The sequence below is a fragment of the Mobula birostris genome, chromosome 2 (genome assembly GCF_030028105.1).
Source record: "Mobula birostris isolate sMobBir1 chromosome 2, sMobBir1.hap1, whole genome shotgun sequence".
In the NCBI taxonomy this organism is placed as follows: Eukaryota; Metazoa; Chordata; class Chondrichthyes; order Myliobatiformes; family Myliobatidae; genus Mobula; species Mobula birostris.
In genome coordinates this window covers 35,749,516-35,821,604 of record NC_092371.1, presented here as the reverse complement: position 1 = coordinate 35,821,604, position 72,089 = coordinate 35,749,516, and positions in this window count along the sequence as shown.

The window sequence follows — 72,089 nt, the reverse complement described above, 5'->3', positions numbered from 1 at the left end:
TGTAGTTGTGAACGTCGCATTATTCAATACATTTACAAAGACAGATGTGTAAAAAGGGCCTGAAAGATCAATGGGGACCCAAGTCACCCCAACCACAATCTATTCCAGCTACTACCATCTGGGAAATGGTATGGCAGCATAAAAGCCAGGACCAACGGGCTCTGGGACAGCTTTTTCCACCAGGCTATCAGACTGATTAACTCACGCTGATTTGAGTGTATTTCTATGTTACATTGACTGTTCTATTTATTATAAATTATTATAAATTACTATGATTGCACATTGTACATTAGACAGAGACGTAACAAAAAGATTTTTATTCCTCATGTATGTGAAGGATGTAAGCAATAAAGTCAATTCAGTTCGGTAAACTCACTCCTTACACACACGTACTCACTCACACACAAAACATTGCCTTGTCATTCTGTGTCTACCCCGGTATATGTAGTGCTTTCCTTCTGCCCTGCAGTATACTTTCAGAGTCAGACACCAAAGTTTAGTTTAATTTTATTCTGTACTTGTACTTAACTGTAAGTGTGCAATTATATTGAGTGCTCTGCTGGGTATTGAACTGAGCTGATGCATTTTGGTTGGCTTTATGGTGACTTCCCTGTCATACATGGCAGAATATTCTATTTCTTTAGTAATGGGGATATGAAAATATGTAAATGTTGTTTGTATACTACGTTAAGGTAGATTGGTTAATTTCGTAATATGATTGTAACTATATACATTATGGAGATGCATCATATTCTAATTCATGTGTAATATTAAGTTAATTGTGGGTAATTAAAGACGGAATGTCTTTAGGCTGAATGAAAAGGAGCTCATCACTCTCAGTGGGAGGAAGAGAAAGGTATCGCCAAGAGTTCACACTGGACAAGAATAAGTATGAAGTTATTATTATGTTTTCTTGTAAATATCATATTATAAATATTGGCATTTTTCTTTTCACTAATTGTTATAGTTTGATTTTTGATGCACCTAATAAACACCCTTGCACTAAAGTGCTATGTGACTCCATCTATTTCATTTTTTGTCCATAGCCTAAGTTCCTATCATTCCTCAAACAAGAAGGTTTGATGTTTCTCTCCTGGACAAGCAGTTATGGTGAGGGACTATAGAGGAGATCAAAAGTGGGTACTTGAGACTGGACCACTCTCCCACACAATAGAGATTGCATCTAATGTCATCTGGAGATGACACATCGATCACTTGAGGAGAGACAATTGTTAGAGAAGAAAGGTGTCCAAAGCAGTCGGAATCACTTCCTGCAGTCCCAGAGTCAACTCCTACAACCACCATGGAGGAGACTCCAGAATCCGAGATCATTTCACATCCACAAATCTCTTCTGCCAAGCAAAGTGACCCTCCTTGTCAGGAAAGTAGTTAACCCACAAGAGTAAGAAATCCTTGATGGAGATAAAATCTTCAGGTCTGAGTGGGACAATTTAAAATTTAATATGCTGTGGAAGTCTGTACAGTGGTTGCATTATAAGTATACTGTATATGTATATAAGTTGAAATGCATTTTACAGGTTTCCCCCGCCATCTGAAGGTAGAGCGTTCCTATGAAACGGTTCGTAAGCCGGAATGTCGTAAAGCGAAGAAGCAATTACCATTAATTTATACAGGAAAAATTTGTGAGCGTTCGCAGACCCAAAAATAACCTACCAAATCATGCCAAATAACACATAAAACCTAAAATAACAATAACATATAGTAAAAATAGGAATGATATGATAAATACACAGCCTATATAAAGTAGAAATACTTTTCCACAATCATTGCTGCACTGTTCTCCGTAGCAAAAATCTCACACAAGTGCTCTCGGCAGAAACACGGCGCAAGCGCCGTCGGCAAAAACTCGGCACAAACGCTCTCCAGTAACCTTTAAGCTATGAAGCTGCCAAATCATACCAAATAACACCTAAAAATATACTGCCGATATAAAGTAGAAATAATGTATGTACAGTGTAGTATCACTTACTGAAATTGGGACAGCGCTGAGCACACTGATGATGGCGTGTTAGGTTGAGTCGACGGAGGCTGGAGTGGTGCAGTGGCCCCCACCCTCCGGGCCGCCGACCAATACCGATCCGCAAAGAATGCAGGGGTACTGCGGTGACCGGAATGCACTCAGCACATCTTTAAGAAAAAAAGCCAAAATAAACAAGCTAATTAATTAGGTGCCGCCCGGCATGTAAATGTCGGCCCAGATCAGAGATGACACAATCAGCAATCGCCTCTGATCTGGGCCGACATTTACATGCCAGGCGGCACCTAATTAATTAGCTTGTTTGTTTCGGCTTTTTTCTTAAAGATGTGCTGGGCGCGTCCTGGCTACTGCTTCATTCTCCGTGAATTGGTATCTGTCTGCAGCCCGGGGTTGGGGTGGTGGGACACTGGGATGTCATCAGTTTCCACCAGGGCAGGCAGGTCATCTTCTTCTATGTCTGCCTGCCTTGATGTCAAATGTTGAGGTTCGTAGTCTGCTGTGGCTGATGTGGAAGGCTTGCTTGACTGCTTAGCCTCGTGCATTTTTAGGTCATACAGTTCTTTGTAAGCACTCAAACCATCCTGCAAATATGCCCTAAACCGACGTACCCTTTCAAAATTAAAGTCGTACTTTATCATTGCAGCAAAAATCTCACGCAGCTGCTTTATGTTCAGTTCCTGGACGACTTCACTTTCAGTCTGTTCGCTACTGCATTCGGTTTTGATTGTTATCCTTTCCTCTCCCAATTGCATCAGCTCTTGGTCATGAGATGCCAAAACCTCTTCAACATCATCTTCGTCAGCTTCCACAAGCCAAACTCACATTGTCCTTACTTCGTTCACCATGATCAAAACGCTTAATTATGTCTAGTTTTACGCTAAGTGTAACACCCTTACGAGCTCTTTCAGGCTTTTCCAATACCTTAGACCTCATCTTGCTAACGGCTGCTCACAGGCACGTGTTTAAGCAATGCCGGCGAGATTGCAGTTCCGAATCCGGGGGAGAGCGGCTGCTCGGGGCGCGCGCTGCTTTTTTTTTTGCGCGCTGCCTTTTTTCGTAACAGTGAAAACACCTTCTGTTAGCAAAAACAGGTAATTAATGTAGGCCTTTTGTAACAGTGAGGTTTCATAAAGCGAACATTCAAAAAGCAGGGGACACCTGTATATTGAGTTGGAGTTTTATAGCTAAGCAGGGAGGAGTGTAGTGTATTTAATATTTCAGTAATATTGTAAATATATTGTTTGATTAAGCATCATTTGATGCACATAATTTGCTACAGGTTCTGTGTAAAAGCATGTGAATGACTTACGCCATTACACTATTATGTTACATCTGACCACCCCATTAAAGAGAAACTCAGCACATGTATCCCAGCTCTCATGTTTTTTATTCAATTAGTTTCTGGAGTTACAAACTATAACACAAGACATAACTATTTATTTATTTCTCATTCAACAAGTTGAGGATAAATTTTAACTTTGACATGCCATAACCTATTTTCTGTAGGCTAAAGTTGCAGGCATTTTCTACAAAAAAAGGAAATGGTCAGCACTCAGCAGGTCCAACAGCATGTGTGGAAAGAAAACATGCTAAAGCAAATTCAGGTCTCTAGGATCCATTATAATGATTGGGAAATATTCAAAGCATGTGTAATTTTTTGATAGGTATTTTGTGAAGGGAGTAATATTAATCAAGAGGAGCAGAGTTTGCAGTATCATGGAAGTTGTGAAAGGAAGCTGAACTATAAAAACTTCTATATAGAAAATGAATGTAATAGCATTCAAAAGCTAACACTCATGAAAACACCACATTCTCTGAAGTTTGTTGTAATGCCATCTTAGATGAGGTGTATGTAAAGTAGAATTTAAATAATCAGAGGGAAATTTCTTTTCTATTCAAAAGTGCCAAGTGTATCATACTGTTCCAATTAGGCATTGTACATTATTACTGTGTTTGGCTCCACTGAATTCTATGTAGCTATCATTCAGAAGCAGAGAACAAATCATGCAGAGTTTAGATTTACTGATCTGAAAATGGTGATTTGGCATTGGGTATAAATAACTATAAATTCTTTTGCTCAACTTGCTTTCAACATGAAGATCAACTCTGTCACAATACATTATTATTACATTATAATGATAATATATTATTATTATTTAAATGTTTCTCTTCACATTCTTTATTCCATCTGCTGGCTCTTCTACATGGAACATATAGTTTTCTCTACTTTCAACTTGTTTTTCCAAGTAATTTGTGTCTAAATATCTGAACATAATATGGACCACAAGTAAGGGTTTCTTTTTTCATGTTACTTGCTAAGGCTAATAATGAAATGGCTTCTCTGTAGTGTATAATGAAATGGCTTCTCTGTAATGTTAAGTGATGAGGTAATGTTCTCTGCAGCAGCATGTGTGGGTTATAATTAGTGATATCGGGACGTGTATTCATTTGCTAACCAATTGAGATAGATGTTATTCTTTCTGTCTGTGTGAAAGCTGTTAGTTTGTGTGGGCTTGAGGGGGAAGGCATGAAGAGGATGAAGAGCGAAGACGTGGCTTGAGGAGACGGTTGCCGGACCTGCTAGGTCTGGGCTGGGGGCGGGAGCCCGGGGTCGATGACGAGCGGAGCAGAATCAGCGAAAGGAAATCCGTGAGCTCCAACGTTTGCACACTGGACATGTTTATGAGATTATTGGAGCCTTTTATTTATTTTCCTTTTCTTTTGTTTCTCTACTATCCCCATACTTAACTATAAAATCGTAATCGTTTAACCACAAATTGTGGACTGAATGTTATTTCGGGGTACTGATATTCCACAGGGGGCACAACACGCAGCATCCACCCAAACAAGAATGCTAAAGTTTGGCTGGGTAGGGGGCACCACCCCCGAGATCATACCACTAGGCAAAGCGAGTCTTACAATCTGGGGTTGCTCGTCCAGGATATATATTTTTGTAGGGTGCTGCATGTTTGCCCTGTTTAAATCAGTGCTGGTGTGTCTCTGCGGGATTGCGGTTAGACATGTGTGTCTCTGTGGGATTGGGGTTAGACGTGTTCCTCTGTGGGATTGGGGTTAGTAACGGGCTGAGTGGGATGGATATTTGTACCTTGGATGAATTGTTAATCTGATTTCTGAGTATGGTTAAAGTTGATGGCGAGTTTGAAATCGTAGCACAAAAAGTTCATAAAATGGCGGGCTCAGACCTTACTTTAGCGTGGGCTAGCACTGACGTCACGGAGATGGAATTACCAATGTCTTTTGGTGCCCCAGGTGAGGCGGGGCCATGGGCTGCCCATAATGTCAAGAGGGAGGGGGAAGAGTGGTCAGAGTTGGAATGTCTAATCAGTCCTCGTCCCCCAGTGGAGCGTGAGAAATCTGGGGTAGTGTCTGCCTTTGTTTCTCTGGCAAATAGATGTTCCCGCTATGGCAGGCTCGGCTTTTCCTTTGGAATACTGCCCACTCCTGAAGGGGCAGAGACGTACACGATGCGGGCGGAACAGATCTCTCAGTTGTCAGATGAGCCGCAGTACTTGGTTGAGGGAAAGCGACAGGGATTGGCTGAAAGTTTGAGTAGGTGGGCTGCCAATGGTGTTAGAACTGTAAGGTTCAATTATCCCGTAGTGGCAGCTGTCAGTTTTTGAAAGCGTGGGAAAATGTATTTGATTCGACTGGAAGTAACATACAGCACCTGGGAGGGCTTTCCATACCTGTGTCAGGAGATTGGGGGAAAGCTTTCAGTGTACCTTCTATGGCTAGGGGGCAGCTAAATTGTTTGCAGTGCCAGGGGGATCATTTAAGGGGATCAGCCCCTCCCTCAGTTATTCAGCTGATCAGAGAGGTGTCAGAAAACTTAATGGAGGCCCAGTGGGGGAACGGCTTGGGGTCTCGGGGGGGGGGGGGGGGGGGAACACGTTCCCAGCAATGTACCAAGGAACTCCCGAAAGGAAAAGACCCTATTCCTGAAGACTTAGAGGGACCATGCCCCCGTGTGTCGTTACGGATAGATGGAAGTTATGCTAAGGCCATCCTCAACTGGCAGACCACAGTACGTGTGCTTGCAACACTGTGTGTCTGACAGAGTGATCAGCAGCATTGGGGCTCCACAGGGGACAGTCTTGTCTCCCTTTCTCTTCACCATTTACACCTCGGACTTCAACTACTGCACAGAGTCTGTCACCTTCAGAAGTTTTCGGATGACTCTGCCATAGTTGGATGCATCAGCAAGGGAGATGAGGTTGAGTACAGGGCTACAGTAGGAAACTTTGTCACATGGTTTGAGCAGAATTATCTGCAGCTTAATGTGAAAAAGACTAAGGAGCTGGTGGTAGACCTGAGGAGAGCTAAGGTACCGGTGACCCCTGTTTCCATCCAGGGGGTCAGTGTGGACATGGTGGAGGATTACAAATACCTGGGGATACAAATTGACAATAAACTGGTCTAAGAACACTGAGGCTGTCTACAAGAAGGGTCAGAGCCGTCTCTATTTCCTGAGGAGACTGAGGTCCTTTAACATCTGCCGGACGATGCTGAGGATGTTCTACGAGTCTGTGGTGCCCAGTGCTATCATGTTTGCTGTGTGCTGGGGCTGCAGGCTGAGGGTAGCAGACACCAACAGAATCACAAGCTCATTTGTAAGGCCAGTGATGTTGTGGGGATGGAACTGGACTCTCTCACGGTGGTGGCTGAAAAGAGGATGCTGTCTAAATTGCATGCCATCTTGGTCAATGTCTCCCATCCACTACATAATGTACTGGGTGGGCACAGAAGTACATTCAGCCAGAGACTCATTCCTCCAAGATGCAGCACAGACCGTCATAGGAAGTCATTCCTGCCTGTGGCCATCAAACTTTACAACTCCTCCCTTGGAGGGTCAGACACCCTGAGCCGATAGGCTGGTGCTGGATTTATTTCATAATTTACTGGCATAATTTACATATTACTATTTAACTATTTATGGTTCTATTACTGTTTATTATTTATGGTGCAACTGTAACGAAAACCAATTTCCCCCGGGATCAATAAAGTATGACTATGACTATGACTATGAACACCGGAGCGCAGGTCAAGTTGCTGTACAGTTCATTTCACTAACCGGTATTTGAAGTATTTACTCTTGACACCATTCAGGGCACTGGAAATTCGGAATATCAGTGCTGGGGATTGTCCAGAAGACAATTATGGGTCAGTGAAACTGGAGTTCTCGGAGGCCAGTGTGTGGGTGTCTGAGGGTTGTGAATCGTTAGTGCTGATGTGTCTGTACACTGTTGAGAGGGGCAGCGTTTCGATTCTGGAGAGGACCAACACCCTGCTGGAGAGAAGGCGCATAGGGGCCTGCCAGGAGGAGGTGGGTGAGAGCTGTTCGGGGGCATTGTCTATGCACCCAGTGTGTCGAGCTGCTTGTGAGGACGTGCGTAGCAGCATTGGGCCAGTACCGAATTTAAACGAGAGCCGACGGTGGTATGGCCCGGGAAAGACCCTCAGTTGATGCTCTGGTGTACCATGAGCAGCGGGGGTGGGGGGGGGGTGGTGATGACCGCTGAAGACACCTCGGTGAGAGAGAGGTTGCGGCAACTGGCCCCTGTAGATGTGGAGGACGCAGGCAGCGTGTGTGTGGGTTATAGGACCCTGAACAGGCGCACTGTCCCTGACCAGTATGCGGTCCCAAGTGTCGAAGACGCGCTGGTCTGTCAGAGTGGTGCGAAGTGGTTTAATGTGCAGGATCTGAGGAGTGGATGTTGCCAGATCCCGATGAGTGAGGTTGACAAGGAGAAGATGGTCGTATAAGTCCCCTAGGTTTCTTCCAGTCCGAAAAGATGCCCTAGGGCATATCCCGAGCCCTTGCAACTTTCCAGCAGGGCATGAGGAAGACGGTGGGGGATGTGGAATTGTTTGGAGTTTTGGTGTATTTGGATGATCTCCTAGTATTTGGATCTGTCTTGGAAGAATATGAAGTGAGGCTGTTGCAGGAGAGGCTGAGAACTACAGAGTTAAAGCTTTCTTTGGACTCGTGCCAGGTCTGGCGAAGGTTGCAGCTCGTGAGTGACTGTGATCAAGTTTGAAGTGAAGACGGAGAGACAGAATTCCTAGCAGAGACTGGAGAAAGCGATCCAGAACCAGTTGGAAGACTTGCAAGTTGGGGAAGACAAAGAAAGCTGTCTGACTAAGGTCAACATAGCTCAGAGAGGGGAGTTTGACTACACTTCCGAGGAGGTGAAGCAATTGAGAGAGGATTTGGCAAGTAGACCCGAGGTAGCCCCAGTATTGTCCAAGCCTGAAGGGTTTAGGTGAGGGGGTACGGAGGTCTTGGAGAATTGGGAAACTCCTAGATAGGTTGGCCTATGTAGTGCCTGGGGAACAGGGCATAGGGTCTACTGTTTGGGGAGCAATGTCACTGTTTGTACATGGATTGGGTTTTTGTGTCTGCAGGAAGGGTTGGCGAGTTATTTGGAAGTCATGAGGTCATGACTAAGTTTGGTAGGGAGAAAGTGTAAGGGTTTCTTCTTTCATGTTACTTGCTAAGGCTATTAATGAAATGGCTTCTCTGTAATGTTAACTGATGAGGTAATGTTCTCTGTAGCAGCATGTTTGGGTTATAATTAGTGATAACTGGACTTCTATTCATTTGTTAACAAATTGGGATTGACGTTATTCTTTCTCTCTGTGTGAAAGCTGTTAGTTTGTGTGGGCTTGAGGGGGAAGGCATGAAGAGGATGAAGGGAGAAGATGTGGCTTGAGGAGACAGTTTCCAGACCTGCTGGGCCTGGACTCAGGGCGGGAGCCCAGGGGTTGACGATGAGCAGAGGAAGATCAGCGAAAGCAAATCTGTGAGCTCCAACGTTTGTGCACTGTTCGTGTTTATGAGATTATTGGTGCCTTTTATTTGTTTACCTTTTCTTTTGTTTCTCTATTAACCCCATACTTAAATATAAAATCTTAATCGTTTAACCGCACATTGTGGACTGAATGTTATTTTGGGGTACTGATGTTACTAAGGGGACACAACATGCAGCATCCAGCCAAACAATGGTGTTAAAGTTTGGCCGGGTAGGGGGCACCACCCCCGAGATCATGCCACTAGACAAAGTGAGTCTTACATACAATTACCTACAAGATATCACCGTCCATTCATAATAAATCGTAATAGCCCAAAACGCAACTGGGAAGACACTGTGGCGAGCATTTGGTCCATAACGAGGAAGCTCATTAACTCAACAACCATTTCATTGTGATAAACACCAAACAGCCCAGGCACCATGACCCGGAGAGTGAACCCAACCAGTCTCGTACAGATGGGGGAGGTGACCATCACATACCCCAGTTACAGTTAGAGTGACACACAAATACACAAACGAATAACTGTCTCGCCCAAGCTAAAATGTAACAATAAGTGAAATGAAAGTACTACCATAATCCCACAAAAGCATTTTAACACAAGAACAATAAACAGTGTTGGTCATTCGAAATACAGGGGAAGGCTGTCGTCCACCCCTCCCTCCCAGGAGTGTCATAATATGTTATTATTTAAAAGTTGCTCTTTGCATTCTTTTTTCATCTTCCACTTTCCACATAGTATACTTTGATATTTTCTCATATTATAATTTGGATCAATGGTTATATTGGGGTCATCCTAAGGTAGTAGCTGCCTCTACAGATGATCTTCTTGTCAGTTGAATTAAATTAACTTAAAATGAACATAGATTTAATTTAAAATAACATTGAATCAAAGGCTTCTGAATTAATTTACATGAAATTACATTTTGTTCTGACCAAATGGAAAGGTAAGATTTGAGAATTCTGGTCCATTGTTCAAATTTTGTACTTTTTAACCCGTACAAAAACAATAAGATATTTAGAAAATTGTAAATCAATTAATAACAAGTTGTATCACCAATAGACCTAATTGCCATAGATAGGCAACTGAAGAAATATTTATTTGTGGAAGAAGAAACATGGAAAATATAGAATGTCATCTTTTCAATGCTGAGTCACATTATTATTCAGCGTTTTCTAAGCTTCTTCTGTGTCTGTTCTCTATTTCACCATCCAATTAAAGGTAGCACTTTTATAAGCACAATATTTATTTACTTTAAATGTTTTGGATCTATTTTCACCAATATTCCAGGCCGTACTTCCCTATCATATTAATTTGCTATTCTAAAAATGTATTTGCCTCACTTTTGACTAATTTGCCAATTGTCCCGATCCTTAATCTTCAGTTAACTGACACCTTTATTTAATTCTTTATTTAACTGACCAACAGCTATTTCTAAGCATTGTATCAAATATATTCACCACTATTTACTCCATTAGAAAAGCTTCCTGGCTTTTTCTACAACATGGAGATCATCCAAAAGCAAATCTCTTACACATTACAATAAATTTCTTCTGATTTTCTTCATGTTATTAATATTAGATCCAATAATCTTTGATTAACAATGCACAATATATATTGAAACTGAACTTTAACTGATGTTTCATGCAAGTTGGGAATAGCTATCCTTCTTAACTATAAATAAATCCTTTTTTTTAATTTACCTCACCTTCTACTATCTTTTTTTCTATGCATTCCCAATAGTCATTGTGATCTACTTTTCACAGTTTTATGCAATCTGCAACACTGAATATCTAGAACATGAAGGGAACAAAAATCCCAATACTGAACCCTTGTTAGCAGCTCTTTACACTTCACATATCAGTCCGTGGCCTTCTCTACTGCTACGATGAGGCCACACTCAGGTTGAAGGAGCAACACCTTATATTCGGTCTGGGTAGCCTCCACCTGATGGCATGAACATTGATTTCTTGAACTTCCACTAATTCCCCTCCCCTCTCCTTCACCATTCCCCATTCCACTTTCCTTCTCGCACTGGGGCTCCACAGGGGACTGTCTTGTCTCCCTTTCTCTTCACCATTTACACCTCGGACTTCAACTACTGTACAGAGTCTTGCCATCTTCAGAAGTTTTCGGATGACTCTGCCATAGTTGGATGCATCAGCAAGGGAGATGAGGCTGAGTACAGGGCTACGGTAGGAAACTTTGTCACATGGTGTGAGCAGAATTATCTGCAGCTTAATGTGAAAAAGACTAAGGAGCTGGTGGTGGACCTGAGGAGGGCTAAGGCACCGGTGACCCCTGTTTCCATCCAGGGGGTCAGTGTGGACATGGTGGAGGATTACACATACCTGGGGATACGAATTGACAATAAACTGGACTGGTCAAAGAACACTGAAGCTGTCTACAAGAAGGGTCAGAGCCGTCTCTATTTCCTGAGGAGACTGAGGTCCTTTAACATCTGATGGACGATGCTGAGGATATTCTACGAGTCTGTGGTGGCCAGTGCGATCATGTTTGCTGTTGTGTGCTGGGGCAGCAGGCTGAGGGTATCAGACACCAACAGAATCAACAAACTCATGCGTAAGGCCAGTGATGTTGTGGGGATGGAACTGGACTCTCTGACGGTGGTGTCTGAAAAGAGGATGCTGTCCAAGTTGCATGCCATCTTGGAAAATGTCTCCCATCCACTACATAATGCACTGGTTGGGCACAGGAGTACATTGAGCCAGAGACTCATTCCACCGAGATACAACACTGAGCGTCATAGGAAGTCATTCCTGCCTGTGGCCATCAAACTTTACAACTCCTCCCTTGGAGGGTCAGTCACCCTGAGCCAATAGGCTAGTCCTGGATTTATTTCCTGGCATAATTTATATATTACTATTGAATTATTTATGGTTTTATATTGCTATATTTATACTCTATTCTTGGTTGGGGAAACTATAATGAAAATCAATTTCCCTCGCCATCAATAAAGTATGTCTATGACTATGACTTATTTCCTTACCTGCCCATCACCTCCCTCTGGTGCTCCCCTGATCTCCCTTTCTCCCATGGCCTTCTGTCTCTCCTATCAGATTTCTCCTTTTCCACCCCTTTATTTCTTTCACCAATTGACTTCCCAGATCTTTCCTTCACTCTCCCCCCTCCCAATTTTACCTATCACCTACTACCTTGCATTTCTTCCTCCCCTCCCCCTACCTTCTTACTCTGACTTCTCATCAATTTTCTCCGGTCCTAATGAAGAGTCTCGGCCTGAAACATTGACTGTTTACTCTTTTCCATTGACGCTGCCTGTCCTGCTGAGTTCCTCCAAAAACATTTTGTTTGTGTTGCTTTTCTTTATACTTCCCTATTGTCTGAAAATCAACCATTTGTCCTTCCTGCTCCTCAGCTAGGTTTGAGGTTTGTTGGAAAGCTGCAATGTTATGCTGTGCCAACCCTTATTAATCCTAATAGCTTTATTTAGCTAACATCTATAATACGGTATTCTGTCAGGTGTTCTTGGAAATTCGTATCCTCTTTACAAACACCCTTTCAGGTACTTTGGAGAACTGGAATACAAACGTGAACAAATCTGCGGTGAAATTCATGTGTTTCCATTTCTGAAGATGCCATGGATTATTTTAGAGTAGATTTTGGCATTTTCACCACATATACTTTACCACATTTTTTTTCATTCAGACCATTTAATCACATCAAGCTTCACAGTCCACAATATCTTCATCAGATGATTGCAACAGAAAGGATGGTGGATGGTGAGAATTGCCTGACGCTGAGCTGAAATTAATTTTACAACATAGAAGGAGGGTATTCCCTCGTTAAGTCTATGCTAGCTCCCAGAATAATCCAAACAATCTCATTCTCCCACTTACAAAATTGCAAACTGTAGTGGCAGATTATATTGGGAAATGCAAACGCATGCATTGTATTTTCTATGTATTACAATATTTACTCAACAGCATTTACTCAAATGTACACATTCTATTTTCTATGTTTACTATGTAACCACTGCTAGCTCAATAGAAGGTATTCACTGTGTAGCCATGACTTTTGACCTGTTCACTATTAATTCATGAAGAGAACTAGAATGAAACCAAGTAGAAAGATAATGGTGGCGAGTAAGGTGATGAAATATGTGGCAGTATGTCAACACAAGACTAATTAAGAAATAACTGTGGTTAGGGATGAGAGGACATATGGTCTAAAATGTAAACTAGGACATAATTAAGTTGGAGAGTAAAACAATAGTGGAAAGTTGAGAGCAGATATATTGATGATATGTAATCACAGGCTGACTGGATATGATAATGTAGCTAAGATAGGAGATTGCTATAAAAATGCTGTATACAAGCCTCGACGGGCAGTCAGCTACTAGCTTTCTGATTGTCTCAGCTTTGTTTTGCAAATTAAAGTTTAAAACGTCTTGACGATTTTTCTGCGTCTCCTTGTCGTTTGTAAGAAACGAGAAACCACGACAAAATTGGCGTCACGAACAGGATCGGATAGAGACCCGCAAGGAAGGGAACGGCAGGTTGGGACGCTTCCCGGTTCCTCGGGGACCCTCACGGGGCTAACAAAATTAAGGGTGCACCCAAAGAAAAAAGGTGAGCGCTTTTTGCGATAATTCAAACTAAGAATTATTTTGGTTTTGGGGGGTCTCGTGGACTCAGAAGTGTGAAGCAACTGCCGAAGGGTCTCTCCGATCTAAAGAATCTGGCAGAATTGGGGATAAAAGGAGGCTCAGAGGATTAATCAAGAGCACGGCAGTGGGGGTAAGTACGAATAAAGTAATAATAAGTTAAGTAAGAAAATTCCACGTGGTCTTGGTAAGTCCCTGTGGATACCACTTCGCACGAAATGAAGGTCTGAACAGGCAGGGAAGGAGAATTAAAAATCCACGAGAATACCTTAAGAAGTGTAAGGTTCTGCATAAGCGAGGTGCAAATTAAAAATCCTCGTGAATATCGCCTTAAGAAGTGTAAGGGTCTGCATAGGCGAGGTGTAAAAGGAAAAGGTGCTGTGGATACCGCCCTAAGTAGGGGTCTGCACGGGCAGAACATAATAAGAGATAAAGATAGATTAATAGATAATTCAGACGCTGGTGAGATAAACCATAAGGCTAGGCATAGAAATAGAGTTAGAAAAATAGTATTATTAAATAGGCAAGTAATGAGATTCTAAAAATATCATAATAGAAAAAGGAAAAAGAGAACAACATGACAGAGAAAGGAACAGCAGTAGAAATATTGAGCAGAAAATTGCCGGTGTGTCAAGGTAAGATCGCGGAAATTTCAGAAGAATGGGAAAAAAGAACTAAAAAACTGGTCACGAAATGGCCAAGAGAAGGGATGTTTGATGTAAGCTTATGTGAGGAAATGGAAGCAGTAATTAAAAATCACAAACCCAAAGATAAATCTAAGAAAAGAGAGGAAAAAAGGGAACAAGAAATGGAAGTGTTAAAACTCTTTAGGATGCAGGGAGAAAGGTTAAGAAAGACAGGAAGTATATTAATAGTAAGTTAAAAAAGACACTGAGAAACGAAAGGAGCAGTCTGATAAAGAAAAGGAAAAGCATAACAGGGAGCCGGCTTCGGCTCTGTACCCAGACCTGAAAGACGTAGAAAAACCTCCTCCCTATTATGAGAAAGAAACCCTTAAGCAGTGTCCGATGATAACAGGAAGAGTGGATCTAAATGGAGAAATTAAAGTCCGGGATACCGAAGAGGAAAGAAAGAATCACGAAAAGGAGCAGGAGGAACTACGGAAGGTAATAGAAGAAGACAGGGCAAAGATAGAACAGGAGAAAAGGGAAATAGAAGAAGAGGTCAAAGGGTTACCGGAATTAAAAGCGAAAAGGGATGAAGAGAAATCTTTGTTATTTGGGCACAGAACTGAACAGGCCAGAGCAGAAGGTAACTTGTCGGGAGAGCAAGAGTTAAGTAGCGAAAGAGAGGATGCAAGAGAGTGTAGGCAGAGGATAGGAGATAGGAGCCTTGAAGGGGGAAAAGAGAGAGTGAAAAGGCAGATATTAGAAACTGAGGGAGAGATTAGGAAATTACAGCGGAGACTGAATTTCCAAGGGGAGTTTGAGGATTTCACAGGGGCCCAAGCAAATGCTAGCTCAAGGCAGAAAGGAAGAACTCCACGAGGAGGCCAAGGGAGAAAGGAAACCCCGGAAAGAATCATGTGGCAGCCAGTGAAAACGTGCTCAGAAACAGATGGGGAGTCAGGCGAGGAGGAGAGTCAGGAGATGTGGGAAAGGAAAGGGAGAATGATGCTGTGGTTAGTAACAGGATTGAGACAAGTACAGTATATTCCTTGGGGATCCCAGGACCTGGAAGGGCTGAAAAACACCCTGCCCAGCCTACATGAGGGTGCAGGGAAGTGGATTAGGGCCTTTGAGGAAGAAACCACGGGACGAATGTTGGCTATGGGAGATTTGAAGGCACTGCTGATAAGGCTGATGGGAACCTCCAAACTACAAGAGCTGATGGAAGTGGCTGGCATACAGAATGTGGACAGCACACTGATTGACGGGGCCAGATTTGACACAGTGAGGCAGAGGGTATGGGGGAGCCCTCAGGGAGCTCTATCCACCCAAAATGGACCCCAAAGCCATGAAAGGGGATCCATTGGGAGACACTGAAAATCCAGCAGCCTATATAGAAAATCAGTTGAAAAGGTGGAGACTGGAAACTGAACAAGAGGTGGAAGGCAACCCATTTATGACCTGGATGTTCCGAAATGCTGTTTTGGATGCGATGCCTCCCCAAGTTAAGTCTAAACTTGAGGAAGTGATCGGACTGATGTCAATGACCCCACAGGAATTCAGGGACCACGTAGTCCATGCGGTGGAAAAATATCGAAAAGACAGACGAAAGTTGACTGAGCAGCAAGAAGAAGTGCAAAGAAAGCTGATACAAATGCAGCTTGAAGAACTTGAAAAGAAGGAAAAAGAAAAAGGCAAGAAGATGCTGCCAGCAATGACCGATTTAAGCACAGCTGTTGAAATGAATGAAATGCCATTATATGGAGGGACTGGTCATGCCGTAAGACAGAGCCCAGAAAACCCCATGCCAATAATAAACATCTTTGGGGGTGCTTTTCCACAAATACCCTATCAGGGACAGGATAAATTTAAACAGCAGCACAGACAGGACTGGAAATCCCAAGGATGGGGGCAGAGAGGTATGGGCAGGAAGGGCCAGTAAGGAAACAAGGGGAAAGAGAGATACAGAGACTGTGCTGGGGATGTAATCAGCCAGGACACATGAGAAGGGACTGCCCACGTAAGCCATGGGCCGTCACGTACCAGCGGGAACCAATGAGATGGGAACCACAGTCTGGCCAAGGATCAGTTCCCACAGGGCCGAGTGGATCTGTGAACCCCTATGCAAGACACTAGGGGTGCCCAGAGAACCCAGGTAGGAAGGGACACTACCCAGTGATAACAAGGGAGGCAGAGGAGGAACCCATTGTTCAGGTTGTGTTAGAAGGGCAGCTGACACCAATGATGATAGATACTGGAGCCACGTATACTTGTGTACAGCCGCAGTATGCCCTTCACCTTCCCATGTCAGGAAAATTTATTAAGACTGTAGGATTCTCGGGAAAAACACAGTTGACACAATGTACAGCTCCAGTGAGATTAAGGATGGGCAGCAAAGGAATACTTTTGCCGATATTAGTGTCCAAAGGAAATCCGATGAATTTACTAGACAGAGATGCCCTATTAAAACTAGAATTAAAATTAGAATGTACCAGAAGTGGGTTGAGTGTGGAAAGAGTAAATGCTCAATTACTAGTGCGGAAAGTCAAGAAAGCTAATGTCTTTTGGATAGGAGACATAAAAAATCAGATCTGGGAAACCTGGGAAAAATGGAAAAAGGGCGTGCAGGCTATATTGCCCCAGGCTGTAGCGCCCAAATCCGAGTTACATTGCACAGTGATTTTTGATGAAACTCAGAACGAAGAGCTAGAGGAGAGATGGCACAAGGAGGCAGGCAACCGGCAGCACCTAACAGGAGAAGATATAATAATTGGGAGACAGGGAGCAGCCCTGCAAGTCAGGTGGAATACCCTCTTGGAGAAATGGTACAGGATACTGGAAGCTGAGCCCCACATAACGCTGCTGGTAAATGAAGGACATCAGTCTAAAGACCTAGGACCCTTAGTAAAGCACGCTGGAACCGTGGCGGTGTGGAGGAAAATTATGCCACAGGTGTGGGTATCGGGAGACAGCAACTATTTTAAAATAGAGGTAGATATAGATATAGTAAGAACAACAAAGGAGGTCGAAGTAACTCCCCAATCACACCTGACGTTATTGGGAAAGGAGGAAGGCCAGCAGAGAGATTACAGGCTGGATAGGTTACCATCTATTCTGTGGTCACAACATGACACGGATGTAGGGAGAATAAGAACAGCCAGTCCAGTAGAAATAAAGCTGAAAAAGGGAGCAGTTCCACCCAGGAGACCACAATATCCCTTGAAACCAGAGGCAGAAGAGGGAATAGCGCCAGCAATACAGGGGCTACTGGAGGCAGGAGTACTCAAAAGGACAGACAGCCCATGTAATACCCCACTGTTACCTGTCCTTAAAGCGGATAAGTCTAAATGGAGACTGGTGCATGACTTGCGAGCGGTGAATGAGGTAGTGGAGGACTGGCCAGCGGTAGTTCCCAACCCACACACGCTCTTGACTAATGTTCCACCAGAGGCAGACTATTTTTCGGTGATTGATTTGTGTTCGGCTTTTTTCAGCGTTCCCCTGGCAGATCAGTGTCAGTATCTATTTGCATTTACATACAGAGACAACCAGTATACCTACACTAGAATGCCACAAGGATTTAAACATTCACCACACGTATTTAATCAAGTGTTAAAGGCGGACCTAGAGGTCATATCGTTGGAAAGTACATTGATACAGTATGTGGATGATTTGTTGATTTGCTCCGAAAGTGAGGGACAGTGTGAACAGGATACCATAACCCTTTTAGAGAGACTGGCGCATGGAGTAAGGTATCTAGAGAGAAGCTGCAATTTTGCAAGCATCAGGTAGAATACCTAGGTAGAGTGATATCCAAGGGAGCGAAGGCGATAGCGCCGGATCAAATTGAGGCTATAACTAAAGCTCCCAAGCCCCAGACAGTGAGACAGATGATGACTTTTCTGGGACTGACAGGATATAGTTCAGATTGGATTGGGGAATATGCTGAAATTGTAACGCCACTAAGGAAAATAATGAAGGAAGCAGGACATACACGCTTGAGGAGTAATCTACAGTGGAATGAGGAGGAGGAAGTGGCTTTCAATACTATAAAGCAGGAATTGCAGTCAGCCCCAGCATTAGCTTTGCCTGACTACGAGAAGGCCTTTCATCTGTACGTATCCAACCGACAGGAAGGTTATGCCACAGCAGTTCTAATGCAGGAGACTGGCACAGGTAAAGCAAAGCAACCAATAGCATACTACAGTGCGAAACTGGATGAGGTGGCTCAGGGGTACCCACCTTGTTACCACAGATTGGCGGCACTATACTATGCATATGAAAAGGCATCATCCGTAACCATCGGCTATCCTGTGATTCTGTACACACACCACAAGGTAGCAGAATTACTGGAAAGAGGGAAATTCGTGTTGACACCAGCCAGGATAGCAGCATATCAGCTGCTACTGACATTTCCAGATATAACTATACAGAGATTCACCACCAGTAACATAACTGATTATGTCCCTTTAGGGTATGAAGGAGAACCCCATGATTGTGTAGGGAAAACAATGACATTCGCTAAATTGAGAGCAGATTTACAATCAGAACCATTAGAGGACGAAGATAAAAAGGTCCTGTTGGTAGATGGCTCTCGTTACAGGGATCACGATGGGAATCACACAGGGTTCTCAGCAGTGCAACAGGATCAGGCAGACTTCAAGGTCATCAGAATAGAGGCATGTCTCCAACCATGCTCCGCCCAGCTAGCGGAAATCAGAGCTTTGATGGCAGCCTGTGAAATGATGGAAGGAGAGAAAGTAGATATCTATACAGATTCAGCATATGCTCATGGAGTGTGTCATTTGTTTGGGGCAGTGTGGAAACAGAGAGGTTTAAAAAAGAGCAGTGGAGATCCCATACAGCACTGTCAGCAGATTTTAGATCTAATAAAAACACTGAAGAAACCTAAAGCACTAGCTATAGTAAAATGCCAGGCACATAAAAAAGGAAATGATGCAGTATCAAAGGGAAATCAAGCTGCAGATGAAGCAGCCAGGAAAGTGTCTGGGTGTACATCCGCTGTTATCGCACCCCAGGTAAGTCTAGAGCCGGAACCTATGGTAGAGGACCTAATTGAAATACAGGGAAAGGTAACCTTGGCAGAACAAACACTGTGGAGACGAAGGGGAGCCAAGCAGAACCCAGAAGGCCTATGGACCACGGAGGATGGCCTACTGGTAGCTCCCACCCCTTTGGTGACTATCCTGATCTCAGAAGCACATGGGATGGATCATTGTGCAAGGGGGGAAGTAATAAGGAAAATAAAAAAGGATGGATTTTGGTCGCCTTATTTACAGGCTTCAGTAGACCATGTGTTGTCACAGTGCGAGGTATGCGCGCAGAATAATGTTCGGAAAGGAATTACAATCCCAATAGGTCATATACCCGTACCTGAAGGGCCATTTAAACACCTAGTGATTGACTATGTAGACATGATAAAAACAGTAAGAGGGAAAAGATACACGTTGCTGGTAATCAACAGATTCAGCAGATGGGTAGAGGCAGTACCCTCGAAAGATCAAGGGGCAGGAACAGTGGTGAAATTCCTGACAAATGAAGTGATCCCAAGGTTTGGGATACCGACAGAAATTAGCTCAGACAATGGTTCAGCTTTCATCCAAATAGTGGTCAAGTTAGTACTGCAAGCACTGAGAATAAAGCAAAGATTTGGATGTGTGTATCACCCTCAGTCGTAGGGTATGGTGGAAAGAATTAACGGGACCTTAAAAACCAAACTAAACAAAATCTGTGCAGATACTAAATTCAACTGGGTCGATGCACTACCATTAGCATTAATGAGTTACCGCATGCAGACTAATCGGATGACGTGTCTAACACCGCATGAAATGCTAACCAGAAGGTCCATGCCAGTGCCCCAGTGGAGAGGACCATATAAAGGGCCTAGTTTGGAACAATTGGAATTGGAATTAAAACAACACATGTGGCAATTAACTATGATACATAAGTCTATTTATGCACAGGAAAAACAGAAAGAGCCAGAGATCGATCAAGGGGAAGGACTAATCCAGCCAGGCGATCAGGTCTACGTGCAAGCGTTTCAAAGAAAGTGGAACGAACCCAGAAGGGAAGGGCCCTTTACAGTAACCAAAGCATCGCCCACCGCAGTTCAAGTGGAAGGACGCTCCATCTGGTATCATCTCAGTCACTGCACTAGAGCAATCCCGCAGGTACAGTCAGGTGGGCCGCCCGAGGTAAGTGGTGAAGAGGAACAAACAGTAGGGGACAGACAAGAGCAACAAGAAGCTGATACTGAACCGCAGGAACTTGACCAAGTAATAAGGGAAATTTTTGGACCTGAGGACAGGCCCGAAGACCCTAAGGATGGGGTTATGGTACTCTTTCAGATAATGGGGACAACTTGGGGACGACCAGTTCTGCCCCCCGGGATGATACACTCAGATACTCTTGTGCAGATTTGGAGACCATTAATTTGGCAGAGGTGGCATGGGACTGTTAGGATCCCACAAAACCTGAGAGAAAGGAGTAAGAGGAGCACAACGGTTACCTCCGTACCATGGTACCAGACCATGTGGTACCAATGGGCAAATTATACAGCAGGGATGATGAAGAGACAGAATTGTTATCTATGCTCAAGGGCAAGTCTGGTGCAACACGTAGCCCCCATGCCTTATAACTCCTCCACCTGCACGCAATGGCGAAAGGAGCGGAGCGGGCAGTGTCCAAGTGTAGTCAAGACCTGCAGTATGGGAATTTGTAGTGGGACGGATCCTTGTTATCAGAAATGTATTGATAACACACCAATGTGCCCTTATTGGTGTATGTTATACCAGGCTTCCTCACAGTTTGATCAAAACAAGCTTGCCTCTAACTGTAATTACAGCAGACCGTGGGCTATAAATAAAAGAAGCCAGACACCCACATTGTGAAAGCTTAAAATGCAGGGTTTGGACACCAGTTCTTTGACTGGTTAAGTAGTAAACTAGGAGGATGGGGAGCATGGCTGACCAAGATTGCAGTAACTATCGGTATTGTACTACTAAGCTGTGCGGTCATTCTGCGCTGTTTTCTTCCATGCCTCAAGTCGCTTGTAGTGCGTGCTGCAATGAAACGGTTCCGATGCTCCTGGAAATTATTGGCTCGAGCCCTACGGAGAAAGAAGTACCGATGACGTATTCATAGAGTCTACGAGACATGCAAGACGAACAGGAGAGAGATGAAATATGTGGGGGTTAGACTGTGAAGGCTCCTGAGTCTTTTTCCCTGTCTCAGATACGAAGGGATGGGTTTTTGGCTCAGTGGCCTAGGGAGGTAGGGAGGGAAGACTTTGAGTCCTAAGCGCAGGAAACTATAGTTTAACCCAAATTTGGGAGTAAATGCGGGGCTTTATTTGAGCTTTTGTGCATAGACTCTCAGTCCTCTCTCTCTCTGTATGAGACCCTGTGGGTCTCAAAGGAGAGATTATATTGGAAAATGCAAACACATGCATTGTATTTTCTATGTATTACAGTATTTGCTCAACAGTATTTACTCAAATGTACACATTGTATTTTCTATATTTACTATGTAACCACTGCTAGCTCAATAAAAGGTATTCACTATGTAGCCATGACTTTTGACCTTATCACTATTAATTCATGAAGAGAACTAGAATGAAACCAAGTAGAAAGATAACGGTGGCGAGTAAGGTGATGAAATATGTGGCAGTATGTCAACGCAAGACTAATTAAGAAATAACTGTGGTTAGGGATGAGAGGACATATGGTCTAAAATGTAAACTAGGACATAATTAAGTTGGGGAGTAAAACGATAGTGGAAAGTCGAGAGCGGATATATTGATGATATGTAATCACAGGCCGACTGGATATGATAATATAGCTAAGATAGGAAATTGCTATAAAAATGCTATGTACATCTCCATATGGGAAAAGTTTACATACTATACACACAGGGCTGTCAGTAAAGTTAGATAGATAGATAGATAGATAGATATACTTTATTAATCCCGAGGGAAATTTGGTTTTGTTACAGCTGCACCAACCAAGAATAGAGCGTAAATATAGCAATACAAAAAACCCAACAATCAAACACCAAAATGCAAACTATGCCAGATGGAAAATAAGTCCAGGACCAGTCTATTGGCTCAGGGCGTCTGACCCTCCACGGGAGGAGCTGCACGTTTGATGGCCACAGGCAGGAACCACCTCCCATGCCACCAAGTGTTGTATCACGGTGGAATGTGGCCGAAGTCCAACAGTAAAAAGTTCAATATCCAGTCTGCAAACACGTTCCTCGATCGTAATATACCCCGGATTGCACCATCCATTGTCAACCAGATCCGTAAGCACCCAACTCCTTTACGCTTACCGCTCTCAGTGCACTTCCAGTCAGCTGGAACGGTATTACCCACCGAACTCCTCTTCTCCAAAAGTCTCTGTTGTCTTGACCCGGTCCTCTTTCCTCGGCTTTGTGATCCCCCTCTGCATCCTCTGTGTGTTTTCCTCCGGATTTCAGCAGCGGTGTCCGCCGCTCTGTTTGCTGAGCTGGCCTGTATTTGCTGGTCCGTGGAATACACAAAGCAACCTTGCTTCTGTCCCATGTGTCGGGATGTAACCATTTCCAACGCGAAAGAAAACCCAGATAATACTCTCTCTGTCAGCATGATAGAGAGGGTGCAGCTTCGGCGTGTTACCGTGAGAAAAAAAATACAAAAAATAACGTAAATTAAAAAGTAAGAAGAAGAAAGTAAGAATAGATCGGAATAGCTGTACCAGGCTGCATGCACGGCCAGCGCATGCGCACAAAGTTCAGCTGAGTATCCTGCATGCTGGCCTCCTGGTGTGCTCTGCACTATCCCTCAATAATGAACACAACATGGTGTCAGAAGTGGTTGATCATCAATGAAACATTGGTGCTACAGGAGAATTGAGATCCCCAACGAGAAACAACTTACAGTAAGACTGTTCTTGTTTGCATATATCAATGGAAAATATCCAGAGACCTATCAACATAAACCTCCTATACTAGCTGTAATTGTATCTTCCATGAGGTATGAGCTGAGAAAGGGCCGACGTTGCTCGGCAATGCCTCCGACCTACACCCAAAAGTTGATGCATTGTAACAATCTTTGGGCCACTAGCCTGTGAAAGTGCATAGCGCCATAGATATTGCAGAGAAGTCAGAGAAGTCAGTCAAACTCTCAAGAAGAGAAAAGAAGACCTTAGTAGTCCAAATAAATATCCAAGCAAAAAGAGCAAAAATCTGCAGTACCTACAGTATATCTACTTAACTAAGAAAGCCTGCCAAGTTGTTTGGTTTCTCTAAGCCAGGGAACTTTGAGAGATAGCTCAGATGCAAGCATTCTCACTTGGGCTTCAAAAGAGCATCAAGTAAGCACCTGGATATAGTGCATAAGTGACAAAGCAGATGCCATCATGGGTGAATTGGGACTGACAGATAAGTACAAAACACTGTCAGACAAATACAAAGAATATTTCACAGGAAAGCAAAATGTGATATCTGAGAGGGCAAAGGTCAACTTCAGAAAACTGGGTCTAGATGAAGTGTAAGTAATTTCATCACAGTATTATATGCCCTGTCAGACAACTGTGAATATGAAAATCTGAGAGATGGGCTCATTAGAGACAGGACTGATGATAGGCTACTGGTCACAAAATTGTCAGAGACCTCCATTGTAGGCAAATCTCACACTAGAGAAAGCTATCATTATGGTCAGGCAGAGTGAGAATGTTCATTAGCAACAGGCACAATTCAGGCATGAAAATGATGCTCTAAAGCGAGAAGCTGTAGAAAAAGAAGGGTACAAGCCCAGGTCCAGTCAGTAAGACTACAGAAAGAGGTGACATTAGAGCTCAGCTCAAATAAAACAGACAAGTAAAACAAAGAACAGGTAACATGCCCAGCTGCAGAAGATGCTGCAAGCCTTCATTCCACTTCAAAGGACTCTGCCCAGCAAATGAATTTAAATGTCTCAAATGCAATGGAGTTGGCCATTATAAAAAAAACAGTGTCTATCAAAAACATGTCTTCAGGAGGTCAAAGAAGACCCTGATTCAGACGATGAGAGCATTCCTTGGGGTTCGGGATTCAAATAGATAAGGCTGGTGTACTATGGTTCAGTTGCAATATGTGGCAGTGATGTTCAAAATGGACACTGGTGCAGATGTCACAGCCATCCCTGAATGTCTGTTCACAAAACTGGTGAAGGAAAACAGGCATTACTCTAAACCTAACAGGGAAAGTGCTCATAGGGCCAGGGAAACATAAGCTCAGTGTGAAAGGAATGTTTACTACTTCCATCCATAAAAATGGGAAACAGTTAAGAGATTTTGAACGTTGTTGTCATTGTCATTCAAAATCTCTTCTCACCACTACTAGAACAGATGCCATGGAGAAGCTGAATCTTATTGCCAAGAATTGATAAACAATGTTCAGTGCCAGGAGAAGTGCCTGGAGTTGTTCACAGTCCTGGGGAGGTATTGAAAGAAGTGTTCCTTATGCAACTGAGGCCAGGAGTGACACCCTATTCTCTTACCACAGCAAGGCATATACCTGTCCCTTTAATGAACAAAGTCAAAGCTGAACTTAAGAGAATGGAGGCACTTGACATTATAACTAGAATGAATGGATCTACTGACTGGAGTGCAGGCTTTGCTCCTGTTCGCAAGTCAAATAGCACAGTAAGCATTTGCGTCTAACAAAATTGAACAACGCAGTGAGGTGGGAGAAGTCTATTCTACCCTCTGTTGAACATACATCGGGTATGCTGGGTGGACCAGAGTTCTTCACCAAACTAGATGCAAACATAGGTTCCTGGCAGTTCCATTTAGCTCCTGAGACACAGAAGCTCTCAATCTTCATCACACCATATGGATGCTATGCCTTCAAGAGACTCCATTTTGGCAGCCCCAAACTTTTTCAGATGTGGATAAACCAGATTTTGGAGGGACTGAAAGGAGCAGTTTCCCACATGGATGATATACTCAAATTCAGAGGCTCAAGTGAGGTACGTGAGAAGAGTGGAAGCTGCCTTGGAGAAACAGAAACAGACTGGAATTACCCTGAACGAAAAGAAATGTGAATTTGCAAAGTTGAAGGTAAAGTTCTGAGCCCATTATCTGTCCTCAGAGGGTGTACAACCAGATTAAGACAAATTGGCTGGATTTCGAAAGATGGGACAACCTACAAATGTATCAGATATCTGCAGGTTCCTTGGTGTGGTACACCAGCTGGGAAAGTTCATTCCAGGTTTGGCAGAGAAATCAAAGTTCATTCCAGATTTGGCAGAGACCTCCTCTCTCAGAGTGTAACACGTTGTAAGGTTTCACTTTTAAGGCTAATGTAATGCCTTCTATGTAATGTTCCACTGCTATGGTAATGGTTTCTCTGTAGCAGCAATGTTTGGGTTATGGCTAGAGATAACGGGACTTTGGAATGTATGTTATCTAATGGGAGAAATGTTCTTCCTTGTGTGTCTGGAAGCCAGATTTTTCGCAGTCTTTCATCGGGGAGCGATAGAGAGAGAAGACGTGAATGGTGAGAGTCGGAAGACCACTGGAGGGCGTGGATTGAGGAGTGAGGGTCTGAGGACCAGCGACGCTCGGAGGAGGTCAGTAGTTGATGAATAGCCATATCAGTGAGCTCCAATGTCGTGCAACTGACCTTTATCCTTAAAATGGGCCCTTTTTCTTATTATTTTCTTTACTAACCCTTTATTCAGATTAAGATTTATAAAGTTCAATCACTTAGTTACATATGGTGTACTGTCTGATATTTTGCGGTGCGGATTTGTAACCGGACAACACAATAGACAATAGACAATAAACAATAAACAATAGGTGCAGGAGTAGGCCATTCAGCCCTTTGAGACAGCACCACCATTCACTGTGATCATGGCTGATCATCCACAATCAGTATCCAGTTCCTGCTTTATCCTCATAACCTTTGATTCCGCTATCTTTAAGAGTTCTATCCATTGCTTTCTTGAAAACATCCAGAGACTTGGCCTCCACGGCCTTCTGGGGCAGAGCATTCCATATATCCACCACTCTCTGGGTGAAAAAGATTTCCCTCAACTCCGTTCTAAATGGCCTACCCCTAATTCTTAAACTATGACCTTTGGTCCTGGACTCACCCATCAGCGGGAACATGCTTCCTGCCTCCAGCGTGTCCAATCCCATAATAATCTTATATGCTTCAATCAGATCCCCTCTCATCCTTCTAAATTCCAGTGCATACAAGCCCAGTCGCTCCAACCTTTCAACATATGACAGTTCTGCCATCCCGGGAATTAACCTTGTGAACCTCCGCTGCACTCCCTCAATAACAAGAATGTCCTTCCTCAAACTTGGAGACCAAAACTGCACACAATACTCTAGGTGTGGTCTCACCAGGGCCCTGTACAGCTGCAGAAGGACCTCTTTGCTCCTATACTTAATTCCCCTTGTTATGTATGCCAGCATGCCATTAGCTTTCTTCACTGCCTGCTGTATCTGCATGCTTGCTTTCAGTGACACATCATGCATCATCCACACAAACAAAATTTCTCAGTTTGGTGGGGCCAGAAGCTACTCTCCCCTAGACGAACACATGCTGGCTGAGCCTGGGGGTTACAATTGTGGCGGCTACGTTTGGGATTGATTCCGTGAGATGCTGCGTGATTGCCTTGAGCAGTTGTGTGTTTAAATCTGTGTTGCTGTGGATGCTGCTGGGGTGGAGCGGTAGTGCACCTCCTTTGAGTTACCAGTAATTAATGCCTGCGTGTTGAATGGGGTGGATATTCGTACCCCAGATGATCTGTTAATTAGATTTTTGAGTACAGTTACAGCTATTGGCAAAGTTGAAATTGTAGCGAGGAGTTTTGATAAAATGGTGGGCTCAGACCCTGTTTTCATTCAGACTAGCACTGACATAACAGTGGTGGGACTGCCAGCGTCTATCGGTGACCCAGGTGAGGCGGGGCCATGGCCTGTCCATACTGTCAGGAAGGAGGAGAAGGTAGCCGAGCAGGCCGAGTTACAAGTTGAGTTTCCCGTAGCTGGGGCTGGAAACTTCAAAGATAGAACTCTATTCTATGGAATCCTGCAAGGAGAAGGAAGGGGAAAGCTTTCTTGGGACATTGTCTGTGCACCCGGTGTTTCGAGCTGCTTTTGAGGAAGTGCGTGGCTGCATTGGGCCTGATACTGAATTTAAACGAGGGACTGTGTGGTTCACCCATTTGAAGCCATTGTTGGTCCGGCCTGGGGAGGTAGCAAGAGTGATGGGGACCCCCAAGTATCCCGGAGTGCCTGAGGGCGAGGGCCTCTTACTGGATGCTCCAGAAGACCTTGAGGGGGATGCCCCTGGTGCACCTGTTCCTGGTGACGGCAATGTCCAGTGTCCCTGTGAGACAAGCCAGGGAGAAACTATAGGAAAAAGGGGAGAAGTTGACTGCAAAGAAGTTGACTGGCCAAGACCTCAGACTGTGAGCACTCTGCGTTCTTTCCTTGGGTTCTCTGGTATATGCTGCCTTTCGTCAATACCCCATTGAGTGAGGGAAAGACTCCCGGCCCTTCTCCCATTGAGTTAGATGAGAGGGTGCTGAGGTCTCGGAGAATTAGGAGACCCACAGATAGGCTGGTCTACCATTTTGTGTTTTGCAGGAAGGCTTGCCAAATTATCTTACCGTCATGAGGACATGACTATATTTGGTAGGGGGAGAGTGTAACACGCTGTAAGGTTTCACTGATAAGGCTAATGTAATGGCTTCTATGCAATGTTCCACTGATAAGGCAATGTTTTCTTTGTGGCAGCGATGTTTGAGTTATGGCTAGAGATAACGGGACTTTGGAATGTATGTTATCCAGTGGGAGAAATGTCCTTTCTTGTGTGTCTGGAAGCTGGGCTTTTCATGGTCTTTCATCGGGGAGTGATGGAGGGAGAGGATGTGAATGGGGAGAGTCAGAAGACCACTGGACGGATTGGACTGAGGAGCGAAGGTTCGAGGGTCAGCGACGCTTGGAAGAGGTTGATGGTTGATGAATAGTCATATCAGTGAGCTCCAACAATGCACAATAGACCTTTTCCTTAAAATGGGCCCTTTTTCTTTTTATTTTCTTTACTAATCCTTTATTGAGATTAACATTTATAAAGTTCAATCATTTAATTGCATGTGGTGTATTGTCTGATATTTTGCAGTGGGGATTTGTAACCGGGCAACACATCACGCAGCATCCACACAAACGAGGTTTCTCAGTTTGGTGGGGCCAGAAGTTGATTTTCTTTGGACGAACATGTTCTGGCCGAGCCTGAGGGTTACAAGAGAAATGTTTGACCTGGCACACAAAACAGGAAATGTCATCCACATTACTTAAAGCAGAGCTTATCTCTCCTTCAACATTGGCGTTCTTTGATTTGAACAAGGCAACCAAGGTCTCAGCAGATGCCGTAAACACGAGGAATTCTGCAGATGCTAGAAATTCAAGCAACACACATCAAAGTTGCTGGTGAACGCAGCAGGCCTTCGTCAGGACTAGACAGGACTACGTCTAGTCCTGACGAAGGGTCTCAGCCCGAAACGTCAACTATACCTCTTCCTAGAGATGCTGCCTGACCTGCTGCATTCACCAGCAACTCTCAGCAGATGCCTCTTCCTGTGACCTAGGTGGAGCGCTTATGCGGTTTTGCAATGGTGTGTGGAAGCTAATGCCATATGCATCAAGAGGACGGATTCCTACAGAACAGCATTAACCACAAATCAAAAAGAAGACACTGTCTCTTACATGGGCTTGTGAACACTTCAGCTGTTTCTTGATAGACACTGTTGTTGCATGAATGAAATCGTTGGAGAAAATTGCTGGTAGATACAAAGCAGCTTCTTTATTCGACAAAACAAGGTACTGCATCATATGGAGACTCTCCTGGTGGAAAGGTCTGCTGGCCCAATGTTGGGCTCGGTATTTAATGTGCCAAATATAAAAGGATAACTCCACATTTACAACGCATGGACAATGCTTTCTTTGAAAAAAACACCTCCTGACCTACCTCCATACCACAGATGCCAGCATCATCTGGACTGGGATTCACAGCTTTTAGAAATCCATTGTTCCAAATTAAATCCACAATACATATTCAAAGGCAGAAGACTGGTAGCCAAAGTCTTTTGCTAAATGTAAATGATCTAAAGCCAAAATTCATTTTAACAGGCACCTACTGTTTCCTACTTGAAACAGACTACAAGCCTGTCTCCTCAGCTAAAAATACTTGGATGACTTACCTCTACATCTGCAAAGTTTTAGACTGAGGGTAATGCGATTCTGTTATGACATTGAACGTGTTTGCTGCAAATCTTCCACACATCTGACACTCTGTCAAGAATTCCATGCAAAAGTGAGTGCATGGAGACTGACTCCTCTGTCATGGAAAACAGCAATATCTACTTAGCTCAGGTACATGAAAGCTTTCCTGGATGAAATTTGTGCTGAGTTGAAAAAGGACCAAATGTGCAGCAAGGTCATGCAACTGTGAGCATGGATGCCCAGCTGTTCCAAAAGGAGTTGACAAACTCAGACCTTTCTGGCTTGACATAGACACACTCACAATTTTTGATAGCTTCCTGCTAAAGGGCTCCAGTCTCATCATTTCTGCTTCTGCATACAACAACATCATTAGTCAAATCCACCAGGCACATCAAGGCATTGAAAAAAGTCACATTTTGTAAAGCAATCTGTGTGGTGGCCTGGTCTGAGCGCACAGCTGGGAGATTATGTAAAGCAAGGTGAGGCATGCAGAAAACTGCACAAGAGTCATCTCTGTCCCACAGATATTCCCAGACTTTCTATTGAAGGTTGCAGGCACAGCGATTTTCAAGCTGAAAAGAGACAACTATATTCTCACTGTGGACTACTACTCACGGCATGTGGAGGTGTACAAGCTGTTCTCTACATCCTTAACAGCAGTAATATACCTGACAGCTGTATTCACTCACCATGGAATACCAGATACTTGTGTCAGACAATGGTCCACAATTCAGCTGCTCAGAATTCAAAGCATTTGCTAGGGACTATGAGTTCAAACTCCAGACAAGCAGTCCATAGTACCCACAGGCAAATTAAGAAGTGGAAAGACCAGTGCAAAATATTAAGAGTCTCCTACTGCAAGCAAAAGACCTTTACAAAGCACTGTTAGATTATTGCTCGACACCTCTGGCGGGTAAGTACAGTCCATCAGAGCTATCAATCAGACAGAGACTGAGAAGAAGCCTACCGGTTCTTCCACCCCTTCTGCAACATCACTTACCAGACGTAGACAACGTGTACAATTTTAAGTTAACAAAGCATGAGAAAATGAAGAGCATGCATGAACTCCAACACAGAGCAAAATCTTTGTAGCTGCTCAGGAGTGGTGAAACTGTTTGGGTTTTAAGCCAATTCACTAAAGTCTAGCAGCACAAATCACGATTGCTGGTGATCAGAACATCACAAGGGAAATCAGGTGGAACAGGCACGCAGCACAAATAAAATGCCAAAGGGTATCAGCAGGCAAGGCAACATCTACAGAAAAGAGTAGACAGTCGATGTTTTGGGCCGAGACCCTTCATTGGATCTGAAAAAATAGATTAGAAGTCAGGGTACAAAGGTGGGGAAAGGGGAAGAAGAAATACAAGGTGGTAGCTGACAGGTGAAACAAGGAGATGGGGAGGGATAAAGTAAAGAGAAAGAGTTGGCTGGTGAAAAAGCTAAAGGGCTACAGAGGAGTGGAGCTGAGAAGAGAAATAAATGGATCAGCCATGATTAAATGGCGGAGCAGACTCAACAGGCCAAATGGCCTAATTCTACTACTACGTCATATGGTCTTAAAAGATTTCTGTCGACATTTCGGGCCAAGACTGTTCATCAGGACTGGGGCTAAAAAGATGAGGTGTCAGAGTAAGAAGACAGGGGAAGAGAAGGAAGAAACACAAGGTGATAGATGAAACCAGGGGGGAGGGGTGAAGTAAAGAGCTGGGACATTGAGTGGTGAAAGAAGTAAAGGGCTGGAAAAGGAGGTATCTGATGGAAAGTACAGAGGCCATGGAAGAAAGAAAAGGGGGAGGAGCACCAGAAGGAGATGAGGGGCTAGTCAGGAAATGAGGTGATAGAGGGAAATGGGAATGGGGAATAGTGAAGGAGTTGAAGTGGAGTGGTGGCATTACAGGAAATTTGAGAAATCAATAATCATAGTCATAGTCATAGTAGTCATTGTCATACTTTATTGATCCCAGGGGGAAAATGGTTTTCGTTACAGTTGCACCATAAATAATAAATAGTAATAAAACCATAAATAGTTAAATAGTTATATGTAAATTATGCCAGGAAATAAGTCCAGGACCAGCCTATTGGCTCAGGGTGTCTGACCCTCCAAGGGAGGAGTTGTAAAGTTTGATGGCCACAGGCAGGAATGACTTCCTATGATGCTCTGTGTTGCATCTCGGTGGAATGAGTCTCTGGCTGAATGTAATCCTGTGCCCAACCAGTACATTATGTAGTGGATGGGAGACATTGTCCAAGATGACATGCAACGTGGACAGCATCCTCTTTTCAGACACCACCATCAGAGAGTCCAGTTCCATCCCCACAACATCACTGGCCTTACGAATGAGTTTGTTGATTCTGTTGGTGTCTGCTACCCTCAGCCTGCTGCCCCTGTACACAACAGCAAACATGATAGCACTGGCCATCACAGACTCGTAGAACATCCTCAGCATCATCCGGCAGATGTCAAAGGACCTCAGTCTCCTCAGGAAATAGAGATGGCTCTGACCCTTCTTGTAGACAGCCTCAGTGTTCTTTGACCAGTCCAGTTTATTGTCAGTTCGTATCCCCAGGTATCATGTCATCAGGTTGGAGGGTACCGAGACAGAATATCAGGTGTTGCTCCTCCAATCTGAGTGTGGCTTCATCATGACAATGGAGGCCATGGACTGACATGTCAGAATGGGAATTTGAAGTTGAATTAAAATAGGTGGCTACTGGGAGATCTGACTCTTTTCCATAGATGCTGCCTGACCTGATAAGTTCCTCCAGTATCTCGTGCGTGTTGCTTGGATTTCCAGCATCTACATATTTTCTCCTGTTTGTGAATATTCCTTCCACTTTAGTGGAGTGTTCATGTAGTCTACCCTGACCTCCATTAGAAGCAGTGTTTTTTTAAAAGAGTTATAATGTTGAAATCATTTCCCAAAATGAGATGATTCTTAAAAAAATAAAGAAAAGGAATTGATGGAAAAAGGAGAAAAACAAAGAGAGAGGGACCATTGAGAATAACGAGAAAGACCATTATAATTTTAGCAATTTTTTATGTTTATGTAAGGACTATAAGTTATGTACTATGGGTAAAGTGAACTGAATCACTCAATTTCAGTGACTATAATTTCAATGCAGTTCAATGGACAAGAAGTCCGTATCTAGCTTTTGTTATGACGTTATAGTGTTAGTCCTATGCCACTCAGTTAGTCACCCCCACATGGGAGGAGTTCACATTACGTACAAGCAGGATTGTCAATAAAGTTCAGTTGGGTATCCTGCATGCTGGTATCCGGGTGTGCTCTGCACTTTCCCTCAATAAAGATCACAACACAAACTATTCTCACACATGGATACGAATGCACCCATTTCTTCCGCCACCCACTGACACTGAAGTAATTTACAGCATCCAATTAATCTACCAGCATCTCTCTAAAGAGAAGCAGCTAAGGTCAAAATTAACCCCAGACTGCTGGAATGATGGCTCTCTCTATGTCAGAGATACTGAGTGTTATTGTATTCATTGATCATGCAGCTGCTTCTGATTTTGTTTCATTGATCCTTCATGTTATATGTATGGTGTGAATAGGGTAGGATGACAGTGATATTGTTCTTTTCACTAAGTTAGACAGTATGATAACAGGCCCTTTGGTACACTGAATCTGTGCTGACCTTCGACACCCATCTATGTAAATCCTATACCTACCCCTCCACCTTTCCATCATTTTCCCCAGGTGCTGCCTCTCACTCACACACTGGGAGAAATTTACCTGATCAAGGAAGCTACCAAGGATCAAGGATCAAGACCCCAACGTTTTTATATGAGGGAGAAAACCAGAAAAGTCAGAGCCATGCAGTCACATGGAGGATGCAAAGTCGATCTCTCGAGGTTAGAAGGTTAGGTTTGTTGAACTGTGAGGCAGCATCTCCATTAGCTCTTCCAACATGCCACTGTAGTGTTAGTATTCACTGTCTGGGCTCACACATTTTAGTCAGTAGGTTACAATAGGTTTCAATAGCTTCAATAGGTTCAAAAGGTTCAATAGGTACATTTAATGTCAGACAAATGTATACAATATACATCCTGAAATTCTTTTTCTTCCCAAACATCCACAAAAACAGAGGAGTGTCCCAAGGAATGAATGACAGTTAAATATTAGAACTACAAAGCCCCCAGCTTCCCCCCCCCATGCATTAGTAGCTGCAAAGCAACAACCCCCTCCCCCACCACCAAAAAAGCATCTGCACCCTCCACCAAGCACTCAAGCGTGCAGCAAAGCATCAATAAAGACACAGACTTGCAGTACCCCGAAGACTACTCTTTCACCCGGTAATTCGACATACCATAGGCTCTCACTCTCCCTAATAAGCAAAAAAGAGGTTTTCCTGTTTCACAATGACAGGGAAGACATAACAAAACAACTCGTTGATTTATGGTGTTAAAAGTCTATTGTGTCACCTTTTCCGAGTTCTGTGCCCAAAGAACTTGGGCCTCTGGGCACCCAGACAGCAGGTAGCTCACCGCTTTCGATCTTCCGTGTACTCCCACAACACATCAGGTGGCGGCACTGATTTCAAATCTGCCCGCCTCCAGAGCCACGAAAACCCGTCACCCTGAAGGCGTGTTAGACTTCCAGGCTGCGTCCTTGGCATATTGAAAAGTGGCCGGTCATGAGGCCCTGAGAGAGGGTCCCATTTCCAAAAAAAACCAAAATCAGCATGTAACTCCAAGTCAGGGTCTTCCAAAGAACCCTGAAAAGGGGAAAAAAAAGAGATATTAAAAATAGAAATAGAGTTGTTTCTGAAGATGCAAGCAAAGTAGTTGACATAGGCGCCATCATCCTAAGCTCTGCCCTCTGTTAGTCACATGAAACTGTAACTTTACTGAGAAAAAGATATATTCTTAGCTTCAGAGAAAAAAAATATTTCAGTATATATTCTAATTTAACAGTGTCATTAAACATGTGTGGCATTTTGCATGAATCATAATTATTAGACTGACTTGCACTCGCAGCCATTAAAAAATAAAGTTTATTAAATAGATCCAACAAACCAGGGAAAATGAGGGACTTAGATTGGGTAGATAGTCAGAGTGTTTTTCCTCGGATGGAGGAATCTAATGTCTAGGGGCATAGATATAAGGTAAGAGGGGGAAATTTAGAGGAAATCTGAAGGACAAGGTTTTCACATGAGGATGGTATTATATGAAGTGAGGTGCCAGAGGAGGTGGTAGTGGCAGTTACAATTGCAATGGTTTAAATGTATTTAGAGAGATGATTGACTAAGAAAGGAGTAGAAGATTATGGGTTGAATGCATGCACATAGTGTGCATGGTGTATGCCGAAGGGTCCAGGACTCTAAAACACAGCAGATTAGGCCATTCTCACAGAGGTAAGGAAGAAAACCTGTCATCTTGCTTGACTGCCAGACACCACATGGAATCAATCAGGGCATCCAATCATTCTGGAATTTCCCAGCATATTGTTGAAAGATTTGTGGAGTGCAGTGCAGAGGGCTGTCAAAGGATAGAGCAAAATATAAATGAGAAAAAAGAAATGGCTGATAGGGTTTAATAACAAGCAAATGTGAGGTGTTGACTTTGGGAAGTCAACTGTAAGCAGAAATGTATGTTGTCAATGGCAGGTTAACAACAATAATGTACAGAAGGATACTGGAATCCAAGTCCATTGTTCTTTGAAAATGGCCATGCAAGTAGGTAGGGTGTTGTAGAAGGTGCATGACAATGGTCAGTGCACTGAGTATAAGAGTAAAGAAGTCATGTTGGTGTGATATGAAACTTGGGTTCAGCTGCAATTACAGTATTATGTTGAATTTTGATTGTCACATGAAAGGAACGATGTAGAGGGTGAAGAAAAGATTTATCAGAATGCTGCCTGGATTAGATGGAAATAACTACAAGGACGAGTTGGACAAACTTGGATTGTTTTGTCAAAAGTGTTGGAGGTTGAGGGGAGACCTAATAGAAGTTTATAAAACTGTGAGAGGCAAATACTGGGCACCCAGAAGTTTGATCATAAGGGAGAAATTTGAAGTACTGGAGGACATGCACTTAATATGAGATGGCAAAGAACTTAAAGGAGATTTGCTGGTAAGTTTTTTACGCAGAGAGTGGTAGGTGCCTGCAATGTGCTGCCATGGGTAGTGGTGGAAGCATTTATGATTGTGGCGTTTAAGAGAGCATTTACTGCAGATAGATAAATCAGTAGACGAAGAATGGAAGAATATAAAAGGGGAAGAGGTTCGGTTTAATTTAGCATCATGTTCGGTGAAGACTTTGTGGGGTGAAGGGCATGTCCCTGTGCTATACTGTTTTTTATTTGAACTGTATGTTCTATATTGTGGGATTGTCACTCATGTCCGGTGCCAAGATCCAATGATCTAATTTTTTTTTGCATCAGACTTAGAAGGTATTGGGAGTAGTAAGTACTATAAAAATATAACTTGCTGTTTATATGAATGATGGACCCAGGGTTCTCAGTAGGTAGAGTGGATGATGCAATTTTTAATGAATCTTTGAGAACATCATTGAGTCTTTTCATCTGCCCAACAGATAATCTATTTCACTGATAGCTCTCTTGAGTGAGCATGTCTTTTATGAGAACCTGGGGTTAGTCTGGGACTCAAGATTGGAGAGATTTTATTATTGTTAAATCAATTCCTATTTCAAATGTTCAGAATTCTTATGCAAAGTAAATATCATTTGTTCAGGGTTCATTCTGTGGTGATTTGAGAGAAAGGATAAACATCAAAATATCAATATAAAAAGGACATATTTTTCCTAGAGTTCAGCAAAACAAATCATCACCATTAATAGGAGGTCACTGCATGTTTACGTAACCAGCTGTTGTGTTGCTATTATTATTTTCACTATAATACTAATTATACTTCGAGGACAATTAACGGGTTTTAGTCCTGTACTCCTGACCACTGTGTCAGCACACTTTCTGACACATAAAACGTTGTCTCATTGAGTTAAATCTAACTATTAATGAATTTATTCAGTATGCAGCTACAGCTGGAATGATGCACCAGCTTTCAGCAGCTATTTTATGTGTCATGTCAGAATCCTGGTGCATAGCTTCAATCCGAAATGTCAACAATTCCGTTTCTCCTATTGATGTTGCTTGACCCACTGACTTCCTCTTATATTGTAAAAGACTGTTGTGGAATAATTCAGAAAGTCTGCTCTCATATCAAACATTAAGGGATAAATTCAATCACTCTTTCACTTCCAGGAGGTTTGTTCACTCTACCAGAATACTCCATACATTATATATAAAACATCCCATTTTTATACATACTTAGGTAAGGTCCAGCATCTTCACTGATGCCCAGATGATTATTTTCACTTCTTGACTAATCTACAATGGAACGGTCAGTGGTATTTGACACCAGTTTCAAAGCATGATTTTCACATGCCTCACAGATCTCTGCCTCTGGTGGTCATACCCTTATAGGGTATTTTTGTTCAATTAATGCCTTCCTGGTGATTACACCAGGAGCAGAACTTTTATCTCTAATTAGTACATTCCTCTAGAATTCTTCTGGAATGTTGTAACTCATGTTCTGTTACACAAACCAGGTTGGACTTTTTTGGTAATGTAGAAATACATTTTGTCCTAGGCTAGGCTTTTATAATATGGTATGCAAACTAACCCTACAACTAAGTCCTTGTGCCCATGTCACATGACATATTAAGGCCATTAGGCTTCTGAACTCCCTGCTGCATCACATTAAAAGTGTCACTGGTTAATTTGAATTGAATTAAATTGACTTCATTTCTTATGTCCTTCACATATATGAGGAGTTACATCTCTATTTGAATGTTCAATGTGGAAATTATAGTAATTTGTAATAAATAGTGTGTACAGTAAGATATACAACAGAACAGTCAACATAGCTCAGAAATACAATTGTGTCAGCAAGAATTAATCAGCCCGATGACCTGGAGAAAAATGCTGTCCTGGAGCCCGCTTTAATACTGCAGTACCATTTCCCGGATGGTAGCAGCTGGAACAGTTTGTGGTTGGGACTCAGGTGTCCAATGATCCTTTGGGCCCTTTTTACACACCTGTCGCTATAAATGTCCTGAATAGTGGGAATTTCACTCCACCACTGTCTACACCACTCTCTGAAGAGTCCTGTGATTGAGGGAAGTACAGTTCCCATACCAGGCGTGATACAGCCAGTCAGGAAGCTCTCAAATGTCCCCCTGTAGGAAGTCCTTAGAATTTGCAGACCCATGTCAAACTTCTTCAACCGTCTGAGGTGAAAGAGGTATTTTTGTGCTTTGTTCACCACACAGCCGGTCAGTACAGGCCAAGTGCTCTTTATTTTGTTTACCTATGTGTGACTCATTTGCAGATTTTATTCTTACTTTCCTAAGTTGTATGTTTTATATATGTTATGTGTGCTACTGTGTTTTACACACTGGACTGGAGAAACACTGTCTCATTTGATGGTATACATAAATATAGATTAATGACAATAAACTTCTCTTGACTTGACTTGACTATAAACTAGAGATAAACCAGAGTTTTATCCAAAATATATCATGTTGACAATATACGTTAAATAATAATATTATGTTCGATGATTGCAAATCAGAGTGATATTAAATTTAGTGACAATAAGTCTGTACTATTTAGTTTACAGTCTTATTAAAGCACATCAGTAAAAAAAACCTGGTTTTGCCAGAGCTGTTTGTGCTTGGTGTGCTGTCATTGATTGTATTGAAACAACACCTCACATATTGCCAACTGCATTATGGGCAATGTCAGAAAGCGCTGAAAAGCTCCCCAATATGCAGCCACAGGGAGGATCAATATTCCAAGAAAGACTGTATGAACCTTCACAGTGCACATTATTCCTCCCAGATTAATACACAGCAAATGAGTGAGACTGAGATTCAACAATGTCTTATGGCTGCAAATATTTTTCACGCAAAAATAAATGACAATCACAATGCTCAAAGCGCTGACATTAATATTGGCAAGGAGTCGTTGTTTTTTACACTATATTTTCCAAAGATGAAACAAGTGAAATTGATCAACACAATATAAAATTGTTAGCAAATCCTGTTCTAATACACAACTATATCAACAAATTAAATGCACTATTGTAATGGATATTTATGCCTTTGCAAGTTTTCTTAGAAAATAAGCTAACATATCCCCAAAGTTAAAATTCTGTTTTTGAATGTGTTTTGCTCTTCTGATGTAGTGCACGCATAAGATATCTGACTTCTGACAATGATTACACCTCTTAATCAGTAGTATCTGGCAAAGACAAATGTTAATCTTTTTTTCATTGAAAAGCAAATTAAAATATGTAAAGAAAAGCTTTAAAATTGCCAGAAAAGATGCACAAACAAAAAGGGTGGGCAGAGAAATTTCAAGGATTTATAGGAATTGAGAAAAAATATTTTATGTAACAGGATTGATTCTTAGAAGACTCATTTTCCTTTAGGGATATTGATCACAAATGCAAATCATTGATCTTAACTCCTACAAGAATTGTTTTTATTGTTGCATTACAAAAGCTAAGTCTATCAGATACAATCATCCTCTGAGTAGGTTGATAGCTAATGATTTGACAAAGCTTACTCTTTAGTGCTGACGTCATCAGTGTGGATGAGGGCTGCTCCGAAGATCTCTTATACATGCTGATGAAGTAATTCAGTTCAAGGCTTATCATTGGAAGGGAGAGACTGCCAACCCTGTGCAAGTTTGTGACTATTAGCCAAGCAGCTATCAATCAGCAGGTTGTCCAGAACTGCAGAAAGATAGCTTCATATCTGTATTTCAATTCATTTGCAATAAACAAAAATATACCATTTACTTTGCTAACTTCCCACTGTACCAGCAGGTTAACATTCATGATTCCAAAACTAAAGCATCCTTATCCCTCAGAATCCTAATATTTCCTAATCACTCAATTGTTTTAATAAAGTGTCTTCATATTTTACCACCAAAGTGATCAGCAGCATTTCTCAACAATAAATTGAAGTTGTCACAGTCTTGTCTACTACTTATCCTTTCTATATCTTTGGTAGTATCTTTGTGTCTTCCTCAAAGGCTGTTTTGCTGCCATGATTTATATGGTCAGCAATTTTAAATACATTAAAATTGATCAACTCATTTAGATAATTAATATAGATTAGAAATGATTGATGTCCATAACTGATATTCAAAATGTTAGCCTTCTGAATGGGGAAAAATATGGTTTATTTATAGTGTTAATGCCCTGTCATTATTTAGTGTGGCTCTGAAGTTTCACTTTAACATGGCTGTCTCTCTGTCATACTTGCTACAGGTGAAGGCAATGAGCTGAGGAAGTACAAATATTTCTGGTTTCTGATTTCTTGATTCCTCTTGTCAGCTAACTGAACATTTTGATATTCCTGTCCTCTTTTAATTCTGTTCTGCATAGTCACTCTACGGAGCTTTGGACCAATGGTGGACTTCTCTCTGTAGTCAAAATATCTTCATGTTTCGCTTGCAACTTTCTGTATTGCAGAATTCTGGGAACTGAATTCAGCAGGTATGATCCAGTCCATGGTATTCAGATTCAGATTTATTTATCACATACACAGAAACATACAGTGAAGGATGTGCTAGTGTCACCAAAGCCATCATAACATGCTCACAATACTCAGCAGAACACCACAAAGCAAAACTAATCAGAACAGCAACAAAACAACTGCAAAACAAACCTCTTTCCTCCCTCCAATTCACGCATAATGCCAGTCCTCCAACTCCAAGTCAGGCTTCTGGTCTCCAATTTGCAGCCTTCAGTCTCCAGACTTTGGCCATCTGGCTTTAGCATCCAGACGTGCAACTGACCTTCGGACTTTGATCTTTGGTATCAATCCTGAGACTAGCCGATGACAGGATCCTGAACTCTTGGCTCAGACTCTGGGCCTACTGACTTACAGTCCCTCACTCAAACCAAGTATGAGCCATGATCTCAATGGAAACTGCATCTTGACACCAACTTAGCAATATGGTAATCATTCTTTCATTAAATGTGATACAGTAACATATGTGTGATGTGATGCAGGTGGATGCTTTCCTGGTGTCATGGATTCTTGATTCATGGATATTTACGGGCAGACCACAGTACGTGTGCTTGCAACACTGTGTGTCAGACAGCGTGATCAGCAGCACTGAGGCTCCACAGGGGACTGTCTTGTCTCCCTTTCTCTTCACCATTTACACCTCGGACTTCAACTACTGCACAGAGTCTTGCCATCTTCAGAAGTTTTCTGATGACTCTGCCATAGTTGGATGCATCAGCAAGGGAGGTGAGGCTGAGTACAGGGCTACGGTAGGAAACTTTGTCACATGGTGTGAGCAGAATTATCTGCAGCTTGATGTGAATAAGACTAAGGAGCTGGTGGTGGACCTGAGGAGAGCTAAGGCACCGGTGACCCCTGTTTCCATCCAGGGGGTCAGTGTGGACATGGTGGAGGATTACAAATACCTGGGAATATGAATTGACAATAAACTGGGCTGGCCAAAGAACACTGAGGCTGTCTACAAGAAGGGTCAGAGCCGTATCTATTTCCTGAGGAGACTCATGAGGTCCTTTAACATCTGTCGGATGATGCTGAGGATGTTCCATGAGTCTGTGGTGGCCAGTGCTATCATGTTTGTTGTTATGTGCTGGGGCAGCAGGCTGAGGGTAGCAGACACCAACAGAATCAACAAACTCATTCATAAGGCCAGTGATGTTTTGGGGATGGAACTGGACTTCCTGACGATGGTGTCTGAAAAGAGGATGTTGTCCAAGTTGCATGCCATCTTGGACAATGTCTCCCATCCACTACATCATGTGCTGGTTGGGTACAGGAGTACATTCAGCCAGAGACTCATTCCACCGAGATGCAACACTGAGCATCATAGGAAGTCATTCCTGCCTGTGGCCATCAAACTTTACAACTCCTCCCCTGGAGGATCAGACACCCTGAGCCAATAGGCTGGTCCAGGACTTATTTCCTGGCATAACGTACATAGTATTATTTAATACCTATGGTTTTATATTGCTATATTTATACTCTATTCTTGGTTGGTGCAACTGTAATGAAAACCAATTTCCCTCCGGATCAATAAAGTATGACTATGACTATGACTATACATTTGCAGCAAGACGTCTACATAATAACTTCCTCTTGCAGGAGATAACTAGGATGTTCAAGGCAGTAAAAGTGAAAAGTGTTCAATTGCCATACTTTGTTCTAACTATGCAACAAAATTTTACCATGTCCACAGCTGCGATACATCTGCAGCTAATGACTACTTTGTGCTGCTGTTGGTCCATGTTCTCTCAATCAGCTTCAACATAACAGTTGCAGTGTGTATGTTGGTTTCAGCAGCAGGTGACTATTTCTTCTGGTAAAAGTTGAGTCTTAATAGGCTGTCAAGAACTTCCAGTGAATCATTATTATTCCTACTTAATGGTGGCTGTAGTGTATTTAATAGTTGAATAATATTTGCATAATATTGTAAATATATTATTTGATTAATCATTCTTTGTTTACATAATTCATTATCAGTTATATGTCAGAAGTGCGAGAATGTGTCTTCTCGTCATACGTGGGCATGCCTCACTGAGGACAAACTAAATCAACAAGTTATCGTGGGTCCTGTGTCTTTCTTTCAATTAGTTTCTGGAGTTACAAAGCATAACAATGGTGACGAGAAAGTTTAAAAATGAACCCAAGATGAATACCTGCCTGCTGAAGCACAGCTCGTTTTTCCTTTGGAGGACATTTGAATTTTAAAAAATGCACAGTATATGTTTCTTCAGAAGGGAAGAGAGAAGTTCAAGTTTTAAAAAAGGCAAAAAAAAAGGATTAAATTAACAAGCAATGAGTATAGCCACAAGTTCATAAACAGTGAGTACTGGGCAATAATAAGTAAATAAGTAAATAAATAAATAAATAGATAGATAAATAGATAGATAGATAGATAGATAGGTAGATAGATAGATAAATAAAAATAGGAAATGGCTACATCAGAATGGGAATCAGAATCAGGTTTATTATCACCGGCATGTGACGTGAAATTTGTTAACTTAGCAGCAGCAGTTCAATGCAATACATAATCTAGCAGAGAGAAAAAAAATAATAAATGAAAGGAAATCTAAAGTAAATCAATTACATATATTGTATAGATTTAAAAGGTGCAAAAACAGAAATACTGTGAAAAAAAAACTGAGATAGTGTCCAAAGCTTATATGTCCATTTAGGAATCAGCTGGCAGAAGGGAAGAGGCTGTTCCTGAATCACTGAGTGTGTGCCTTCAGGTTTCTGTACCTCCTACCTGATGGTAACAGTGAGAAAAGGGCATGCTCTTAGTGCTGGAGTTCCTTAATAATGGACGCTGCCTTTCCGAGACAATGTTTCTTGAAAATATCCTGAGTACTTTGTAGGCTAGCACCCAAGATGGAGCTGAGTAAATTTACAACCCTCTGTAGCTTCTTTCGGTCCTGTGCAGTAGCCTCCATACCAGACAGTGATGCAGCCTGTCAGAATGTTCTCCACGGTACATCTATAGAACTTTTTGAGAGTATTTGTTGACATACCAAATCTCTTCAAACTCCTAATGAAGTATAGTCACTGTCTTGCCTTCTTTATAACTGCATCGATATGTTGGGACTAGATTAAATCCTCAGAGATCTTGACACTCAGGAACTTGAAACTGCTCACTTACTCCACTTCTGATCCCTCTATGAGGATTGGTATGTGTTCCTTCGTCATACCCTTTCTGAAGTCCACAATCAGCTCTTTCGTCTGACTGACGTTGAGTGCCAGGTTGTTGCTGTGACACCACTCCACCAGTTAGCATATCTTGCTCCTGTACACCCTCTCCTCACCACCTGAGATTCTACCAACGATGGATGTATCATCAGCAAATTTATAGATAGCATTTGAACTATGCCTAGCCACACAGTCATGGGCATATAGGGAGTGGAGCAGTGGGCCCCTGAGGTGCACCAGTGTTGATCATCAGTGAGGAGGGGATGTTATCACCAATCTGCATAGATTGTAGTCTTCCAATTAGGAGATTGAGGATCCAATTACAGAGGAAGGTACAGAGGCCCAGATTCTGCAACTTCTCAGTCAGGATTGTGGGAATGATGGTATTAAACGCTGAGCTATGGTTGATGAACAGCATCCAGACATAGGTGTTTGTGTTGTCCAGGTGGTCTAAAGCCCTGTGAAGAGCCATTGAGATTCTGTCTGCCATTGACCTATTGTGGTGATAGGCAAATTGCAATGGGTACAAGTCCTTGCTGAAGCAGGAGTCCAGTCTGGTCATGACTAACCTCTCAGCACATTTTATCACTGTAGATGTTAGTGCTACCTGGCGATAGTCAATAAGGCAGCTCACATTATTCTTCTTAGGCACTGGTATAATTGTTGCCTTTTTGAAGCAAGTGGGAACTTCCGCTCGTAGCAGCGATAGACATGTTTGGTTGCACAAAAGATAACTGGGTGACTCATACTGAGCGAATTGAGCAGTATTTTGAAGCAAATAAAATAGTCAATGAAAAGTGAGTGCCCGTGTTACTGAGTGCAATAGGTGAAAAAACTGGTTACTTTCAGTAGAAGTTTTGTCTGCTGCAAACAAACCAGCCAAAATGAGATTTGCTGATATTGTGAACATAATATAGGAACATTTAGAACCAAAACCATTGTTGACTGGTGGAATCAAAAGCTTACAAGACTGAATTGAAGAATTTTTCTGAGCATTGTCAGTTCAGTGTTGGGCTTAATGATGTACTGAGAGACCATACGGTTTGTGGAGTCTTACAAGAAAGCATTCAAAAATGGTTCCTAACTAAAACTCAAGTCACACTTAAAAGATCAGTTGAAATTGTTCTATTAATAGAAACAACAGCCAATGATGCAACTGAGTTGCAGCTGGGAATGAAAGTTTGCATGAACAAAATTGCAATGTAGCAATAACTGATCGAAGTTAGGCAATTCTCTATGCAACTCTTAATTAATCAAAGCTCGCACTTTATTGTCTCTGCACACACAACAATGTAACTATGTTTACCCCAGGTCAACAACTTAAAACATTATTTCTACTGTTCCCTCTGTATCAATACTCACTCAGACCACTTCTCCAATTTATAGCACTAATATAGATGATCTCCGATTGGTCAAGTGATTGACTATAAGACCATATGATATAGGAACAGAATTATGCCATTTGGCCCATCAAGTCTGTTCCGTCATTTCAGCATGGCTGATCCAATTTTCCTCTCAGCCCCAATCTCTTGTCTTCTCCCCATATCTCTTCATGCACTAACTAATCAAGAATCTATCAACTTTGACCTTAAATATACACAAAGACTTGGCCTCCACAGGTGTCTGTGGCAAAGAATTCAACAGATTCACAACCCTGGCAGATTGGTCCTTCTCCTCCTGGCCCCTGTCATCGGGTTCTTCCTTATGATAGATTATCCCCGGAGTTCTTTATCCTGGTACTAGAATAATTTGTTCTTTTATTCATCTAATACAAGTCCTACTCTTTTTGTATCTATCTGAAACTCATCACATAACAAAGAATTAGGAACAATTGTGGTATGTATCCATTATTGTTGACTCCATCACGGGGTAAGTGTATATGGAAATCTTGGGGCTTCAGAGATACTGGGATTGAATTGCCTGGAGCACATACTAACCAATAATTTATTTTCTGATTTGTGTCCATATAAACAGTACATTCATTCACAATGAAGTTGTACTTGAGTTATAAGCCCTTCTTTTACTGAAGCAGGATGTTAAAAATAACATGATTTCCCATTGTTATCCCAGTACTCCTATCTTTTCCTCATATTACTGTGTATTAACCACGATTATCAACAGACATCAGTCTGACTTCCCTTACAAAATCTTGTCTCTGTTCTTTATAAATTTGTACTACTATTTCACCTTCCTCATTCACACAGTCTAGTATCACCATGTTATCTGATGGAATCCAGATAGACTTCTCTGTGAATGTTGTGAATAGTCTGTCAGCCACCAAGCTAATCTTTATAGCTTGCATCTGTCCAAATAAATATAAAATTGGCCAATAATACACTTTATTTTAGAATAGATAACCTTCAATAGAGTCTTCAACCATTATGACACCACTCATCGGTAGTATTCCAACACCAATCATCTTCGAATACCTAGAAAATAGAAGCATAAAGAGCAGTCTCTGTGCTTATCTAATTATCTGATACTTTATCTAAATTCACCTCTTCTATCCCCCACTTTATTTCCAGAACATCTGATCATAAATACAGTCTCCCAGCTATTGTTCTCTTCTATTGCATCTGCCTTGGCTTAGGCGATTACAAAGATACCTTGCCTTAACCCTCTCTTCTGAGTATAAAGTGAACTATCTTTAACCTCCGGGTCCAAGTAGGAAGTGGTCACCCAAATCACTGAAGGGCAACTGCTCCTTCATCCTCATCATTGTCGGTTGTCTGGAACATAAATCTAAGAGCATCATTATCTCCATCCAGAGTATCCCAGTGACATTGGCTACTAGAGAACATTGACTATCTCCAAGATGATTAAATTAGTTAATATAACACCAGCCTAGCCTACTTTGAGCAGTCTGGATTTGACAGATGATGGACTGGCTCTGTCAATTAAATCCTATGGCCCTACAAATCCTGGAGATGATAGAAGTGCTGAGAACATAACCTTCAATCCTATTTCCAACTTCCTAGGTTTTGTTTGCATGTTAAAATAAGGTTTAGTCTATTGTTTCTTTAGTCCCATATTATGAACTGCAACATAATGAGCTTCCTTAATAGTGCCAATTAATTGCTGTATGAAGTTATCCATTACAATACCACCATAGTTAGGCTCTGAATTCTATCCCCTTCATTCCTCTCCCAGTCATAAACTATAAGGTGCAAATCCAGTAGAAGAAACTACGGTGATATGGAATATGATAAGGACATAGGGTAAGGCAGTGACCCATGTGGTCCTGTGTTGTTTAGTCATTTTAGACAACATTTTCTTTAAAGTCCTGTTCACCTGTTTAACAATTATGGGGTCAATGAGGGATATAGAACCTCTATTTTACCCCAAACAGTTAGATCAGATATTATACCACCTGTGCGGTGAAGTCGGGGCCTTGATCTGATTCTAGAAACTTTGGCAATCGCCAATGGGCCAAAACTCTCCTGAACAAAGTCCTGGCTGTAACTTAGTGATGTTATTTATAGTTGGTAAAGCCTCTATCTGCTTGGTGAAAGTATACACTATCACTAGGATATATTTCAGTCCTCCGCAGATGGAAATAAAGGTCTCACAAAATTAATCTGCAAGCTAGTCCGTGGTCCTTCTATGGGGATTGTGTGTCTTAATTCTGATTTTCCAGCTAATTTATCTGGGTTTACTGGGCAAAATCGAACAATTTTTACACCAATTTTCTAAATCTCCTCTCATTTTTGGCAGCAACACAGATTCTTCAACTGTTCCATAGTTCTGACTACTCCTTGATGCCCAAAAATGTAATGATACCAATATATCATCTGGTTTCTTTCACCTTCTGTCACCACAAATTGATTATTATGAAGTACAATCCCATTCTATACCTGTTTTCCTGGATATTTCCCAGACCCTTCAGAATTCACTCCTCTCTGTACCTTTGCTAACTCCTAATCCTGCGGCTGTACCTTGACTAAGACTATTTGTATACTGTTGTTGGCTTTTGTGTCATCACACCCTCTATACTTGGATTCCATTTCACCCGCATCTTGCTCCTAGTTTGCCTAACTCATTAGCCTTCCTATTTCCCTCTGGGAATGTCTTTAAGTGAATCTTCATCTGTTATACTCCATCAATGTTTCCTCTTGCCTTCTCAACTATCTACTTCAGCAGGGATGCTGATGGTAGAGGTTTACCATCTGCTCAGACATAACCTCTTGCTTCCCATAACGGTAAATATTCAATCAAACTATTTCAAGCATGCATACTATCTAAGTATATGATTGCTTCCAAAGGATGTCTATCTAGATGGCTGCCAACAAAAGTTATAGCAGCAAGCTCTGCCACTTGTGCACTCATTGTTTCAGGTAACTTGACTGCAACACTTTTGATCTCAACTCCCTCCTTGTCCTCTACATATATACCATATCCTATAAGTCTCTGTCCATCCTGAACAATTGACGATCCATCAACAAAGATCCTTAAAGAGGAACATCCCAATTGGATTACTTTATTTTTCTCTCCTGATTTTAAGATGGGATTGAATGGTCCATTCCATACTTGTACTACTGTCACCTGACCCTCCTGAGGTTCACTCCAATAAGTTAAATTGTCAGCGAGCATGTTTGTACTGATAACTCTTTTAACTATGACATCATGAGCCTGTAATAGCAATGTCCATCAGGCTAGTTGAATTTGACTGACTGTTCCATTTAGCAAAAGCAGAATTGGAGTATAATCATTAAAATAATTAGTCAATTAAGACACACAATGTAAGTGAAATGTTTAACTGCCCAAAATACCGCTAATAGATGACACTCACGTGTTGTATATCCTTTTTCTACTGGAGTAACCATTTGAGATACATACGCCAGTGGCTCCAGTCAACCATGGGTCTCCTGGAGTAACACAGCTAATATGCTAGTGGTGGCAATGACCTCTAAAGAGAATGGCTCAGAAGTGTTTGGAGTCTTAAGCACTGGTATTTCTGCAAGGCTAGTTTTAAAATCTGAAACTGCCTTAGTGTGTTCCGGTTTCCATTCCCACGGAATACCTTTCTTCATAAGTAGGTTAAGCTTTGGTGGTAACCCCCACCAAACTGAGAAATGACCTTAATTCCCTCACATCAGCGGGACAGGTAGTTTTGCCAGTACATTCACATGCTGTTAATCAATCTCCCAGTGGTTATGACCACTTCCAAGTGACCAACTGGCTGCCTCATGATTTGAGCCTTTCTATGGTTAACCTTCAAATTTATCTCCTGTAACAGTTGAAATAGTTCTGTAAGCAACTCATAATGCTCCTCTCGGGTCTTTGGCTCTAACAGTAGATCACCTACATATTGAATTAAACTCTAAGAACTGAAAAAGTTTACAGATGGAAAACGGAGGGTGAATTATGAAATCCTTGTGGCAAAACTGTCCCTGTATTTCCAAGTAAAAGCAAATTTATATTGATACCCTTTTATCAGTAATGACAGACCAAAATCCATTACTTATATCCAGTACTGTGAACCACTTTACTACAGTACTCTGCTTAATCGTAGTCTCGGGACTTGTGGCTACAGTAGCAGCAGTCAAAGGAGTAAATTTATTTGACTTCTGGTATCTATGGTGAGTCTCCAACTTCCAATGGGTATTTGAACTGGCCATATGGATGAATTATTTGTAGATGCTATTTCTTGCAAAACTCCCTGTTTACACAAACTCTGAATTAATTTTCTCTACATCTACTTCTGCTTGCTTCGGAAGTCTGTATTGTTTCTGGGGTTTAGGATCACAGCCTTGGATACACACCTCTCCCTGCATCCTGCCACAGCTGTCTTTATGTTTAGCAAATGCTGCTTGTCAATCTAAACTAATTTCTCTGGCCTTTGACTTCTTTGTCATATCATCTACCTTCACCCATATCTCCCCAACAGTTCATATCCTGTCCTCATATTATCCTACTGGAATGTCAATAGGGACCTGCTCTCTATCAACATTAAACTGCCAAATCAGACAAATAATCAGATCAAAACACAGACCTACATTCCTCACAAAATCACTTCCCAGAATATGTTCTTGAACAGTTGGCAAGTCGATGAGCACAACCGAGTGGAGCACACTAAGTTGTCCCAACTCTGGGTTCAGTGGTGTCAACTCCCCTACTTGTGAGTGTCCAGTAAATCTAGTTAAAATACTAGTATCTTGTACTTCCCAACTTTGCACATTGAATGTGAATGTGTTTAGGGTGGTTTGAGAACCTGCTGTATCCCAAAGAATTTTATAAGGCCGCCTCCAACCCTCACTTCTATTAGCACCATCTCACCTTGCTGTGCACACCCACATAATTGAGGCCTCACACTGTCATTGTGCATTTGGTGATCCCTGTAGGTAACTCCAGATACTGTCATGGCGTTTCATGTTCACTCTGGATATTACGTTACGAGTAATGTGACTGACCTTCCAGGGGCAATGGCGCCTTGTTACATCCTAACCACTTCCAACCAGTCTGGGTTATTGACAGTCCCCGGTAAAATGAAACTTGTGTCTGAAATTGAGACATTTCCATGGGGATCCAGTAGTCATAAGGGGGGTGGGGGGGTGGTGGATATAGGCATTCCGACCATGTTCATGACCAGCCCCTCTACTAGGGGACAATGCTGGTCTACCTGTCTCCCTTCACACTGCAATCTGCCACTGCACACCTTGTTCCCCTAGAGGAGCTATTTTAGAACCCTGTTCCACTTTATCCTCCTTAGTACCTTTCTCCCTTACTTTGTTTCCCATATGCCTGTCATCCAACTGAGAACCTATGTTTCATTATGTGTGGGATCTGCAAGATCAAACATTTCACACAGTCTCCTGCTCTCGTCAGTATTGTCCGATCCCAAGGTCCTAAGCCAGTTACTACTCTGTTGAGTCAAATTCCGCCTGTCAAAGTAGGACCATACACACTTGAGAAAACTGGACTAAACCTCATCACAAGTGCAGAAGGGTGCTCCGCTTTCCGCTGTCTGCACTTGTACAAACCTCCACTGGGCCATCTTGATTAGTCCCTGCAGCTTCTAAATTAGCCACCTGTAAATCACCTAGTGCCCTCTGGCCTTGTGCCTTTTTCTCCATCTGAGCTGAGTGAAACACTGAAGTGAGTCACAGAAGTGTTAATTTCTGCTCCTCTACTTTATTTAAACCATGAATTATCGCATGCTGATGAATGTGCTGGAAAAGTTGTCAGGGATCATCTTCCAGCCCGCACTTTGGTATATTCGCAGCTGTTGCACTCAATTGGGCTGTGTCAAAAGATGTTGAATACATTGTCACAGCTGGTCCCCCTACCTGTGGTACCTCCTGAGCTCTCTCCATTACTGCGGTGCCATTCTGGCAGTGGGTGTTGAAGGTTCGAACCCCTGTTGGAAAAATTCATAGGGAGGTGGGCCACTTACCCAATCATCTTCATTATTATAGTGTATCACCTCATATGCTAAATCACCACAACCTACATAACCATTATCGTCAGTCCTTGCAATAAATGCACATATCACTCCTCTCCGTGCTGAGAATTAACTTTGCAGTTTTGCAATCTGTTTTAAACAGTTGGTGTGATCAGTGATGCCTTTCTTCTCAGTCACTGATTTCTGCACAAAATTCACAGTAGTCTGTAAATCCTGACACTCACTTTTCCATTCCTCTGTATTTGCCGTTTTACACTCCTCTTCACTTTTCTCCTTTTCTCTTATTACCCGTTCACACTGAGCCTGAAACTGACTCATGTGGATCAAATTTGCCTGACCCTGCTACCTCAGAATTTCATTTTCTTTTCTCTCTCTCTCCAGCTCTTTCCTCACTCTCTCTAACTCTTCCCTTGCACAATTCCTCTTTCAGTTTCAGTTTTTCTCTCTTCATTTCAATTACATCTTCGAGCATACATTGAATTATAACAGCTTTTTTCTATTTGCTTGTAATTTCTTTGATTTATTTTCACTAACTGCTTTCCACAATGCATCCCCCAGGGTCCCATGACTCTCCACTCTATAACTTTCCCATCCACTCCTCATAATCTGTCCAATTTCTTCATACATAACTGTGAAAATAATCTCTCTCATCCTCTGAGCTGGTCTCCAGGTTCTCCTTGTTCTTTCCTTTAACCATTTTAAGACCCTAACCTAGAGTGTGGTTCAACTCAAAACTAAGGTCCCAGACCTCTATTCGTTCTTTTTGAGTCCATCCCAAGATGCCAAAATCTGTTGACCAATCATCAACTGATCTAAGTTAGGCATTCACTACGCAACTCTTAATTAATCAAAGCTCACACTTTATTGTCTTTGCGCAAACAGCAATGTAACTATGTTGACCTCAGGCCAACAACTTAAAACATGATTTCTATTGTTCCCTCTGTCCAATACTCACTCAGACCACCTCTCCAATTTATAGCACCAATATAGGGGATCTCCTGCTGGCCCAGCAAATCGTCCTTTTTCTCCCAGCCCCTGGCATTGGGTTCTTCCTTGAAATAGTTAGTCTCTGGAGTCTCGTCACTTTGCATTTAAAACCCTTCATTCTTACACGCTTTCCTCATTGGCCCAAATGTTCCGTTTCAATCTTATTGGCTCAAGATCATCTGGCTGATGTGTGTCAGATTCCCATTGGATGTCGCTAAGGGCTACACAACTTGGTGACTTCTTTTGCTCTATTTAACACTGGCTCAAACCGTCAAACCAGGTAACCCAGACACTGGGCTGAGATAACGAGATTACTTCTGCAAACCTGTCATCTATCATTAACAGTTTATCTAAGAATGATCTCAGGTTTACCGATCTGGCAGGGACTCGTATCCGCTAGACCAATGTAGGTTTAATGGTGAAACTTGCAGAAAATTCAATAAAGTAACATACATACAGAGAACATGCTGGCCAGACAAAAATAAATGGACTGCATAGGGAAGAGAAAAAGATAAAAAAAAAACTCAAGTTGCAGTTTTGAAAAGAGCACTAATCTGCAAGGTGTTGATAATAAATCTGATAATGACGAGATTGACACAGGACTCAATAGCCTTTAGATTTACAATGTGAAAACTACCAGGAGACAAGCAATATGGCTTACACCAGAAGTGAACAGCAAATTAGTCAAAATAGAATCGGACACTGGCTCGACTGTTTAATTCATTTCACAAAATGTATCACTATAATAGGCCCATTTTTGGAGTAGCATCTTCACCTGCACTCTGGCAGAAAACTATGGACCAGGTGCTGCAAGGCTGCCCAGGCATTCAGTGTTACCTGGATGACTTCACTGTTACCAATGAGAATAAAAGGAACATCTCCAACATCTCAAGACAGTTTTAAAAATATTAGAACATTATGGGCTCAGAGCAGGATGCAGCGAGCGTGAATTCTTTAAACCAAACATCACTTACTGTGATCACACCATTGATGCAGATGTTTTAAACAAGTGTGCTGAGAAAGTTCAAGCAGTGGTGTATGCTTCAAGGCCAAAGTACATATTACAGTTGTGATCCTTTTTAAGAATTGTCAATTATTATAACAGGTTCCTGCCAAACCTGGCTATTCTTCTCGACCCCTTGAACTCAATACAACAGATTGGGAAGAAATAGCAACAGACATGCAGTTTCAGGTGGCTTTCCAAAAGACAAAGGAAATGGTAATGTCAGACACTGTACTCACTCATTGTGATCCACATCATCCAATGAAACTTGCCTGTAATGCCTTGCCTTGTGCTACAGGTACAGTCATATCACATGTTATGAGTGATGAAAGTGAACACTCCCAGCCTTTGCGTCATGTTCCCTTACCACTGCAGAGAAAAATTATGCACAGATTGACAGACAGGCCTTGAGTCTGGTTCAGGGTGTAAAATGTTTCAACCAGTACTTGTATGGGAGAGAGTTTAACCTCATTATCGCTTATCAACCACTGGTCTCCATTTTCAATCCACAGAAGGGTGTTCCACTGACAGCACATTGAATGCAGAGATTGGCTCTGTTTCTTGAAAGACACAATTACAACATTGAATTCAAGAGGACAACTAATCATGGAAATGCTGATAGATTATCCTGTTTAACCTTGGAAAAGGAAATGCCTAAAAAATTTACAAAAGGGGACACTCCCCTTGACATTAATTATCTCCGAGGCAAAAATGAAAGTCTCCCTATTATGGCAGAGATGATCCAAAGGGAAACTAGAAAAGACCCCACACTGTTTTATGTCTACATGGCAACCCAAAGTGGCTGCAAAGTGCAGCAGAACCTCCAGCTACCCCATTTTTTCCAACGTGGGATGAACTTGCTCTTGACAGGGGTTGCCGTATGTGGAGATTGAGAGTTGCTGCTACCATCCAAGCTGAGAGCTAAAGTGTTGGAGGAGCTACATGTTGGTCATCTAAGTGCAGTCAAAATTAAAGCATTGGTTCAAAGCTTTGTCTAGTGGCTTGGGATAGATCAGCATATTGAGCAACTTGCTTGATACTGCTTGGGATGCCAACACTTTCAGAAGATGTCAAGAGAAGTGCTTCTCCATCACTGGGAATGGCTTGCATTGCTGTTTAGTGTATTTAGCCTATGTGTTGTGTATTTAAAATTTCAGTAAATTGTCGATATATTGTTTGATTAAGGATTCTTCATTTGTTTATATAATTAACCATGGGCCATATGTAAAAGTATATGAATGGCATATGGTTTAATACCACCACAGCATATGTGGGCACTCCACACTAAAGAAAGACTAAGCAGATAATTTATCCCAGGATCCTGAATATTTCTTTCAATTACTTTCTGGAACTACAAAACATAACAGTGTTACAACAGTGATATTTGTCTTTCTAATACTGTTGACCAAGATGAACACTTTATTAGAACGAGGTTCCACATTCATCAGCAATCTGTCATTTGAAGCTAAATTCAACAGGTGCATTGAAAATCTGTCTAACAACTGCTGAACGTATTCCTAAGTGTGTGATTAAGACAAGGGAGAATGGTTTTCATCATTTCTTGTGCACGAATAGCAAAGGGTGAAAGAAATGTATCAACAAGTTTGACACCAGAAAGCCTCCATGGTTCATCCCAATGCACACCTTGAAGAGATCTGATGTTGCCATGCATAGCTCATGTGACCCTTGTATTATCATGAAATGAGTTCCCTAGGCAATTTAAGTTTGTAATTAATTTTCTTCTGTATGTTGAAATTGTATGCCCTATAAAGGTAATGTACAATTATTTTCATTATCGGTAGTATCTCTCTTGGAATTCAGAACTGAGAACATCAAACCACTTTTGGAATGTTCACTACTAAACCACCTTGGAGTCTGGGGTAAATGGGTTTAGTCATGATCTGCTATCTGGCCAGGGCAACCCAGGTCAATATTCAGTATGGAAATGCCTTGGTAGATGTTACCATTACTGTGCTCAACCTTTTTCCTTATACATGGACACAATCCTACCATTCCTCAAATCTTGGAGCTCAATGCTCTTCAAAACACACACAGCTGTTCAGATGCAGTGCCAGCATCCTGTCCCTGACTAGCTCAGGATGTAAGGCTATATCACCTTGGAAGTAAGTGGATATATTTACCTACAGATGAGTCCACTAAGGAACCAAATACTTCTTCAGTGCTGATATTTTCCTTTGAGTACAGCCTGTTGTTACACCCATCCTGTTATCATTAGTAGTTGCTTGTTATCATCAGTAGTGATATCATCTTTGTTTTCAAAAATCACTTTTCTTTGTTGATGGACCTGTTGTCTTTGTGATATCATCTGTACTAGGGGATGAACAAGTACTGGGAGGAAATTGCACCCATTTGTTTCTGGCACACAACATGACAGCCTCTTTAACTACAATTCAGGAAGCTCTCAATGTTTTCAATGTTTTCCTGTTCAGGTCTTACTTGTAATGGATGAAGGCAGTTTCCATTACAGTGATGTAAGCATCGTACTTCTCAAGTTGTTTCCACCTTTGCTTGCCACATATTGTAAGTGCAGTTTTGTAAATGGTGTCTCAGATTTATTTCAAATTGCTTCTGCACTCGACATGGGAATGCCAGAGAAACAGGAAATGTTGAAGTTGTGGGTTGCGACCTGACCTTGGTACACATCAGAAGATGATTAGACATCACAGTCAGCACTGTATGTTGAGCAACACACATCAAAGTTGCTGGTGAACGCAGCAGGCCAGGCAGCATCTGTAGGAAGAGGTGCAGTTGATGTTTCAGGCCGAGACCCTTCGTCAGGACTAACTGAAGGAAGAGTGAGTAAGGGATTTGAAAACTGTATGTTGAGATTGCTTTTATTGACGTAATCTCTAGAAATAACCAGGATCAAAGTCCTGTCTTATGACATTGACTGTTCTAAACAACAGTTATGCACAGATCTGGACAGCAATATTCAAGTCCTTTTTCAATCTCAGCTGATTTCCAGGATTGTCACCCTGTTATTGCTATCTGTCAGGGAGATGTACTGGTCCTGATGCTACAATTTGCCATTCAAAGAGTTGTATCAATCTCTTCAGTGCTTACCTTATGGGATGGAAAAGGAACCTGAACATTGCTATACAGATTTGTGCATTGCTGTTGTTTGAAACTATCTATGTCATAAGGCATGATTTGGATTCTTGTGCATCCATGTGTTTCTCAAACATTCTGCCCTCCAACTACCCACTGGGGTTGGTAGATCATAGTATCTTATTAATCAGGAATGCTTTGGATTAAGGTGACCAGCAGCTGACTAATGACTTCAATGTGCCTCCCACTGTCAGTGACAATGCGATCAATATAATGCCTTCAATCCCTGCATTTGAGTTATTAATACAGGTTTTAAGTACCCCAACTTCAGTTCTGATCCCTCTGGCGCCCCAGTAGATGCAACTTGTCAATGTGAAAATTACCTATTTATTCTGCTCATATTTTTTCAGTAAGGTAGGCAAACCCCATTTCATGCTAATATATTATCCCCAATGGGATGAGAACTGATCTTGTGGCTCATTTCCATATGTCTTTTGAAGGGCCAAAGACTTCATATTCTTTGTGTTACTTTATATACCCTTCTAGTTATGCCATTAAAGGACTTGTTTAAAATTGTCAAACAAAATTTCCCTTTCATGAAACCATGCTGACGCTCTTGTCTACATCTTCCTTGAATGAGAATATTTCTCCATTTACTTGGACTTATTAGAATCTGGAGTACAAAACTCCACAGCTATTCTATCTAAAGACACCATTTTAAGCTTTATGATATATGCCATCAGGCCAAAGGATGACAGACTTATTCACTCAGCACCTTTTCTTCTTTGATAATGATTGCTTTAAGGCCGTTTAATTACAGGACAATATTTGTTGAAAGTCCCTACCATTTTCTTTTCTTTCCCTGATATTAATTCCCATCTCATCTTCTAAGGAACTCATGTTTACATTTGCTAAAATATAAAAAAAATGTAAAGACATGAAATGTTTTTAAAAAGCTCTCCTTATACAATTTAAGGGTATTTACTGTCTACTTTTATATCTTGTAGCAGTTCTCTCTCATAATCTACACTTTCCATTTAGTTAACTTGTGTTGGCTTCTTACATTTCTCTCATTCTCCCACTGCAGCCTGTTACATCATAAGGATTTTCTGCCTTCACTGACTTTTTTAGGAAGCAATGGTGCATCATATTTCACACTTTCTTCACATTTTAGTGAATGTATTGCAGCGAGCATTTGGTCTATGATAACAGATGAGGAAGCTCGATAGACTCAACAACAGTTTTATTGTGATAAACACAAAAACAGATCAGTCACCATGACCCAGAGAGAGAACAGCTCAGACTCATACAGACAGGGAAGGTGTTTATCACACACCCCAGTTACAATTAGGGTGACCCATAAATACACAAAGGAATAACTGTATAACCCAAACTAAAATGTAACAATAAATGATCTTGAACTTCCCACCATTACCTCCAAAAGCATTTTTACTCAAGAACAATAAACAGCATTGGTCATTAGAAATGCAGGGGCCAGATGACGAGAATGCAACCCTGCCACCCTCTCCGAAGTGTCACAGTATATTTGTTGGGGATTCTGAAATATTTCTTTAAATACAATTGCTTTTTATCTAATATCTTTAATAAAGAGCAATAAATAGCATTGATCATTAAAAATACAAGGATGGGCTGTCAACCATGCCACCCTGCTCCTCCCCCCCCCACCTAGAGCAATATACTGCCCTCACCTGAAGGGTTAGCCATCCTCGGCAACCCCAGAGTAGATAACAAAGTCCAAAAGTCCTGGTGGTAGTTGGCGCCACTGGCTGGGGTACTAGAGGTTTCTGGAACCCTCGCCCCCTGGGAGGCATAGTTTGCTGAGACAAGAGGCAGAAACCTAGAGTGTCACTTTCTTTCCTCAGCTGTGCTGGGTCGATGGTGGCCAATGGCCAACATGGTGCCAGCCAGTCGCGGAGCAACATGACTGTCTTCTGTCACTTAGGCATTCTCGCCTGATACACCACACCGGAGGTATGGTTGAGCACCTCTCCTGGCCCCTTCCAGTGGCTTTCCAGCTTAGGGATAGTCTTTTCTTCCAGAAGAAGCAGTGGACCCATACTGGGCTCCCACCAGGTACTGCTGCATGGCACCCCACACTGGCAGCCCAGCCCCTTCTGGGACAAAGAAGTGTAGCGGCAGTGCACAAACAGCTTCACGTGCAGCCTGTACCCAGGCCAGTAGAAGCATTGCGTAGCTTGCCGGACATCTTTATGACCCCAAAATGGCCAGTCCCCACCAGCATATACACCAACCACAGCACCTGAGTGCAGAGCCGCTGGGAGACCACAAACTGCGGGAAGGTCTGTCACCTTTGGGCAATGGCCACTGCCAGAACAGGAACCCATTGCACACCTCCGGCATTACCCACTGCAAGTATAGGACTTTTGTCTCTGGATCCAGGGCAAAGACCTCTGTCCACTCCAGCCGTCGTCCCAAGCTCAGCCGTCCCCTCAGCCGGGCCAGCACAGGATCGCTCACCTGCTCACTGTGTGTCTATTTGTGTTACATGGTGGAGAGGTCGTCACCGGCTGTCACATGAAGGGCCTTTAGCATTGCTTGCCACCGAGGTAGTGTTGACCCGGGCATATCCACACGGGCACCCCAGTGGGACAGCATGTCCAGGCCAATGATGCAGGGCTCCTGGATGTTGGTAAACCACACCTCGTGCTCCACTGTGTTTTTCCCCACTGCAATGCACAGCCACCTCTTCCCTCTCAAGTCGCACGGTCGCCAGTGACTGTGGCCAGTTGGACCGCCTTTGTCGTCCACCCAGGAGGGGATGGCTGGTCCAGGTTGTGGAGGACACCTGGATGGATGATGATAATGTTTGACTCTGTGCCCATCAATGCATGGCATCAGATGTCCTCCACCACGCAGTCCATGTATAACCCTTCCTCTTCACCCAAATGGCCCACTCAGAGTGGCGACAATGGAGGGATACTCCTGGGGGTCCTGGGAGGCACCGTCCAATCAGCATTCCCCAATGGCTGTGCTGGACTGTGGTGTAGTGCTGGTGCTGGTCAGTCCTGGGCCAAATGGCCTGCTTCACCACACCGGTAGCAGAGATTGTTTCGTGGTCTGCAACGTGGCTGGCACAGCGCCGGTCGGAAATGTCTCATGGGTTCTTCCTTATGTGTTTCCTCCTCTGCCTTAGTGACACAAGCCCAGGCTCGCGGGGCACAGGACGACACTGGAATGACTAGGGGACTAAAATTGCTTCTGCCTTCTCTACGTCTACCAGCACCTTGGCTTGCGATGATGATGATATCAGGCGAACATGCTGCAGAAAGCACTCTGGCAACAGCACCTTTACAAAGGCATGGAGGGCAAGCTCTTCCCGGGCTGCAGAGGGAAATGTGGGTAGCCATTATGAGTACTGTGGTGAAGATCTGCTGCAAACAGCCCCAGGCTTTCTCCCATAAGTCGCCATTTGCTGCTGTTCTTCTCTCATTGCTTCCTCCAATGGCCTCTGGTCGAAATGCCACTCCAGTGCCACTATGAGGGCCTGTAGTCAGGCTCCTCTGCAGACATTAGGTCGAGGAGGGCCCGCAGGGACTCTCCCTCTGGTGCACTGCCGTCTTGGTGGGACTCCACCCGTTATGCCATGCGGCAAGTTTGACTTGCACCGGGTAAGGCTACAGGTGGCTGGTACTGTTGTATCTTGAGACACAAACCGTCGAGGCCCTTTGGTCTTCCTCTTGCTCCAGCAGAATCTGCCCTGGTGCCCATTCTCCCATAGTAATAGCTTCTTGGGTTCCCCGGTGCGGATCACGAGGGAGGCATGTGACGTACTCAGTTTTGTCCCACGGGTTGTGGAGCCTGGGTACACTCGCACCATCAGGGCTATCTAGGAAGGCATGATGCTCAGTTCCCAGCTCCTCTCTCCAGGTCATCTTGAGCTCTGCACAGGGGTGCGGGGGAGATGTACTGCTTGGTCACTTGACTTAATCCCCGGATCTAAGCTGCTCTATCCGATGTCATAGCTCTTCAATCTCGTTCTCAATTTTGGATCCCACTCCTGACATCAGTGTGGTGAGCATATGCTTTATAGTATCAGACGAGGAAGTTCATTAAACTCAGCAGCAGTTTTATTGTGAGAAGCATGAAAACATATCAGGCACAATGACCCAGAGAGAGGACAGCTCAGTCTCATACTGACAGGGAAGGTGACCATTACACACCTCGGTTACAGTTGGGTGACCCACAATCACACAAGTGAATAACTGTATAACCCAAGCTAAAATGCAGCAATAAATGAACATGAACTTCCCACCATAATCCCCCAAAAGCATTTTAACACAAGAACAATAAGCAGCGTTGGTCATTAGAAATGCAGGGGCCAACTGACGAGCATGCAACCCTACTCCCCTCCCCAAAGCGTCACAGTGTATTTGTTGGGAATTCTGAAATATTTCTTTAAATAAAATTGCTTTTTATCTAATATCTTTTAAACTCTTTCCCAATAGGTTAAAGAAGAAACAATCTATCTTTTGAGATTCAGACATACAACATCAGTAAAAATTTAGATGTAATAACAATATTTAGTATAAGTTATGATTATATTGCAATTAAACGTTAATATAATATTTTTATCATTATGAAACACCTCAAGGTATGCCACCAAGAGAGTCTTCAAGCAACATTTGGCTATAAGCTTCAAAGGAGACATTAGGCTAGGGAGTTGAAAGATCTGTCAAAGTATTTTAAGACGGAAAATGTTCAAAAGTTGAAGAGGTTAGAGTAGAAATTCTAGAGAGGTACTTGAAAACAGCAGTTAAAATCAATGGTGATCAAAACTAGAGGAGCCCATATTATTTGTGTGTTCTAGGTGTGGATGGGATTACATGCCAGGGATGGGTGAGATTAGGAGGAACTTGAATATAAGGATGAGAATTTATTGTGGAAATAATATACAAAGGGAAGTATCGGAGGCATGGAGGAGAGTGAATTAGTACATAGTCAGTATAAACTTAAGCGAGGTGCTGAATTTTAGGAAGACAATTTAGTGTAGAGTGTGCTATATTAGATGCTGTAAAACATTAAATGAATGTCTGAACAGTTCAAAATGAAAATTTAACTCTTTCTGAACCCTTAGCACGTGAGGTCTGTATGTTTGTTATTGTAATGTATGGATTTATTTCTTCTAAAGTAATAACCCCATCCCAGCACGATATATTGATCTGCTGTCTGCACGTGTGTTGTTGTCTACACATGCACATTAATCCCTCTCACACTCGCTGCAAAGTGAATATACCTGTTAAAGTCAACTCTCGTGTGTGTGTTTTTATTTAATTGATATGTAATTGTGCACAGACACTTCAAATTGTTGACAAGTACAAACGGCAATGTCAGAAAATATCATGAACTGCACTGACAGTCATAGGACAAAACAATGACAGTTAAACAGCATCACCAAGATTCCATAAGGCGTGTCCAGTGCTTTATGCACGAAGTCTGAAAGTGGATGCTGAACTGCAGTGCTTGGAGGTGTCTGGAATTCTCTCCAAGGTTGTGTGGAGCAATAGGGCAACATCCATTGTCCTGGTGATCATGAAAGGGAAGTCCAGAGGCATTTGCATACAGTATGTGGGGATTTCAAGGTGAGCATCAACCCGGTGCTGCAGTATCCCCTGTCATAGATACAAGACATTTTTCCATCCTTGGCAGGGGGAAGAGGTTTTCAAAGGTTAACTTGCCTCTAGCCTTCCTGCAAATGGAGATTAAGGAGTCAAGCAGGAAGTTCTTCACAATCAACACGCACAAGGGATTGTTCCAGTATAATTGTTTCATCTTTGGCGTCGCATCAGCTCTAGCAATTTGGCAAAGAGCAATAGACCAAGTGCTCCAAGATACCCCAGGAACACAATGTTACCTTGATGACATCATTGTGACTGGCAAAAACTGATGAAGAGCTCTTCCAGAACATTGGTAAAGTGCTTACCAGGCTGAGTGAATATGATCTGTGTGCAGAGCGAGAGAAAAATGTGAGTTTTTCAAGAATGAAATCTCATATTGTGAACATGTTGTTGACAAGCATGGCTTACATAAATCGCAAGAGAAGATTAAAGCAGTGCTACAGGCACCTAAAATGGAAAATGTGTCACAACTCAGGTCATACTTGGGCCTTGTAAACTACTACCACTGGTTTCTCCCAAACATTGCTACAGTGCTGCATCCATTGAATGCACTGTTACAGACTGGAGCAAAATGGGAATGGTCAGAAAGATGTGAATAAGTATTCAAAGAAACAAAGAGACTAATAACATCAGATGAACTGCTCACCCATTATGACCCATCCCTGTCCATCAGACTGGCATGCAAAACATTTTCTTATGGCATTGGAGCTATTTTGTCACACATTATGGAAGATGAATCTGAACGCCTGATTGCATTTGCTTCAAGATCTCTGATGAGCGCAGAATGCAACTCCATACAGATTGACCGAGAGGACCTTAGTCTAGTATGGGGAATAAAGAAGTTATTTTTTAACTACCTTGACAGACAGGTGTTTACACTAGTGACAGATCACCAGCCCCTTGTGTCTATTTACAATTCCAGGAAAGAAATTCTAGTGATGACTGCTACCCAGTTACAACATTGGACACTATTCCCAGGAGCCCACTCTTATAACACAGAGTTCAATGGTACCAAACAACACAACACACTGATGGCTTGTCATGTCTTCCACTATTGATAACTGAAGAAGAAAATTCTTCATTCTGTGACTCAGCAGAAGTGTTTCACACAGCATTGGTGGAACAGTTGCCAGTAACAAATTCCGAAACAAGGAATGATCCGACGTTGTCAATAGTCTATGCATCACCATGTAAGGATGGTCTGTTCAAGATAAGCCTGCGTTTCTAGAGTTCTCAGTGAGACAAGACCAACTGTTAGTATGTCAAAGAATGCTGATGTGTTTATCTCATGCACCAAAATGTAAGATAATCTACATGAAGGATACCTGGGTACAGTCAAGATGAAGAGTCATGCCCGGATCTACATGTGGAACTGGGAATAGATTGAAGACTTGACCAAAAGCTGTTTGGGATGCCACAAAGTTCAAAATGCCCCACCACAGGCAGCGTTACACCAGTGGGAGTGGCTGCCTTCACCATGACAAAGAGTACATATTGACTTTGCTGGGCCACTCACGGACTCCATGTTTCTGATTGCTGTGGGTGTCTATTTGAAGTGGTTGAGGTCATATCAATGAATTCAAAGACTGTATCGGCTCTGAGGACTATCCTTACCAGAAATGATTTCCCAGAACAAATTGTGAGTGACAACATAAAACAATACACGTCAAAAGAATTCTGGCTATTCATGAAGGAAAATGGCCTCAGACATTTTAATCAGCACCTCACCACCCAGCAATAAATGGGTTAGCTAAAAGGTTTATCCAAGAAGTCAATTCAAGAAGGACACTTTTCTACAGAAAAAGGTGGACAACTTCCTTTTTGTGTATTGGAACGCTGTTCATGCAACAACAAATCAAACACCTGCAAGGTTGTTCATGAACAGAATCTGAGATCTCACATAGACCTCCCAAATGAAGCAGCAAAGAGATTTGAGATTGGATGGAAAATGCTAGCACGTGATTACCGAGAAGACAAGTGGACATCCGGTAGGATATCTGTGGGAACTGAACCACTGATGTACACAGTGGATGTTGGGGATCATGCGTAGAGAAATAACGTGGACTAGATACTGGATGCTCAACCAAAAAGCACACCTGAATCGATTGCATCCAAAAGACAGACACATTACAGCCACTGGAATTACTTCTTAGTGATGATCATGTCACTAAAAGCAATATGACACCTGAAACTGAGAGCGTTGCATTAGACAACACACCTACCAAACCTGATGCCACTCCATAGGTCCAGAGGCACAATCCTGAAAGAAGCTGAGTGCCATCCAAAAGATCGAACCTTTAGACCTGTGAAATTGTTATGGACTGTTATTGTGAAAGCATGATTTTTTTGGATTATGGGTTTATGAAAGGGAAGTTGAATGTTTTGAACATATACAGTTTTATGGTGCTTTAATCTAAAGGGGCAGGAAGTTTAATGTATGGATCTATTTATTTTAGAGCAATGGCCCCCCCACCCCCAGCACTACATATTGATCTGTTGTCTGCACATGTGCATTGATCTGTTGTCTGTACAGGCGCTGTTGTCTATGCATCCGCATTGTTCTCTCTCACTCTCACTGCAATGTGAATACATCAGTTAAAGCAAACTCCTGCATACGTGCTTTTATTTAATTGATATGTACAGTAGTTGTGCACAGACGCAACCGTTAGTGAATAATGTTGGCAAAGTGTCTGTACAAGATTTTTAATGTCTGTAGAATGTTTGCTGGTAGCAGCTGGATTCTTACTTAGTCCTAAGCTGTAAAACAGAGACAACTCTTTCTCCCTTATTAGGGAGAGAGAAGCCAGTTGTATGTTGAGTACCGGGTGAACAAGCAATCTTTGGGGTAACTGCAAGTTGGAATCTTTGCTGTTGCTTTGCTCACAATTGAGCACCCGGTGGCGGGTGCCGATGCTTTATTTGCCAGTGGGGGAGGGGGGAATTGTTGCTTGCTGCCATTTTTGCGTGGGAGGGAAGCTGGTGGGGGGGTAATTTGGGGTTCTAACATTTAACTGTCATCCATACTTTGGGGGCACTCCTCTGTTTTTGTGAATAGTGCGAAGAAAAAGCATTTCAGGATGTATATTGTATACATTTCTCTGACATTAAATGTACCTTTGAAACCTTTGAAATCATTACAATACAAGTTGGCTTGATGAATTATTTTTTGGATTCAGACTTATTGCTTATATGTAATATCTGTGTTCTTTTGTAGGTCTAAATGAATATTGTGTCTTAAACATTTCTGGACCAATGGATGAACACTGACCATTACAATGTTTAATTGATTTATTAGGGTATGCTGAACACTGTTAAAGGAAGCAGGATTGTGTTTGAAAACAAAGGACAGGCTGTGTTGAGACAAAAGATCAAAGTGTTTGTATGTTTCTGGGTATCATATTTATCTGGATACTTTTTCGGATTTTGTTGGACTTTAAGCAGGGCTGAAATTTGCAATCAGTGCCTGTGACCAAGGGGTGGTTTCACAAGTGAGTCAGAAATCAAAGTTCTCCTGACAACCGCAACGATCAGGTGGTGATTAAAAATCACGCACCTTGAAATCTTTGTGGAAATCTTTTTGACTTTGGTATTTTGTATGTGTAGCCCCCCTGGCCACCCTCAGGGTCGCTCGGCTCGCTGTCGTCTAGGGAAACAGCCTCGGCCCCGCCAAACTGGGTAATTAGTTTGTGTGGATGCTGTGTGATGTACCCCACCCCACCCAAATAACAAACAATACACCAGATACGATTAAATGATTTACAGTTTATAGATATTACTGGAACTATATAATTAATAGAGAATAAAATATAAAAGGAAAATAAAAGGCGCCACACTTATCAAAGTTCAATCTCTTCGTGCACAGTTGGAACTCAAGAACCTTCTTCTTCACCCTGCGACCCCTCGGACCACCTCGACCGGACGCCTGGGACCAACAACTGTGGTCGACCAGACATTCTACGTGAGTTTGTCTCCGTCTCCTCGCCGAACGCCCTCCTCGGGGTCCGACCCCGTTAGTGGACATCACAGCACCTGGTCCATCCTCTGTCTCACTCTCCTGCCTTCTGCCCCAAAACCCCACACATACAGTATCTTCAGATACACCAAAACCATAACAACTATCCCAGTTGGTTCATAACACCCCCTTGTCAGTAACGTGATTCAACAAACTGCTAGCCAGAAGGACTTTCTCAGCGTTTAACATAACAAAGAAGCATTCCCAAGTATAACATAACAAAGAAGCCATTTTAATTACCCTATGCAGTAAAAGACGAAACCCCCTTACATACGGTTTATTTGTGTATTCTATTTTAAATTAGGTTCAAGTTACCTTGCAGTACTTGTACTCCTATTACCACATTTCCTAGACACTTGAATAGTTTGGGTCTGATCAGTCCAGCCTATCACAATTTAGTGCTGCAAGCAGTGTCCAGGAAATTGTGGAGGTGGACAAATAAGTCAAGCGATACTGTACATGAGACTCATTAGTTCCCTGGATGGACAGATAATTCTGAGGGTTTGGGATCGCTGGCTAATGTTCTGAGTAAATGGGGGCCTCTCAGGTGTTTAGAAAAGGCATTTGCTGAATTGTCTGACATTAAGCTTCCGTGTGTAATATCACAATGCCTGAAGCATATAACGTTTCCCTCTAAGAGGGATTCTCTGCCTCAAGTAAGGTGGATATTTATGACTAGCTGCAGTGGTTGAGTATCGAAACAGCTGAACTCTCCCAGGAAAATAAGCAACTGCAGTCGGGATGTGGACTACAAGTTGCAGCTGGAAATAGAAAAAACGTGTCAGAAGGACAATGTCAAGATAATTATGGGGGATTTTAATATGAAAGTGGATTGGGAAAGTCGAGAAAGTAATGGATCTCAGGAGAGGGAGTTTGTAGAATGCCTACAGGATGGCTTTTTGGAGCAACTTGTCCATAAGCCCACCAGGGGACCGGCTGTTTTGGATTGGGTGCTGTGTAACGAACCTGAGGCGATTAGGTAGCTGGAGGTAAAGGAACCTCTTGGAAGTAGTGATCATAATATGATTGAGATCAGTTTAAAATTTGAGAAGGAGAAGTTTGTATCAGGTGTATCGATATTTCAGTGGAACAGGGGAAATTACAGTGGTATGAGAGAGGAACTGGCCCAAGTCAATTGGAAAAGTAAACTAAATGGAGGGACGGCAGAGCAGAATTGGATGAAATTTCTACAAGAAATAAGGAAAATGCAGGAAAAACATATTCCAAGAAAAAAGAAAATCATGAAAGGAAAAATGACACAAATGTGGCTAACCAGAGAGGTTAAGGCAAAAATAAAAGCAAAAGAAACGGCATACAAGGAAGCAAAAATTAGTGGGAAAATGAGGACTGGAAGACCTTTAAAAACTTACAGAAAGAAATTAAGAAAGTCATTAGGAAAGAAAAGATGAATTATGAAAGGAAGTTGGTGATTAACATAAAAAAAGGATACTAAGAGTTTTTTTAAATATATGAAGAAGAGTGACAAGGGTAGATATGGGACCGATTGAAAGTGATGCTGGAGTAATTATAATGGATAACAAAGAGATGGCAGAGGAACTGAATGAGTATTTTGCATCAGTCTTCACAGTGGAAGACATGAGCAATATACCTGATAGCCAGAGGTATCAGGGAATAGAATTAGGTACAGTCAAGATAACTAGAGAGAAAGTGCTTGGGAAGCTAAGTGGACTAAGGATAGATAAGTCTCCCGGCCCGGATGAGGTGCACCCAAGGGTTCTGAAGGAGGTGGCTTTGGAGATTGTGGAAGCATTGGAAATGATCTTCCAGGAATCAGTAGACTCTGGCATGGTTCTGGAGGACTGGAAGGTCGCAAGTGTAGTTCCGCTATTTAAGAAAGGAAGGAGGCAGCAAAAAAAAAATTACAGACCTATTAGTCTGACATCGGTGGTTGGAAAGATATTGGAGTCAATCCTCAACGACGAGGTTATGAAATACCTCGAGGTGCATGACAAGATAGGCCGAAGCCAGCATGGTTTCATGAAGGGAAGATCCTACCTTACCAATTTACTGGAATTTTTTGAGGTAATCTCGAATAAGATTGACAAGGGAGAGGCTGTGGATGTTGTGTATTTGGATTTTCAAAAGGCCTTCAATAAGGTGCCGCATATGAGGCAGCTTAATAAGATGAGATCTCATGGAATTATAGGAAAGATATTGAAATGGGTGGAGCATTGGCTGATAGGCAGAAAGCAAAGGGTGGGAATAAAGGGATCCTATTCTGATTGGTTGCCGGTTACTAGTGGTGTTCCGCAGGGGTCGGTGTTAGGGCGGCTTCTTTTTACGATGTATATCGATAATTTGGATTATGGATTAAATGGTTTTGTGGCTAAGTTTGCGGATGACACCAAGATAGGTGGAGGAGCAGGAAATGTTGAAGAAACGGAAAGGTTGCAGAGAGACTTAGTCAGTCTAGGAGAGTGGGCAAAGAAATGGTAGATGAGATACAACGTTGACAAATGTACGGTTGTACATTTCGGAAGAAGAAATAATCGGGCAGATTATTATTTAGATGGGGAGAAAATTCAAAAATCGGAAGTGCAAAGGGACTTGGGGGTCCTCGTGCAGGATACCCTAGAGGTTAACCACCAAGTGGATTGGCAGTAAGGAAAGCGAATGCTATGTTGGCATTCATTTCAAGAGGAATAGTGTAAAAGAGTAAGGAGGTGTTGATGAGGCTCTATGGGGCATTAGTGAGACCTCATTTGGAATACTGTGTGCAGTTTTGGGCCCCCTATCTTAGAAAGGATATACTGATGTTGGAGAGAGTTCAGAGAAGATTTATGAGGATGATTCCTGGAATGCAGGGGCTAACATATGAGGAGTGTCTGTCGGCTCTTGGATTGTATTCATTAGAGTATAGAAGAATGAGAGGGGATCTCATAGAAACGTTTCGAATGTTGAAAGGGTTGGACAGAGTAGATGTGGAAAGGTTGTTTCCCTTGGTGGGTGAGTCCAGGACAAGAGGCCATAGTCTTAGAATTAGAGGGTACCCAGTTAAAACAAAGGTGAGGAGAAATTTTTTAGCCAGAGGGTCGTGGATTTGTGGAATTCATTGCCACATATGGCTGTGGAGGCCCGATCATTGAGGGTGTTTAAGGAGGAGATTGACAGGTATTTTATTAGTCAGGGTATCAAGGGACATGGGGAAAAAGCCAGAAATTGGAACTAGATGGGTGAATAGTTTAGCTCATGGGGGAGCTGCAGAGCAGACTCGATGGGCCGAATGGCCTACTTCTGCTCCTTTGTCTTGTGATCTTGTGATCTTGTGAAGTTGGCATCTTTATATTCTCAGAACACTGTTTTAAGCGACATGCCGTGGGTAAGGAAGCTGCGCGTTGAACAGATTGCTGTGGCTGATGGGTATATCTGGATGATGATTCAGAAGAAGATGAAAGTAACGTAATCGAGGTGTGCCCCCTCAGACATGAAAAAAATTAAAGATGAATGCTGAATACTGATGAACAAAATCAATCTGCAGCGACCACCCTATCACCACTGAGGCCACAATCCATAACTACACTACAAATGAGTTATAAAATTTAGCCTAAAGGCTACGCTAGCGGCGAGGAAACTCCGTGCCCAGCTGAGTCACCTACTTATGGGATTTAGGAGCCTCCCAACTGTTTTTTAAATTGCATGAATTGATTCGCATAGTATCATCATTAATGACAGACCAATTGGTTCTGACTGAATTATGGGCTGGTCAGGCTGACCAAGCTGACTGGTCAAATGATCTGACTGTGCTCGCTAACCTGTCCCTCTGGATTGGGAAGCGTCTCCTCTTCACTGGGAAAAAAAAACCATGGAAGCTATTTCATGCCTCCGTGATATGGCAATACAATCTTCCATTTATGGTAATAATGCCATTATTGGCCCTGAGGCTGCCCCCTTTTCCCTTGGTATATATACCCAATTGATGGAATGGGGACCCTACTGGTGGAGAGGTGTCCTGCTGGCTCAGTTAGGAACGGCTGAAGTTCAGACTGCTGTGGAGACTAGCAAACTATTAAACCCTATGTGAAGGCTTGGAGAAGGAAAAACTGATGGTGTATCTACTAGTGTTCTTTATTTTCTCTACCATGAGCACTGCCACACTGGTGGGTTGCATTTGATAGCCCAAACAAAGGGACTGGTTACCATAATGTCCCTTACAGTGGAATGTACTGTTAATTCCAAAAAGGAGGATGTTCCCTGGTTATAACCAGACTTGGGTGAATTGGACCCTAGATGACAGGTTACTCAGCCCATTGCTGAGGGTATGGGCCAGGGATGTGTGACCAGCACTGTTGCTTTGACTTCCCAGGTCAGCCACGGTTGTACTATTTTGCCATTAGAGTATTTCTTTGTTCATGCACCTTCCTCATTTTCCCTAGAAACTCATGCCATTGGTGTTCTGCTGTCATCCCTGCCAGCATCTCCTTCCAGTTTACTTTGGCCACCTTCTCTCTCATACCACTGTAATTGCCTTTACTCCACTGAAATACTGCTACATCAGACTTTACTTTTTACCTATCAAATTTCAAGTTGAACTCAATCATATTGTGATCACTGCCTCCTTTACTTTACGTTCCCTCATCAAATATGGCTCATTACCTAATACCTAATCCAGCATATCTGATCCCTGAGTAGGCTTAACAACAAGCTGCTATAAAAAGCTATCTTGTAGGCATTCAAAAAATTCGCTCTTGAGATCCACTAACAACCTAATTTTCCCAATCCACTTGCATGTTAAAATCTCCCAGGACTAACATAATATTGCCCTTTTGACATGCCTTTTCTATTCCCCGTTATATTCTGTAGTCCATATCCCAGTTACTATTTGGAGGCCTGTATATATTTGCCAGCAGGGTCCTTTTACCCTTGGATTCAACATCTTCCGATCCCATGTCACATTCTTCTACTGATTTGATGCCATTCTTTACCAGCAAAGTCATTCCACCCCATCTACTTACCTCCCCATCTCTCTGATACAATGTGTAACCTTGGACATTCAGCTCCCCACTACAACAATCCTTCAGCCACAAATCAATGATGGCCACAACGTCATAGCCGACGATCTGTAAAAGTGCAGCAAGATCTTCCACAAACAAAAGAAAATTTGCTGATGCTGGAAATCCAAACAACACACACAAAATGCTGGAGGACCTCAGCAAGACTACCGAAGGGTCTCAGCCGAAAACGTCGATTGTACTTTTTTCCATAGATATTGCCTGGCCTGCTAAGTTCCTTTAGCATTTTGCATGTGCTAACAAGCTCATCCACCCTATTTCTTATACTCCATGCTGTGAGATATAACACTTTGAGTACTGTATTTGCTACCCTTTTTGATTCTCCATGCCTAATGCACTGACACACACCCTGTGGTCTGCAATTTTGTCCTATCATCTGCCAGCCCTTCCAAACAGTCAGACTGCGCACTAACTTTGTTTTTTTACCATCCGTCCTACCCTGACTCACTTCATTCCTGTTCTCATCCCTCTGCTAAATTAGTTTAAACCCTCCACAATAGTAGCTACCAAGTTGTATCTTATCCGGTGAGGGCATAAGGAAATTGATGAGGCAGTTGAGTGCCTTTTAAACCTGGGGGAACTTTGTCCTGTCTCATACTCTTATAATAGCCCTGTTTGGCTAGTTTGGAAACCTGATGACTTCTGGCGTATGACCACTGATTATCGCCATTTAAATTGGTTTGCTCCTCTCCTGGCCACAGCTGCTCCAACAATTCCAATCCTGCTTGAAGACCTTTTTACTGCGACTGACAGTTAATATGCTGTTATTAATTTAGCTAATGCTCTCTTCTCTATCCCTATTGTTGAGCAGTTCCAAGATCAGCCTGCTTTTACATGGAACGGCTTTCAATACACCTTTCACGGTTTCCATGGAGATATGTCCATAGTCCTACTATTTGCCATAGTATAGTAGCATAGGTTTGTGTGTATGTGTCCTATCCCCAGCATTAAATTAGCTCACTATATACATGATGTGCTATTGTGGGGATCCTCTGAAGAGGAGATGTCCAAAGCTCTAAATGCTTTGATTGATCATATCTGATTGAGAGGAGGGGAAATTAATCCCAATAAAGTACAGGGCCCAGCCATGACTGCGCATTTTCTGAAAATACAATGGACTAATGGCGATAGAATATTACCCCATAAGGTCAGAAATAAGATCCTAACCATAGCACCCTCGACATCAAAACAAGAAGCTCAACGCCTTGCTATCATTTTGAGATACTGGTTGCACCATATATCCCATCTGACTACGATCCACTTACTCTTGTACGCTGCGACCAGAAAGAAATCTAGCTTTCTAAGGGGCCCAGAGCAACGATCAGCTTTTGAGGCTGAAAAAGAAAGCGTTACCATGGCCTTACCCTCGTCTCCTCGTTGAGAGGGCCTCCCCCTTGAGCTGCAAAGTTCTTTTAAAGATGATGTGGCTGTCTTGAGCCTATGACAGAAGTATGGAAAAAAGCTATGCCTCTTGGGTTTCTGGTCTCAAAGGCTTCCTTATGCTGCTACCAGATACACTGTGTTTGAGAAACATCTTTTTGCCTGCTGCTGGGCTTTGACAGAAACTGACACGCAGACAAGAGATTCTGGCGTCTCTCTCCACCTGAACCTTCCCACACTGGGATGGGTACGGTCTGACACACATACACCCATAAGGAGGGGCGTGCACAACAGAGTTCATTTGTCAGGTGGAAATGGTATATTTCTGAATAAGCATCAAAGGGGGCAGATGGAATTAATATATTACATGAACTGGTTGCTGAGTCTCCTCTGGCTAT